The sequence below is a fragment of the Pristiophorus japonicus genome, chromosome 1 (assembly GCF_044704955.1).
Source record: "Pristiophorus japonicus isolate sPriJap1 chromosome 1, sPriJap1.hap1, whole genome shotgun sequence".
Classification (NCBI taxonomy): domain Eukaryota; kingdom Metazoa; phylum Chordata; class Chondrichthyes; family Pristiophoridae; genus Pristiophorus; species Pristiophorus japonicus.
Genome location: NC_091977.1, coordinates 214,514,040 through 214,586,128, shown reverse-complemented (window position 1 = coordinate 214,586,128; position 72,089 = coordinate 214,514,040).

Here is a 72,089-nt window from a genome sequence, read left to right as displayed (position 1 = left end):
AAGAGGCCCATCAGCAGCAGTTGGGGAGTGGGAGAGTGAGGAGGAGGAGCAGTGTCGAGTCAAGAGGCCTACAAGAGACCCATCAGCAGCAGTTGGGGAGTGGGAGAGCGAGGAGGAGAAGCAGTGTCGAGTCGGGAGGCCTACAAGAGACCCATCAGTCGGGGAGACGGAGTTCGGAGGAGGAGGAGCAGTGTCGAGTCGGGAGGCCTACAAGAGACCCATCAGCAGCAGTTGGGGAGTGGGAGAGCGAGGAGGAGGAGCAGCGTCGAGTCGGGAGGCCTACAAGAGGCCCATCAGCAGCAGTTGGGGAGTGGGAGAGTGAGGAGGAGGAGCAGTGTCGAGTCGGGAGGCCTACAAGAGACCCATCAGTCAGGGAGACGGAGTTCGGAGGAGGAGGAGCAGTGTCGAGTCGGGAGGCCTACAAGAGACCCATCAGTCGGGGAGACGGAGTTCGGAGGAGGAGGAGCAGTGTCGAGTCGGGAGGCCTACAAGAGGCCCATCAGTCGGGGAGAGGGAGTTCGGAGGAAGCGGAGCAGCGTCGAGTCGGGAGGCCTACAAGAGACCCATCAGCAGCAGTTGGGGAGCGGGAGAGTGAGGAGGAGGAGCAGTGTCGAGTCAAGAGGCCTACAAGAGGCCCATCAGCAGCAGTTGGGGAGTGGGAGAGTGAGGAGGAGGAGCAGTGTCGAGTCAAGAGGCCTACAAGAGACCCATCAGCAGCAGTTGGGGAGCGGGAGAGTGAGGAGGAGGAGCAGGGTCGAGTCAAGAGGCCTACAAGAGGCCCATCAGCAGCAGTTGGGGAGTGGGAGAGCGAGGAGGAGAAGCAGTGTCGAGTCGGGAGGCCTACAAGAGACCCATCAGTCGGGGAGACGGAGTTCGGAGGAGGAGGAGCAGTGTCGAGTCGGGAGGCCTACAAGAGACCCATCAGCAGCAGTTGGGGAGTGGGAGAGCGAGGAGGAGGAGCAGCGTCGAGTCGGGAGGCCTACAAGAGGCCCATCAGCAGCAGTTGGGGAGTGGGAGAGTGAGGAGGAGGAGCAGTGTCGAGTCGGGAGGCCTACAAGAGACCCATCAGTCGGGGAGACGGAGTTCGGAGGAGGAGGAGCAGTGTCGAGTCGGGAGGCCTACAAGAGACCCATCAGTCGGGGAGACGGAGTTCGGAGGAGGAGGAGCAGTGTCGAGTCGGGAGGCCTACAAGAGGCCCATCAGTCGGGGAGACGGAGTTCGGAGGAGGAGGAGCAGTGTCGAGTCGGGAGGCCTACAAGGGCAGCTGCAGGGAGAGAAAGCAAAAAAGAAGTAGAAAGTAATCGAAAGGTGACATCACAGCCAAGGGCGTAAGTGATTGGCTGGTGATCGGTGAGTAGTTTTTCTTTTTCTTTTCTTTATCGGTAAGTAACCTTTCAGGATTGTTTTTTCCAAACTAAGTTAATCTAGGAGTTAAGTCATGTCAGGAGAGCTTGGACACATGTTATGCTTCTCCTGTAATATGTGGGAAGTAAGGGATGCTTCCAGTGTCCCTGACGACTACATGTGCGGGAAATGCATCCAACTGCAACTCTTGACAGACTGCATTGTTGCACAGGAGCTGCGGGTGGATTTACTCTGGAGCATCCGCGATGCTGAGGATGACATGAATAGCATGTTGAGTGAGTTGGTCTTACCACAGGTAAAGGGTACACAGCCAAATAGGGAATAGGTGACCAACAGGAAGAGCAGTGGAAGGAAGGTAGTGTTGGGGTCCCCTGAGATCATTCCCCTGCAAAACAGATACATCACTTTGGGTACTGTTGAGGAGGATGACTCTTCAGAGGAGGGCAGCAGCAGCCAAGTCCATGACACCGTGGATGGCTCTGCTGCACAGGAGAGCAGGAAAAAGAGTGGGAGAGCTGTAGTGGTAGGGGATTCTATTGTAAGGAGAATAGCTAGACGTTTCTGCAGCTGCAACCGAGACTCCAGGATGGTATGCTGCCTCCCTGGTGCAAGGGTCAAGGATGTCTTGGAGCGGGTGCAGGATATTTTGAAGAGGGAGGGTGAACAGCCCGTTGTCGTGGTGCATATAGGTACCAACGATATACGTAAAAAACAGGATGAGGTCCTACAAGACGAATTTAGGGAGCTAGGAGCTAAATTAAAAAGTAGGACCTCAAAAGTAGTAATCTCAGGATTGCTACCAATGCTATGTGCTAGTCAGAGTAGGAATCGCAGGATAGCTCAGATGAATACATGCCTTGAGGAGTGGTGCAGCAGGGAGGGATTCAAATTCCTGGGACATTGGAACCGGTTCTGGGGGAGGTGGGACCAGTACAAACCGGACGGTCTGCACCTGGGCAGGATGGGAACCAATGTCCGAGGGGGAGTGTTTGCGAGTGCTGTTGGGGAGGGGTTAAACTAATATGTCAGGGGGATGGGAACCTATGCAGGGAGAGGGAAGCAGAATGGTGGCAGAAGCAAAAGATAGAAAAAAGAAAAGTAAAAGTGGAGGGCAGAGAAAATCACGGCAAAAAGCAAAAAGGCCTCATTAGAGCAAAATTCTAAAGGGGCAAAGGGTGTTAAAAAGACAAGCCTGAAGGCTTGGTGCCTCAATGCGAGGTGTATTCAGAATAAGGTGGACGAATTAACTGTGCAGATAGCTGTTAACGGATATGATATAATTGGCATCACGGGGACATGGCTCCAGGGAGACCAAGGCTGGGAACTCAACATCCAGGGGTATTCAACATTTAGGAAGGATAGACAGAAAGGAAAAGGAGATGGGATGGCTTTGCTGGTTAAAGAGGAAATTAATGCAATAGTAAGAAAGGACATTAGCTTGGATGATGTGGAATTTTTATGGGTGGAGCTACGGAATACCAAAGGGCAGAAAACGTTAGTGGGAGTTGTGAACAGACCACCAAACAGTAGTAATGCGGATGGGGACAGCATCAAACAAGAAATTAGGGATGCGTACAATAAAGGTACAGCAGTTATCATGGGCGACTTTAATCTACATATTGACTGGGATAACCAAACTGGTAGCAATGCGGTGGAGGAAGATTTCCTGGAGTGTATTAGGGATGGTTTTCTCGACCAATATGTCGAAAAACCAACTGGAGAGTTGGCTATCCTCGACTGGGTGATTGGTTATGAGAAAGGACTAATTAGCAATCTTGCTGTGTGAGGCCCCTTGGGGAAGAGTGACCATAAGATGGTAGAATTCTTTACTAAGATGGGGTGTGGCACAGTTAATTCAGAGACTAGGGTCCTGAACTTAAGGAAAGGTAACTTCGACGGTATGAGACATGAATTGGCTATAATAGACTGGCGAGTGATACTTAAATGTTTGCCATGGATAGGCCATGGCAAACATTTAAAGATCACATGGATGAACTTCAACAATTTTACATCCCTGTCTGGAGTAAAAATAAAACGGGAAAGGTGGCTCAACCGTGGCTAACAAGGGAAATTAAGGATAGTGTTAAATCCAAGGAAGAGACATATAAATTGGCCAGAAAAAGCAGCAAACATGAGAACTGGGAGAATGTTGTAATACAGCAGAGGAGGACAAACGGTTTAATTAGGTGGGGGGAAATAGAGTATGAGAGGAAGCTTGCTGGGAACATAAAAACTGACTGTAAAAGCTTCTATAGATATGTGAAGAGAAAAAGATTAGTGAAGACAAACGTAGGTCCCTTGCAGTCAGATTCAGGTGAATTTATAATGGGCAACAAAGAAATGGCAGACAGTTAAACAAATACTTTGGTTCTGTTTTCACGAAGGAAGACGCAAATAACCTTCCGAAAATACTAGGGGACAGTGGGTCTAGTGAGGAGGAGGAACTGAAGGATATCTTTATAAAGCGGGAAATTGTGTTAGGGAAATTGATGGGATTGAAGGCCGATAAATCCTCGGGGCCTGATAGTCTGCATCCAGAGTACTTAAGGAAGTGGCCATGGAAATAGTGGCTGCATTGCTGATCATTTTCCAACAGTCTATCGACTCTGGATCAGTTCCTATGGAATGGAGGGTAGCTAATGTAACAGCACTAAACAAGGGAGAGAGAAAACGGGCAATTATAGACCAGTTAGCCTGACATCAGTAGCGGGGAAAATGTTGGAATCAATTATTAACGATGAAATAGCAGCGAATTTGGAAAGCAGTGACAGGATCGGTCTAAGTCAGCATGAATTTATGAAAGGGAAATCATGCTTGAAAAATCTTCTGGAATTTTTTGAGGATGTAACTAGTAGAGTGGACAAAGGAGGACCAGTGGATATGGTGTATTTGGACTTTAAAAAGGCTTTTGACAAGGTCCCATACAAGAGATTAGTGTGCAAAATCAATACACATGGTACTGGCGGTGTAATGTACTGACGTGAACAGGATGCAAAGAGTAGGAATAAACGGGTCTTTTTCAGAATGGCAGGCAGTGACTAGTGGAGTGCCACAGGGCTCAGTGCTGGGACCCCAGCTCTTTGCAATATACATGAATGATTTAGATGAAGGAATTGAGTGTAATATCTCCAAGTTTGCAGATGACACTAAACTGGGTGGCGGTGTGAGCTTTGAGGAGGACGCTAACAGGCTGCAGGGTGATTTGGACAGGTCAGGTGAGTGGGCAAATGCATGGCAGATGCAGTATAATGTGGACAAATGTGAGGTTATCCACTTTGGTGGCAAAAACACAAAGGCAGAATATTATCTGAATGGTGGCAGATTAGGAAATGGGGAGGTGCAACGAGACCTGGGTGTCATGGTTCATCAGTCATTGAAAGTTGCCATGCAGGTACAGCAGGCAGTGAAGAAGGCAAATGGTATGTTGGCCTTCATAGCTAGGGGATTTGAGTATAGGAGCAGGGAGCTCTCACTGCAGTTGTACAGGGCCTTGGTGAGGCCTTACCTGGAATATTGTGTTCGGTTTTGGTCTCCTAATCTGAGGAAGGACATTCTTGCTATTGAGGAAGTGCAGCGAAGGTTCACCAGACTGATTCCCGGGACGGCGGGACTGACATATGAGGAGAGACTGGATCAACTGAGTCGCGGTGAAGGCTCGAAGGGCCGAATGGCCTACTCCTGCACCTATTTTATATATTTCTATGTTTATAAACTGGTATTTAGAAGAATGAGAAGGGATCTCATAGAAACATATAAGATTCTGATGGGACTGGACAGATTAGATGCGGGAAGAATATTCCCGATTTTGGGGAAGTCCGGAACCAGGAGACATAGTCTTAGAATAAGGGCTAGGCCATTTAGAACTGTGATGAGTAGAAACTTCTTCACTCAGAGAGTTGTTAACCTGTGGAATTCCCTACCGCAGAGAGTTGTTGATGCCAGATCACTGGATATATTCAAGATGGAGTTAGATATGTTCCTTACGGCTAAAGGGATCAAGGGGTATGGAGAGAAAGCAGGAAAGGGGTACTGAGGGAAAGATCAGCCATGATATTATTGAATGGTGGTGCAGGCTCGAAGGGCCGAATGGCCTACTCATGCACCTATTTTCTATGTTTCGATGTTTCTATCAAGAACGCGCTGAGACCACAGAACGTACCGGAGCTACAGTCGTTCCTGGAACTCCTCAATTATTTCGCTAATTTCCTACTCGGGTTAAACACCTTGCTAGAACCTCTACATGTGTTGCTACATAAGGGAGATGACTGGATATGGGTGAAATCAACAAGAGACTGCTTTTGAGAAAGCCAGAATTCTGTTATGTTCCAACAAACTGCTTGTTCTGTATGACCCATGTAAACGTTTAGTGCTAGCTTGTGATCCGGTCGCTTATGCGTTCAGGAGTTTATCCAAGGTCGAAAGGGCCTGCAGTATGATTGAAAAAGAAGCTCTGGCATGCATTTGCAGGGTGAAAAAAATGCACCAGTATCTGTTTGGGCTGAAGTTCGAGATAGAAACTTACCATAAGCCGCTCATATCGCTATTCTCTGAGAGCAAAGTTATTAATACCAATGCCCCTGCTCGCATCCAACGATGGGCGTTCACGCTGTCTGCATATAACTTTATAATTCGCCACAGGCCAGGCACAGAGCACTGTGCTGATGCTCTCAGTCGGCTACCATTGCCCACCACCAGGGTGGAAATGGCACAGCCTGCAGACTTGCTCTTGGTGATGGATGCATTTGAAAACGAAAGGTCACCCGTTACGGCACATCAGATCAGGACCTTGACCAGCCAGGATCTTTACTGACTCTTGTAAAAAACTGTGTCTTCCATGGGAGCTGGTCCAGCGTCCCAGCAGAGTTGCATGAAGAGATCAAGCCATTCCAGCAGCGCAAGGACGAAATGTCCATACAGGCGAACTGTCTTTTGTGGGGTAATCACCTGATTTTGCCTAAGAAAGGCAGGGAAACGTTCATACGCGACCTACACAGTACCCACTCAGGCATAGTAATGATGAAAGCTATAGCCAGATCCCATGTGTGGTGGCCTGGCATCGACTCAGATTTGGAGTCTTGCAACACTAGCTCGCAACTGAACAATATACCCAGGGAGGGACCGCTAAGTTTGTGGTCATGGCCCTCCAAACCGTGGTCTAGGATCCACGTTGACTTCGCTGGCCCGTTTCTAGGCAAAATGTTTTTGGTTGTTGTGGATGCTTATTCAAAATGGATTGAGTGTGTAATAATGTCTGTAAGCACGTCCACTTCTACCATCGAAAGCCTACGAGCCATGTTTGTCACGCACGACTTGTCTGATATCCTTGTCAGCGACAAGGGCCCTGCTTCACCAGCACTGAATTCAAGGAATTCATGACCTACAATGGGATCAAGCACGTCACATCTGTCTCGTTCAAGCCCGCATCTAACCGCCAGACAGTCCAAACCATCAAGCAAACCTTGAAACGTGTGTCGGAAGGCTCCCTGCAGACCCGCCTGTCCCGAGTCCTGCTCAGCTACCGCACAAGACCCCACTCGCTCACCGGGGTTCCCCCTGCCGAACTGCTCATGAAAATGGCACTCAAAAAAAGGCTCTCTCTAGTCCACCCTGATCTCCATGATCATGTCGAGGGCAGGCGACATCAACAAAGCATGGACCATGATCGCACAAAATTGTCACGCGATATTGAAGTCAATGACCCTGTATTTGTACTCAACTATGGACATGGTCCCACATGGCTTGCTGGCACTGTCATAGCCAAAGAAGGGAGTAGGGTGTTTGAGGTCAAACTTGCAAATGGACTAATTTGCAGAAAGCATTTGGACCAAACCAAACTGCGATTCACAGACAGCCACGAACAACTTGAAGAGGACGCCACCAACTTCGACCCTCTGATACACACACAAGTGGCAACCGACATCACGGTCAACCACAAAGCTGAACTCATCATCCCCAGCAGCCCAACAAGGCCAGCTGTGCAGCAGCCCAGTGAAGGCCCAACCAACTCACCTGCAACTGTGTTTGTACCGAGACGGTTGATGAGGGAGAGGAAAGCCCCAGATCATCTCACCCTGTAAATATGTGTACTATTGACTTTCAGGGGGAGTGATGTTATGTATGCAACACCTTGTAACCAGCATTCTCCTGCCACCAGAGAGCATATATGTTGGAGTCCCAAGGGATCCCAGCATCCCTTGGGAGCACTGCATGTAAGCAGGCCTCCAATGCTGTGCCAGCGCTCTGGAGTCAGAATAACGAGACTAAGGTCACATTTACTCAAGTCTACTGTACTCAGTCACATTGCTTTATTTGAGACATAACACAGCCGTCATGCATTTCAAGCTCTGCTTGATAGTTTGGATTGCCCGTACCACATGATCATTGGATGTGGGCTTAAACGGGGCAGACCTAACATGTTTGATGCCATTGCGGGTCATGAACTCGTTGAATTCCGAGCTGGTGAAATATAGTCCATTGTCACTAACAAGGACGTCGGGCAAACCATGGGTGGCAAACATAGCCCGGAGGCTTTCAATGGTGGCGATGGACGTACATGATGACATTAATATACATTCAATCCATTTCGAGTATGCGTCCACTGCTACTAGGAACATCTTTCCTAGAAAGGGGCCAGCGAACTATATGTGGACCCTGGAACATGGTTTGGAGGGCCATGACCACAGACTCAGTGTGGCCTCCTTTGGTGCATTGTTCAACTGTGAGCAAGTGTTACATTGGTGTACGCATGATTCCAATTCCGAGTCAATGCTGGGCCATCAAACGTGCAACCTGGCGTTAGCCTTCATTATGACAATGCCTGGGTGGGTACTTTGTAGGTCGCGTATAAATGTTTCCCTGCCCTTTGGGGGAAAATCACGTGATTACCCCATAAGAGACAATCCGAATGGATGGACATTTCATCTTTGCATCGTTGAAACGGCTTAATTTCATCTTGCATTTCCCCGGGACGGCTGACCAGATCCCATTGAGGACGCAACTTTTTACAAGTGATAGCATCGGATCCTGGCTGGTCCAGGTCCTGATCAGGCGAGCAGTGACAGGTGACCCCCTCGCTCTCAAAAGCATCCATAACCAGAAGCAAGTCTGCGGGTTGCGTCATTTCCACCCCGGTGGTGGGCAAAGGTAGCCCACTGAAGGCATTAGCACAGTTCTCAGTGCTTGGTCTGTGGCGGATTACAAAGTCAAATGCAGATAGCGTTAGTGCCCATCTTTGGATGCGGGACAAAGCATTGGTGTTAATACCTTTGCTTTCTGAAAACAGCGAAATGAGTGGTTTGTGGTTGGTTTCGAACTTGAACCGGAGTCCAAATAGGTATTGGTGCATTTTCTTAACCCCATATATGCATGCTAATGCTTCTTTCCAAACCATACTGTATGCTCTTTCAGCCTTAGATAAACTTCTGGACACATATGCAACCGGTTGCAGTTTGCCTGACACATTGGCTTGCTCTCACACACAACTGACCCCGTATGAAGATGCATCACAAGCTAGTACTAAGCGGGTCATACAATACAAGTAACTTGTTAGAACATAGCAGGTTTCTGGTCTTATCAAAGGCTGTCTCTTGAGATTTACTCCAAACCCAGTTATCACCCTTACGTAACAATACATTCAAAGATTCCAGCCAAGTGCTCAACCCGGGTATAAAGTTACCAAAATAGTTGAGGAGTCCCAGGAACGAACGCAGCTCCATCACATTCTGTGGTCTGGATGCATTCTTGATGGCCTCGGGTTTAGAGTCCATGGGTCTGATGCCGTCTGCTGCAATCTTTCTCCCCAAAAATTCGTTTTCTGGCGCCAGGAAAACACACTTGGAGCATTTCAGCCTGAATCCCACTCTGTCCAGTCGCTTTAGAACCTCTTCCAGGTTGTGCAAGTGTTCGGTGGTGTCATGACCAGTGATCAGGATGTCGTCTTGAAACACAATGGTGCATGGAACCGATTTCAGCAGACTCTCCATGTTCCTCTGGAAGATGGCAGCAGCCAAGCGAATCCCAAAAGGGCTAAATGAACAGTTCTTTGTGCGTGTTGATCCACGTCAATCTTTTCGAAGATTCAGCCAGCTCCTGTGTCATGTAAGCAGAGGTTAGATCCAGCTTGGTGAACGACTTCCCCCCCCTGCTAAAGTTGCGAACAGGTACTCCGTTTTGGGTATTGGGTACTGGTCCTGTAACTGATTGTTACCTTGTAGTCTCCAAAGATTCTGACTGTGCCATCGCTTTTCAACATCGGAACAATTGGACTGGCCCACTCATTGAACTCGACTGGCGATATAATTCCCTCCCGTTGAAGTCTGTCCAGTTCGATCTCAACTTTCTTCCACATCATATATGGAACCGCTCAGGCCTTGTGATGAATGGGCTGTGCATCAGAGACTAGATGGATCTGCAGTTTGGCACCTGTGAAGTTGCCAATGCCTGGCTCAAATAGCGACAGAAATTTGTTCAGCACGTGAGCGCACGAGGCGTCGTCCACCGAAGACAGTGCTTTGATGTCGTCCCAGTTCCATCGGATCTTTCCTAGCCAGCTTCTGCCGAACAGCATTGGGCCATCGCCTGGTACAATCCATAGTGATAAATCATGCACAGCTCCATTGTACGATACTTTCACTGCTGCATTGCCAATGACTGGTATGAGCTCTTTGGTGTTAGTGCGCAGCTTTGTATAAATCAAGCTTAGTTTTGGCCTTTGTGCCTTGTTGCCCCACAGTTTCTCAAAAGCCTTCTGGCTCATAATTGACTGACTTGCCCCCGTGACCAATTCCATGGAAACTGGAATGCCATTTAATTTGACTTTCAACACTATCGGAGGGCTTTTGATGGTGAAGGTGTGTACCCCATACACTTCTTCTTCAGCCTCGGGTTGAGTTGCCTCTCTTACTCGTTCAGCATGATCCGCGCCGGATCAGACATCTTCTGCCGACTCTGCCACGTGGTGAGTCGCAGCACGTTTGCACATTCGCTGGAGGTGCCCCATTGTTCCGCTGCCTTTGCACATGTTGTGCTTGAATCGACATTGATGGGCTCGATGATTACCCCTACAGCGCCAACATGATGTTAATGGATTTGCATTCACACCCCACGGCGGACTCTGAGTCATCCTAGGTCTGGCCTCTGCAGGCGTGTAGGCCCTGCCATGTACAATTCTGCCTGCTGAAGGCGTTATTTATTCTTGGCAGTACTTGCCAGTGAGCTTCAATGCTGAGAAGATATCTGCTTAGTGTTATCATTCGTGGACATGAAAGCCTGGGCTATCGTGATGGCCTTGATCAGATCCAGGGAATCGGCAGACAGCAGTTTGCGAAGAATGACCTCGTGGCTGATTCCAAGCACGAGAAAGTCCTGCAATATTTCCCCCAAAAATCCAGTAAATTCACATGGTCCCGCAAGGCATCTTAGATTGGCGACATAGCTCGCCACGTCTTGGCCCTCGGAGCGATGGTGTGTATAAAAGCGATACCTCGCCATTAAGATGCTCTCCTTCGGCTTGAGGTGTTCCCGAACCACCATGCACAACTCTGCAAATGTCTTTCCATTGGTTTCGTCGGTACTAGTAGATTTTTGATGAGGCCATATATCGTGGACCCACAAACGGTGAGGAGAATCGCCCTGCGATAGACCACGTTACTGTCCGTTTCCAGCTCGTTGGCCACGAAGTACTCATCAAGACGCTCAAGAAGGCTTCCCAATCATCACCCTCAACAAATTTCTCAAGAATACCAACGGCAGCCATAACCGCGCGAAACTCGTGATCTGTTACTCGTCGCCAATTGTTATGTTCAGAATAACTCCACAAGACTGTGTGCTGTAAGTTCAAACTGATGTGACCTTAGTCTCTTTAATCAAACTCCAGAGTGATAAAGCAGCATGGCAGACAACATTTTATACTTGCTTGCACGGGGTGTGCAGATGACCCTTGGTCTCCAACTGGTGCGCCCCCTGGTGGCAAGTCTTACACTATTATAAAGTTTACATACAGAACAGGGTCAAAATTTGGTATTGCCGTTTTTGAGGTGTTGTCACCACCTGAGTGCTGAATTTAGCGCCGAGCATTAGATACAGCCTCAAATTGCCAAATTCAGTTTTAACTCCCAAAAATGAGGGAGCAGTGCTAGAAGTGGCATTGCACACTCATCCTCAGGCGCCATTGGGGCGGGAGCTCAGGAGGCATACTGAATTTTGAGACGGGAGGCTGCTGGCATGCGAGCTGGAAAAACAGGGAGAAAAAAAAACTTCTCCGAGCCACACGCAAACTTCCCCACTGGTACAACGAATTAATAAAAGATGAAATAAATAAAGAACAAAACTCACCTTGATCTCTGGGTGATTCCGCCCAAGCACCGCAATGTTCCCTCCGCTTTTTCTTGCCTGTACGGATGCCTAGCCGTTAGGCCTCCATACATACAAAATATCACAGCAGTGGTGCCAAGGGGACATTGTACATTGGATGACGTCACCACGTGGGTGGCGTTAGAGGGTGCAGCATTACCTCTTGGCGCCTCCACCAATGAGCAACTCAATTTCCACAGAGGTGTGGACGCTGCTCATTGCCAAAAGTAGGCCTATGCCACCCATTAGCCGCCCATCGCCGGCATTAATGTGCGGCGTTATCAAGGAATTTCGCCCCTGAATTCTGCATTTAATGTTGGAATAGAATTAATGACTAGATGCCTATCCTCCCTTAATCTCTCTCTCTCCATATAAACTCTGCTACCCATATTTATGGTCACATGATCGATTTTTTCATCTCACATGGCCTCTCTACTCTCATCGTGTCAATCACAGATAAGGCCATCTCTGATTATTCCTTTGTATCATTCTCCACTCACATCCCCCTTCCCCCTCCCAACCCCACTTCCTCCTGTAGAAAATTCTCCTCCAAGTTATTTATAATGACATTTTCAAATTCCCAATTATCAAGCCTTTGGCCCTCCATTCATCACAAAAGCTGCATCTACCATTCTGCTCACTGACACACTCACCTCCACCTTTGATGGGACCTAGTCTCCCTTAAATCCATTACTCTCTCTCACCTTGGCTGTTCCCCCTGTTACAGCCCTCATCTCTACTCACTTAAGTCAAAGGGATGCAGACTTGTTCATTTATGGTGGACAACTGGTTTAGCCTTTCATCACCAGATCTGGCTGGACCACATAAAGCATTATCCAGATGCTGCTCTGCTCTAGCAAAACCGCTCACTATTCCAGGATCAACCTGGAATACAAAGATAACTCCCGGCTTCTACTATCCACTAAAACCGTCTTCTTAAATCCCTCTACCCTGTCTCCTCCAACAATGAGTGCAAGCAGCTCATGAACTTTTTGTCACCAAGTTTGAGACCATCCATTCTAAGGATAATGGAGTTGTCAACTAGGTTAAAGAAACAACTTGCATTTATATCGCACCTTTCACATTCTCAGGGTGTCGCAAAGCGCTTGACATTGTAGACAAATGCAGCAACACCTGTGTGCACAGGAAGAACCCTAAAACAACATGAGGTAATTTAGCAGTTAATCCTCTTTTTCTTTTAGTAGCGTTGATTAAGAGGTACATGTTGGAGAGGGCACTAGGAGAACACCCCTGTTTTTCTTCAAACAGGATCTTTTATGTCCACTTGTACAGGACTTTAATTTAACATCACATCAAAAAGATAGCACCTCCAACAGTGCAACACTCCCTCAATACTGCATTGAAATGTTAGCCTACATTATGTGCTCAACACTAACACTGAGGTTTAAAGCTATGATCTTCTGAGATGAGAATATCCCCATTAAAAGCCAAGTTGCCAGGGAAGGCAATTGAAGTAAACAGTATAAGCCTGATGAAATTTCAATTAAATATGTTTCCAGAGTGTCATGTTTGTAACCTTCACATAACTGTAACCAATATGTAACAACACTGTACACTACATACAACTGTGAAATACACACCTTGACCACAGGGGGTGAACTTGTGGGAGACATTCCTTACCTGGTCAGCCAGGTACTTAAAGGGAGGTTCCACGCAGCTCAGCACTCCTTGGTCCGGGGAATAAAGGTGCAGGTCATGAGTGACTTTGTCTGCAATATATGCCTCGTGTGAATATGTTCTAGAGTTGAGAACTCTACATCTGGCGACGAGAAACGGGAATCATTGAACCACAAGGATGGCCACCGGTAGCACGGAGGAACATTACTGTGTGGGTGAGTACTGGGACGATTTTGTGGAGAGACTCCAGCAGACCTTTGTCACAAAGGACTGGCTGGGAGTGGAAGCGGCTGACAAGCGGAGGGCGCATCTACTGACAAGCTGCGGGACAAAAACGTACGCGCTGATGAAAGACCTGCTTGCACCTCTCAAGCCGGCTGACAAGTCCTTCGAAGAGCTCAGCCAGCTGATCAGCGAACATCTGAAACTGGCGAGCAGCGTACACATGGCCCGGCACCGGTTCGACACACACCAGCGTCGGGAAGGGCAAAACATCTCGGACTTCGTTGCAGACCTGAGGCGCTTGGCCAGCTTCTGTAAGTTTACAGACGCCTGCAGGGGGGAGATATTAAGGGATTTTTTCATTGAGGGCATTAGTCATGCCGGTATTTTCAGGAAGTTTATTGAGGACAAGGACTTGACTTTGGAAAGGGCAGTTTTGATAGCTCAGACATTCTTGGCAGGGGAAGAGAAGACCAAGATAATTTACGCAAGCAGCCCTGGTTTTAACGTTGCGATGAACCAGGGAGTTAATGTTGTAAAAGTGATACAGAACCCCGCAGGCAGGCAAGGGCAATTCAACACCGCTCAGGTAGGTAGGCAAGGGCAATTCGACACCACCCAGGCAGCAACAGGCTCTAGGGTGGGACAGCAACAGAGACAATGGCAGGAGGATCGGCAGTTCATGCCATCAAGAGGAACAATGCGTCCTGTGATGGGACAATTGACACCCACCACCGGAGTGCTTAGAAACAACCAAGGGGACAATCAGAGAGGAATGCCTGGTAACAGCCCCTTTGTGAACAACAATTTCAGCCAATGCTGGAGAGGCGGGGCAGACATACTGCTAAAAGCTGCAAGTTCCAGCAGTTCACCTGCAGGAATTGTAATGCCAGAGAACATTTGGCTAGAATGTGCAAAAAGGCTGCGGCTAATCTATGACACAGAAGAATCAGACAAGGGGTCTGCAATGCAGGATGATGCCTGGGGCCAAGCCATAGATTCTGAGGTTCAGAGGGTTCATGTGGCTGACGTCCGCAGTTCATACACTAAAACGCCACCCATGATGATGAAAGTTTTATTGAATGGCATCCCGGTGCGCATGGAGTTGGATATGGGAGCCAGCCAGTCCCTTATGAGCGTCCAACAATTTGAGAGACTATGGCCACACAGAGCTAGCAGGCCCAAACTGGAACGCATTGACACACATCTACGCACGTACACCAAAGAAATCATCCCAGTGCTGGGCAGTGCAAACCTGGTAGTAACACACAATGGATCACAGAACCGTCTGCCACTCTGGATTGTTCCGGGAAATGGCCCTGTGCTTTTGGGAAGGAGCTGGCTAGCTCGCAGGTCCTACAAAAATTTGGATCACTGTTTCAACCTGGTGTCGGAACGCTCAAGGGCACCAAAGTAGTGATATACATCACCCCGGATGCCACACCAGTGCACCACAAAGCCAGAGCCGTGCCTTATATGATGCGTGAGAAAATTGAGAGTGAATTGGACAGGCTGCTCAGAGAGGGCATAATTTCGCTCTTTGAATTCAGTGACTGGGTAAATCCCATCGTTCCTGTCCTTAAAGCGGATGGCTCGGTCAGGATCTACAAAGCCACCATCAACTGAGTGTCGCTGCAGGACCAACACCCGCTCCCGAGAGCGGAGGACCTTTTTGCCACGTTGGCAGGTGGCAAGCTGTTCACAAAGTTGGACCTCACTTTGGCCTACATGACTCAGGAACTGGCTGAAGAATCCAAGCTTCTGACCACCATCACCATGCACAAGGGACTATTCATCTACAACAGGTGTCCGTTTGGCATTCGTTCAGCGGCCGCAATCTTCCAGAGGAACATGGACAGCTTGCTCAAATCCATTTCCGGCACAATCGTATTCCAAGACGACATCCTAATAACGGGGTCGAGACACCGAGGAACACCTCCACAACCTGGAGGAGGTGCTACGCCGACTGGACCGGGTAGGCCTGCGGCTGAAAAAGGCCAAGTGTGTGTTTTTGGCCAAAGAGGTTGAGTTTTTGGGCAGGTGGGTTGCCGCAGATGGGATCCGGTCTACCGAATCCAAAACGGAGGTGATCCGTCATGCACCCCGGCCCGACAGCACATCAGAGTTGCGTTCGATCCTGGGTCTTTTGAACTATTTCGGGAACTTCCTGCCTAACTTAAGCACATTGTTGGAGCCGTTACATGTGCTCCTGCATAAGGGTTGTGACTGTTTCTGGGGGGACTGTCAGGAACGGGCTTTCAACAGGGCTCAGAACTTGCTGTGTTCTAACAAACTGTTGACTTTGTATGACCCCTGTAAAAAAACTAGTTTTAATATGCGATGCATCATCATACGGGGTTGGGTGTGTGTTGCAGCAGAGAAATGACGATGGTCGACTACAACCGGTGGCTTATGCCTCCAGTCCGTTCTCCCAGGCAGAGCGTGGGTATGGCATGGTCGAAAAGGAAGCACTCGCTTGCGTTACGGTGTGAAAAAGATGCACCAGTATCTTTTCGGCAGACCGTTCGAGTTAGAAACGGATCACAAGCCGTTAACATCTCTGTTGTCTGACAGCAAGACTGTCAATGCCAGTGCGTCAGCTAGCATACAGTGATGGGCTCTCACACTGGCTGCGTATGACTACACCATACGACACCAGCCAGGCACTGAAAATTGCGCTGACGTGCTCAGCAGGCTTCCACTGGCCGCCACCGAGGGGGCAGCGGAGCAAAGCGCTGAGATGGTCATGGCCATTGAGGTTTTTGACACTGCAGGCTCCCCCAACACAGCCCGCCAGATCAAACTCTGGACCAACAGGGACCCCCTCCTATCCATGATAAAGAAATGTGTCCTGACTAGGGATTGGGCGCCCGCACACGGGGCGTGCTCCGAGGAAGTCAGGCCGTTTCAGAGACGGATGGATGAGCTCTCCATCCAAGCCGACTGCCTACTATGGGGCAGCCGGGTGGTCATGCCCCAGAAAGGAAGGAAAGCATTCATCAGGGAACTCCACAGCGAGCACCCTGGCATTGTGCTAATGAAGGCCATTGCACAGTCACATGTGTGGCGGCCGGGGATTGACTCAGACTTGGATCACTGGGTTCGACGTGTGCCAAGTTGGGCAATGCCCCCAGGGAGGCCCCGCTCAGCTCGTGGCCCTGGCCCACCAGGCCATGGTTATGCATCCACGTGGACTATGCGGGCCATTCATGGGGAAAAAGTTCTTGATTGTAGTCAATGCATACTTGAAATGGATCGAGTGCATCATATTAAACTCATGCACGACATCCATCACCGTGGAGAGTCTGCGCACGGTTTTCACGATCCACGGCTTGCTGGACATTCTGGTCAGCGACAATGGCCCGTGTTTCATCAGCCATGAATTCCAGGAGTTTATGTCGGGTAATGGCATTAAGCACATCCGGACGGCTTCCAATGGCCAGGCAGAACGTGCGGTCCAAATCATAAAACAAGGCATTCTCCATATCCAGGGACCCTCTCTTCAGTACTGCCTATCGCGCCTCCTGCTGACCTATAGGTCCCGCCTGTACTCACTCACGGGAGTCCCGCCAGCGGAACTCCTCATGAAACGCACGCTCAAAACGCAGCTGTCCCTCATTCACCCAAGCCTGGCAGACATTGTTGAGGGCAAGCGGCAGTACCAAACTGAGTGCCATGATCGAAACTCAAGGGGGAGGTGTATAGAAATGGATGACCCGGTATTTGTTCTTAACCATGCACTAGGACCCAAGTGGCTTGAGGGCACCGTAATTGGTAAAGAGGAAAATAGGGTCATAGTGGTCAGACTAAACAATGGGCAGATATGCTGCAAACATCTGGACCAGGTAAAGAAAAGGTTCAGCATGGACACTGAGGAACCTGAAATAGACCATGGGATGTCAACCACACCACTGCCAGTGAACGAGCAACAAGGACAGTCAACAGCATGCACAGTCCCTGCGGCTAGCCCGGATAGGCCAGAACCAACTCAGGCGACAGAGATGCATGCCATGGCTCAACCACCAGAGCCACAACTGCGGCGCTCCACGAGAGTGCGTCGACCGCCTGAAAGACTCAATCTTTGAGCCAAAGACATTGGGGGGGAGGTGATGTCATGTTTGTAACCTTCACATAACTGTAACCAATATGTAACAACACTGTACACTGTATACAACTGTGAAATACACATCTTGACCACAGGGGGTGAACTTGTGGGAGAACATCCTTACCTGGTCAGCCAGGTACTTAAAGGGAGGTTCCACGCAGGCTCAGCACTCCTTGGTCCGGGGAATAAAGGTGCAGGTCATGAGTGACCTTGTCTGCAGTATATGCCTCGCATGAATATGTTCCAGAGTTGAGAATTCTACACAGAGAGAGATGAGATTGAGGAATACTGTGAGGAGCGGGGTAATTGGAGTTGATCTACTACAAAGGGAAGGCCATGTGAGCCTGATGATCTTTTTCTTTTCCAGAATGTTCTTACATTCTCTAATTGTGAGTTGCATTGATTCTCTTTGTGTTGCTTCTTTTTCTCAATTCTTTATTTGTTTCTTTCTTTATTTCATATTTATTTCCTTCCATTCATTACTCCTTCCTTCTTTCCTTCCACTTTAAAGGGATAATTTTGAGCTTTAAAGATTTGCATATCGCAACAAGAAATGTCACAGGCTCAATAATTGGCTCCTCAAGCCATGGTGTCATTTCTGTGGCATACAGAAGCATGCAGGTATATTCTTGTCTTCATTGACTGAAAAAATGATAAAGACAGAGAAGATAGCATATAAGAGTAAACTAGTAAGATATATAAAAACAGACAGTAAGAACTTCTACAGGTATATAAAAAGGAAACGAGCAGCTAAAGTAAACGTTGGTGCCTTAGAGGATGGGACTGGAGAATTAATAATGGGAAACAGGGATATGGCAGAGACTTTGAACAAATATTTTGTATTGGACTTCATGGTAGAGGACACTAAAAATATCTCAATAATTGATAATCAAGGACCTATTGTTGGGGGGAGGGGGAACTTAAAACAATCACTATCACTAGAGATAAAGTATTAGGCAAACTAATGGGACTAAAGGTGGACAAGTCCCCTGGACCTGATGGACTGCATCCTAGGGTCTTAAAAGAAGTGGCTGCAGAGATAGTGGATGCATTGGTTGTAATCTACCAAAATTCCCTGGATTCTGGAGAGCTCCCAGTGGACTGGAAAACCGCAAATGTAACACCTTTATTTAAGAAAGGAGGGAGACAGAAAACAGGAAACTATAGACCAGTTAGCCTAATATCTGTCATTCGGAAAATGTTGGAGTCCAACATTAAGGAAATAGTAGTACATTTAAAAAATCATAATGCAGTCAAGCAGAGTCAGCATGGTTTTATGAAAGGGAAATCATGTTTGATAAATCTGCTGGAGTTCTTTGAGAATGTAACAAGCAGAGTGGATATAAGAAAACCACTTGATGTCATATATTTGGCTTTCCAGAAGGCATTCGATAAGGTGCCACACAAAAGGTTACTGCACTAGATAAAATTCACAGGGTTGGGGGTAATATATTAGCATGGATAGAGGATTGGCTAACTAACAGAAAACAAAAACTCAGGATAAATGGGTCATTTTCAGTTTCGCAAACTATAACTAATAGGGTGCCACAGGGATCAGTGCTGTGGCCTCATCTATTTACAATTTATATAAATTACTTATATGAGAGGACCGAGTGTAATGTAGCCAAATTTGCTGATGATACAAAGATAGGTGGGAAAGCAAGTTGTGAAGAGGTCGCAAAGAATCTAGAAAGGGATATAGATAAGCTCAGTGAGTGGGCAAAACATTGACAGATGGACTATAATGGGAAAATGTGAGGTTATCCACTTTGGTAGGAAAAATAAAAAAGCAAATTATTATTTAAATGGGGAGCGATTACAAAATGCTGCAGTACAGAGGGATCTGGGAGTTCTTGTGAATGGAATGCAAAGAGTTAGCATGCAAGTACAACAAATAATCAGGAAGACAAATGGAATGTTGGCCTTTATTGCAAAGGGGATGGAATAAAAAAAAAGTAGGGAAGTCCTGCTCCAACTGTACAGGGCATTGGTAAGACCACACCTGGAGTACTGCATGCAGTTTTGGTGTCCTTATTTAAGGAAGGATATACTTGATCGTTTGACTGTTCTGTTATCTTTTGCAGAACTTGAGGCCAACCCTGGCGATACAGAAGATTCAGACGAGGATGAGCCTGAAGAGGAGAACATCTTCTAATCCAACTCTCCAGACCAAGAACATGAGGGTGAGGGGGAGGGGATGGAGCTGGATGAAGCTTCTACTGTTGTACTGACTTTGGAGGAGGTGCCTCTCATGGAGGTGACTAGTGGTTTGAGTGTTGGTGGGACATTCCATGTTTTCACACCTTCTGAGGTTGCGGGTCCCAGTGGCGGGGTGCTGCGAGGCACACCCAGAACCCCACCATCCCAGGCTGCGGGTCCAAGTTTTGGGGTGCTAGCCCCACCCGTGGGGAGGAGGGGAAGGAGAGCTCGACCGCGCTCTCCTGAGATGCAAGATCTAACAGATGTGGTACAGATGATGCCATTGAGTGCGGGGAACATTGATCTTACCCGGATCACTCCTGGATGCCATCAGTGGGGTGAGTGATGAGGTAGCGGGACTGTCGGGAGAAATAACAGCAATGACACAAGAAATGGGAACGATGTCCGGGACCATCAGTGAGGGAATAGTGGCCATGAGGGAGGGAATGTCACAGGTAGTACAAATCACATCACTGACCATGGGTGAGGGAATGTTGCAGGTAATTCAGACAGTTTTTCTCAACGTGAGGGAGGGAATGTTGCAGGTCATTGAGACACTGTCAGGGCGCATGAGGAACGGCATGTTGGAGTTAGCTGCTGCAATAAGGGAACATGCCCAGACCCCGCGCCCATTGACAGAATCAACTGTCACTCCCACTCCAATCCCCACAGCAGCCTCTGAAGAGCCCCAAGCCGGGCCCTCCAACTTGACATCCAGCCCGCCCCCCAAGAAGTGCACAGTACCCGAGATGTTAAAAAGAATAAACTTGGTATCAAGCCCAGAAACACTGCGCCCCTGCCTGCAGGCAGGTGTGGGGGAGAGTCCAAGACCGAGCGCAGCGGGTGGTCTTACTTGGATGCAGCCTTTCTTTGCCGCTGCTATTGTTGTTGTTGTTACTGTTGTAACTGTTCTCAAATTAAAAGTTTTTTGTTGGTTATGTAAATTTACAAGTGTTTAAGTCATCATAAAGAGTGATCATAAAGCAAAGTTAGATACAAGAATAATTTTATTCAAGTTAAGTACATTGTAAACTTTTGAATAAAATATATTTTACATTAAAACTGAACCATGTTACGGAACAGCTCCAACCAGTAAACATGTCCATGTGGAATAGTGTCGCTGAGTCCTCAGGCATCAGTAAAGCGTTCACAGATGAGCTGCTGGCACAAGGTTCGAGCAATCGTTAAAGGAGCACGATGGCCCGCCCTCCTCCATCGTCGTCACCTCAGGCGCAAAAAAAGGCTGCAGCCATCTCTCATGACTTCCTCATTCTCATTCTCCTCCTGCTCATTACCTACATCTTCCACATCATTATCATCAGCCACTCTCACCGCAGGTGGGTCTTCCACTACCAGGTGCTGCTGACTCATGATGGCTAATTTATGCAGCATGCAGCACACAACAGTGAACTGACAGACAATCTCAAGGGAGTACCGTTTGTCTCCCAGTAGCCAGCTCTGCTATTCTGGCTGCTGCTAGAACATGGCAGATATAACGCTGTTGTGTAGGATGAACGTATCATGGATGCTCCCAGGGTATCTTGCATCGACTGACGTGATATGATGCATGTCGTCACACACGAGCTATATATTAATGGAGTGGAAGCCTTTTCTGTTCCTGTACATCTCGGAACCCTCCAAAGATGCTCGCAAGGCGATGTTGGTACAATCAATGCATCCCTGTACCTTTGGGAAGCCAGCAATCCTGGAGAAGTCCACAGCCCTGTCATGGATTGCTCGGGCGATCATGGGGAACTTTATGAAGTCATTCCTCCACGCATACAATGCAGCCATCACCTGGCGAATGCAGACATGTGTTGCATGTTGAGAGATGGCGCACACATCCCCAGTTGTAGCTTGAAATGAGCCAGAGACATAGAATGAAAGTGGAGCTGTAACCTTCACTTCAACTGATGTTTCTAGGTTGCAGGTCTGCTTTGACCAGCTCACAGATCAACTTCTTTGCAGAAACGCAGCCTTCTGACACAGTCTGCATCACTCAGCTGGAGGTACGAATGTCTGTCTCGATATACCCGAGGTGGGTAAGGCCTCCTGCCCAGCACCCTATGGGCTCTGATGTTCCTGATGTAATGAAGTTGAATTAATTGTCTCCTACTTAGCACCATGATGCAGAAGGTATGGCACTGTCAGTATTGTCCCCATGCTTAAATTTAACCTTTGAAAGAAGTTCAAAACAGGAAAGCAGGCAGGACAGGACAGATTCGCAGTTCTCTCTCTCTCTCCCCAAGGTCTGTATGGATGGACCACACCCAAAGGTCTTGTGACTTCTCCTCTCTCTCCACCCACCTTAACTAATTGGAGTCTTGTGACTTCTCCCCTTCTCTCTCTCCCTTCCTCCCCTCCCCACCCCCACTCATTGCAGTCTTCAGTGCAGAAGGCACCTCGCTCCCTGGGCTCCAAGCCTTCCGATCGGCACCTCGCTCTCTCTCTCTCTCTCTCCTCCACCCCCCACCCATGGCTTGTTTTGTAGCCAAGCCCCGAGCCCCTTTGTCCGGGTGCGGGGTTGATTCTGCCGGACAAAGCTACCACCTTCCATCCCTGCTTCAAGACGTTCGTTGGTGGCGTGTGAGTGATTAAAAAAATGAAAAAATTTCTGAAATCCAACAAATTTACACTTCGACTGTTATGTCTGTAATGTACTTATGAATGACTCCACAAGGCAACATGTTGTACTCAAACTGTAGTGACCTTGGTCCATTATTCCAAACTCCAGAGTGAGGCACAAGCATAGTGGGCAGCCTTTTATACTGGGCCCTGCACACCTATGCAGGTGACCCTCAGGTCTCCCACTGCAGTGCGCTCTGGTGGATAGCCTCTGCCACAGGGACAGGAAACCCAGGTCTCCACCAGTTGCACCCTCTAGTGGTGCCAGCATGGTATGTACACAGTGTAAACCTTATTGATAGTACATCAGGTAACAAGTCTCCATCTTATGCAACTATACAGTGACTACACAGAGAGTATATCTATAGTCTGCATATATAACATCACTCTCCCTCAAGTCCTTTGTGCCTATTACCTTTGCACTATGTGCTCTGGCTTAGCTCGCCCCAGACTTAAGTGCCAATAGCCCTTGCACCTTGGCTGTGCTTTGGCTTGGCTCTCTCCCTGTTAACCCCAAGTCCTTTTGCCACAAAGTTGTGTAGTGGTTACCAGTTTGGATGATTCGATGATGCAGTGGAGGTTCCAATGGGTTCTGGGTGTCATCCATGTGTGTGTCCATGGCTACATATATCCATTTCCCCCCGCCCCCCCGCCCGACAGCGAGATAACGCAACAGGCCCGTTACATTAACATACAGATTCAGACACAGTGCAAGTACAAAGAAAGGAAGAACATTTTGTATTGTGATACTGGTTCAGTGACATTTGTTACGTGTTACGGTCATGCACCTGGATTGGGTAGATTACATAATTAATTGAGTCAGGTCAGTACTGAGGTATGCGAGGACACAGGTTCAGAGCAACCTGACGGGGCCCTAGTCGTCTGATGGCAGTGCTGTGCCCCCTGCTAGTGGGGTGGGCTTGTTTCGCTCACCTTGCCAGGACTCAGGGCCTTTGCCATTGCTTAGTGGTCGGCAGAGCCACAGATGTGTGTGGCCTCCTTTGAGGGCTGCAGAGTCTTCTGCCTGCTCTCTAACGGTGTTAGGAACATGGCTGATCCAGGTCCCGTTTGGGGAACTCGTTGGTTCTGATCTTTCGCTCCCGGACATGGCTGAGGTAGTGACTGGGTCTGGGGGCTGTGCCGTCTACATCCGGGTGGTGGGCAACGGCGGCCGACTGCGCGTATTGGCACTGCTTTCGTTTCCAGGTCCGTGGCGAATAGTGCCATCGGGTGCCTGCAGCGTGGGATAGACCTGGGGCAGGGTATCAGCATCAGTGCCTTCACCCTCTGGGATTCGCTCGCTTGCCACTTTTGGGGACACTCTATTCCCAACATCTTGCAACAACATTTTGTTCTTTACATCAGGAATAGTACCAACATCTCGCAACAACATTTAGTTCACAATCTTAATTGGTTCGTTACATTGATTGCCATTCATACAATGTCTCTTTAAGTTCAGTTGGTTGCAGGTCTCCTTTAAGAGAACCCTGCTGGCTTTACCCCAATCAAATCCTTCGTTAGATACCACGTGTTGGTCCCTCAGCGTTGCACCTCATGGTCTTTTTATTCAGCCACGCTGCAGCTCGCTGCAGCAGGGATGCCATCTTGCCTCTGTCCTCGAGGTCGACTGCCTTGATCCTTCTCTCCCGCAATTCTGCCACAAAAGCTGGAAGAGTGCCTGTGAATTCGATTTCCTCCTTAGGAGTCCTGCCACTGGAGCAGTGAAGGTACTTTTCAGTCGCTCTGGTCGGATCATTGCCACGCAGTCGTGATGGATGGTTTGTACCTCAGGTGCTTCGCTGGTCTGTTCTCTGGTGCCTGGCCCAAGTGAAGGTGAGGTTTTGCTCTGCCTCTGAGCACGGGGGACATCGAATGCTCGAGTGAAGATATCTTCCCATTTCCACTGGAATTTCCTCATCCACCTTCTTTCGAGTAACATTGGACCATCACCTACAACAATCCACTGAGGTAACTGGTGCACCATGCCATTTTGGATTACACTTACATCCGCACTGCCAAAGACTGAGATCAGCTCCTTGATGTAGGTGCGCAACTTTTCCTGTACTGGAACCAGCTCGGGTCATTTTTTTGTTCCATAGCTTCTCAAAGGCATCCGGCTCATCACTACTTGCTCGCTCCCGTGTCCACTTCCATGAAGACTGGAACGTCGTTTATCTCGACTTCCATCTTCACTGGAGGACAATCGGTGGTGCAGGTGTACACTCCATACACTTCTTCTTGGGGCTGAGCTGTCTCTCTGGCCAAATCATCATACTCTCCGCTGGATTCAAAGTCATCTACCAACTCCTCTGCAGACGGTGAGTTGTATTTCTTTTACACATACGCTGGAGTTGGCCCTTCATGTTACAGGCTTTGCATAAGTACTCAGCAAACTGACACTGATGAGCCCTATGGTTTCCTCCGCAACGCCAGCATGGTGCTACTCGATAAGCACCTCTAGGCAGATTCTGAGTTCTGGAACCCTGAGGTCTGTGCTCTCTGCCCTGGGCAGAGCCACGTTCTACAGTCTTGCCTGTGAAAGGCACCATTCTGTGTACAGTACTTGCCGGGTTTGAGTCCACAGGCTGAATAACTTGCTTGGTGCTACAGGTCGAGGTCATGAATGCCTGACTGATGCTGATGGCCTTCTGCAGGTTGACTGTGGTGTCGGCAGATAATAGCTTGTGAAGGCGGCCCTTGTGGCCAATTCCCATAACGAAGATGTCAAAATCACACTGTGCCGCAAGTCTCCTGAGGTCAGCAGCATATTTTGCAATCTCCTGGCCCTCAGGTCTACGGTGAGTGTAGAATCTGTGCCTGGCTGTGAGGATGCTCTGTTTTAGTTTTAGTTGGTTGCGAATTAGTTCAGTCAGCTCATCGTATGTCTTATCCTTGGCCTTCGTAGGTGCCATCAAGTCTCTGACAAGGCGGTAGACATCGGGCCTACAACTGGTCAGCAGTATAGCCTTGCGTTTCTCTGCCAATATGTCCGTCTCCCCTGCCAGGTCATTTGCCACAAAATATTGCTCGAGCCTTTCCGCGAAGGCATCCCAATCATCACCTTCGGCAAAGTCTTTAAGTGTGCCAAAGGTAGCCATAATTGTGTGAAAGTCCGTATTCACGTCGCCAGTTGTTATGTCTGTAATGTACTTATGAATGACTCCACGAGGCAATGTGTTGTACTCAAACTGCAGTGACCTTGGTCATTTATTCCAAACTCCAGAGTGAGGCACAAGCATCATGGGCAGCCTTTTATACTGGGCCCTGCAAACTTATGCAAACATGGAGATATTACATTCAATTCTTTTGTCTACATCATTAATGTATATTGTAAATAGCTGGGGTCCCAGCACTGAACTTTGTGGTACCCCACTAGTCACTGCCTGCCATTCTGAAAAGGAACCGTTTATTCCTACTCTTTGCTTCCTGTCTGCCAACCAATTCTCTATCTAAGTCAATACATTACCCCCAATACCATGTGCTTTAATTTTACACACCAATCTCTTGTGTGGGACCTTGTCAAAAACCTTTTGAAAGTCCAAATACACCACATCCATTGGTTCTCCCTTGTCCACTCTACTGGTTACATCTCAGAAAATTCTAGAAGATTTGTCAAGCATGATTTCCCTTTCATAAATCCATGCTGACTTGGACCGATCCTGTCACTGCTTTTCAAAGGCGCTGTTATTACATCTTTAATAATTGATTCCAACATTTTCCCCACTACTGATGTCAGGCTAATCTGAAGAGGAGGAAGAAGAGGAGCAGGAGGTGGAGGAGGAAGTACAGGAGGAAGTACAGGCAGGACGTGGAGGAACAGGAAGAGGAAGGGATATAACAACATATAACAACATAGACAGCCCCTTTCTGCCCAGGCTCTACATGATGAAATAATTAATGAGCGATACCAGTATGCACCAACAGTCACACACTCCTTAGCTTTCCTCTATCACTGACCATCACAGTTTTCTCTTTCTGACAGCACAAAAATAACACCACTAGAAAATGCACATTTCAATCCAAGTTAAGAAATTTAATGACATGATGCATACAAAAATAAACTAATCACCCTTGTGCATTCCATTAGTGTGTCTTCCGTGTGCCTTTGTCTCCCCTGGTGCTCCTATGAGGTGCTTCCACAATGGCTACAGCATTGGCTAAGGGATAGAAAACAAAGAGTTGTGGTGAATGGCTGTTTTTTGAATGGAGGGAGGTATATATTGGAGTTCACCAAGGTTCAGTCCTAAGACCACTGCTGTTTTTGATAATTATTAATGATTGGACTTCAGGGTGCAGGGCACAATTTCAAAATTTGCAGATGGCACAAAACTTGAAAGTGTGATAAACAGTGAGAAAGATAGTAAAAGGGATGAGCAATAAATACTGGATTTGCCAGCGATGCCCACATCCTACAAATGGTGCGCTGATGGAGGTGACCACCAGTTTCATGTTGGAAAGGATGGGCTCCAAGCTCTCCACAAGGCTCTGTGCCAAGTTGTTGCCAGATACCTCCATGCTCCTCGACATTGAACTCAGGCTTTCTGGCAGGTTTCCCAGTGCACCAAGAATTTGGTTATGTACAATCATCAGCCTTTTTCTGTACAAAAGCAAAATACTACAGATGCTGGAAATCTGAAATAAAACAGAAAAAGTCCAAAATACTCAGCAGGTGAGGCAGCATCTGTGGAGAGAGAACTAAAGTTAGTTAATGCTTCAGGTCGATAACCTTTTCTCAGAACTGGAAAAAGTTAGAGATGTAACAGGTTTTAAGCAAGTGCACAGGCAGCAAAAGGGGCGGGGAGAGCAAAAGTGAAGGTCTGTGATAGGGTGGAAGAGAAGAGAGATTAAATGACAAAAGGGATGTTTGTACAAGGCAAAAGGAGATCGTAATGGGACAAGTAAAGAAACAAAATATGGGTCTAGAAGAGGTGTAAATGGGAATAGCAGAATCATCAACAAATTGGGGCAGAGGTTATAATCTGAAATTGTTGAACTCGATGTTGAGTCCAGATGGCTGTAAAGTGCCTAATCAAAAGATGAGGTGCTGTTCCTCATGCTTACGCTGAGCTTCGTTGGAACAGTGTAGGAGGCCATAGACGGAGAGGTCAGAGTGAGTGTTGAGCGGAGAATTAAAGTGACAGGAGTCCGGTAGCTGGCGGATTGAATGGCGCTCTTCTGATAAGAGGTCACCCAATCGTTACTTGGTCTCCCTAATGTAGAGGCGCTCAAATTGTAAGAAGTACAAGTAACTGTACTGGTCCAACCGATATTCTCTTCTGAGTACTGGTGGCGGGGATGGTGCCTCTGGGAGTGCAGCCAGAGCCAAGTCCACGGCACCATGGGTGGCTCAGCTGCACAAGGGAGGAAGAAGAATGGAAGCGCTATAATGGTAGGGTATTCACAGTCAGGGAAGCAGCCAAGCATTTCTGCGGCCGCAGACATGACTTCAGGATGGTATGTTGCATCCCTGGTGCCAGGGTCAAGGATGTCACCGAGCGGCTGCAGGGCATTCTGCGGGGAGAGGGTGAACAGCCAGAGGTCGTGGTCCATATTGGTACCAATGAAATCGATACAAAGAGGGATGAGGTCCTGCAGGCAGAGTTTAGAGAGCTAGGAGAGATTAAAAAGCAGAACCTCAAAGATAGTAATATCCGGATTACTCTTGGTGCTACAAGCTAGTGAGTACAGAAATAGGACAATAGAGCAGATGAATGCGTGGCTCGAGAGATGGTGCATGAGGGAGGGCTTTAGATTCCTGAGATATTGGGGACCGCTTCTAGAGGAGGTGGTACCTGTACCAGCCGGACAGGTTGCATCTTAACAGAGCCGAAATCAATATCCTCAAGGGGAGGTTTGCTAGTGCTGTTAGGGAGGGTTTAAACTCGCTTCGCAGGGGGATGGGAACCTGAGAATAGATTCAGTCGGGAGGGAAGTAAAGCTGGAATTGGAAAGCAAAAATGTAGAAAGTGAATTTGAAGGAGAGAGGAAACAAGGGCTAGAAAGTAGTCAACAAGGAGGTCTGGCTGTACTAAATAATATATACTTCAATGCAAGGAGTATAGCGAATAAGGCAGATGAGCTGAGAGCACAGGTCGACACCTGGGAGTATGATATTATAGCTATTACAGTGACATGGCTAAAAGAGGGGCAGAAATGGCAGCTCAACATTGTTCATTACAGGATCTTCAAATGGGATAGAGAGGGGGTAAAAAGGGAGGGGGGGTCGCGGTATTGATTAAAGAAACTATTACAGCTGTGAGGAGGGATCATCAAATGAGATCATATGGGTCAAACTGAAAAACAAAAAAGGGGCAATCACACTGCTAGGTGTGTACTATAGACCCCCAAACAGTGAGAGGGAGATAAAAGAACAAATATTAGGCAAATTTCGGAGAAGTGAAAAAACTATACGGCAGTAATAGTAGGAGATTTCAACTATCCTAATATTAACTGGGACAAAATTAGTGTGAAGGGTATAGAGGGTGCAGAATTCTTAAAATGCATTCAATAGAACTTTTATTAGCCAGTATGTAGCAAGCCCAACACGGGAGGGGGCGGTTCTGGATTTAGTTTTAGGGAATGAAGCTGGGAAGGTTGAAGGGGTATATCAGTGGGAGAGCATTTAAGTGCTAGCGACTATAATTCAATTAGATTTAAGGTAGTTATGGAAACGGAGAAGAATAGATCAGGCATAAAAGTTCTAAACTGGGGAAAAGGCAACTTTGCTAAGCTGAGGTGATTTAGCCATAGTAGACTTGAAGCTAAATCAGTGACAGAGCAGTGGGAGGCATTCAAGGAGGAGATCCAGAGTATTCAGGCCAAATACGTGTCCTTCAAGAAAAAGGGTGGGACTAACAAATTTAGAGCCCCCTGGATGTCTAGGGACATACAAGGTAGGATCAAGAAAAAAGGGAAGCTTATGACAGACAGCGAGGGCTAAATACTGCAGAATGTCTAGAGGAGTATAGAAATTCCAGGGGTGAAATTAAAAAGGATATTAGGAAAGCTGAGAGAGCATGAAAAATTCTTGGCAAGTAAAATCAAGGAAAACTCAAAGATGTTTTTAAATATATTAAGAGCAAGAGGATAACTATAGAAAGGGTAGGGCCTATTAGAGACCATGAGGGTAATCTGTGTGTGGAGGCGGAAGATGTGGGTATGGTTTTAATGAATACTTTGCATCTGTTTTCAAAAAGGAGAGAGGTGATGCAGACACTGCTATTGAGGAGGAGGAGTGTGAAATATTAGATGAAATAAACATAGTGAAAGAGGAGGCATTAAAGGGTTTAGCAGCTTTGAAAGTGGATAGCAGAGGCTTTGCCCATCATTTTCCAATCCTCTTTTGCTTCAGGTATGGTGTGAGAGGACTGGAGGACTGCTAATGTGGTACCCTTGTTTAAGAAGGGAGAAAGGGATTGACCGAGTAATTACAGGCCGGTCAGCCTAACCTCAGTGGTGGGAAAATTATTGGAAAAAATCCTGAAGGACAGGATAAATCTTCATTTAGTAAGACACGGATTAATCAAGGACAGTCAGCATGGATTTGTTAAGGGAAGGTCGTGGCTGACTAACTTGATTAAATTTTTCGAGGAGGTAACCAGGAAGGTCGATGAGGGCAGTGCATATGATGTGGTGTATATGGATTTTAGCAAAGCTTTTGATAAGATCCCACATGGCAGACTGGTCACGAAAGTAAAAGCCCATGGGATCCAGGGTAAAGTGTAAATTGGATCCAAAATTGGCTCAGAGGCAGGAAGCAAAGGGTAATGTGTTTATGTGATGTGTTTATGTGACTGGAAGGATGTTTCCAGTGGGGTTCCGCAGGGCTCAGTACTGGATCGCTTGCTTTTTATGGTCTACATCAATGATCTGGATTGAATATAGGGGGTATGATTAAGAAGTTTGCAGATGATACTAAAATCAGCTGTGTGGTTGATAATGAAGAAGGAAGCTGTGGACTGCAGGAAGATATCAATGAACTGGTCAGGTGGGCAGAACAGTGGTAAATGGAATTTAATCCAGAGAAGTGTGAGGTAATGCTTTTGGGGAGGGCTAGAATGGAAAAGGGAATACACATTAAATGACAGGACACTGAGAAGTGTAGAGGAACAAAGGGACCTTGGAGTGCACAGATCCCTGAAGGTAGCAGGCCAGGTAGATAAGGTGGTTAAGAAGGCATATGGAATGCTTGCCTTTGTTAGCCAAGGCATCGAATACAAGGGCAGGGGCATTATGCTTAAACTGTAAGAAACACTGGTTAGGCCACAGCTGGAGTACTGCGTGCAGTTCTGGTCACCGCATTACAGGAAGGATGTGATTGCACTGGAGAGGATACAAAGGAGATTTACAAGGATGTTGCCGGGAGTGGAGAATCTTAGCTATGAGGACAGATTGGATAGGCTGGATTTGTTTTCCTTCGAACAGAGGAGGCTGAGGGGAGACCTCATTGAGGTGTATAAAATTGAGAGGCCTAGATATAGTGGATAGAAAGGGCCTATTTCTCTTAGCAGAGGGGTCACCGAACAGGGTGTGTAAATTTAAAGTAATTGGTAGAAGGTTTGGAGGGGATTTGAGGGGAAATGTCTTCATGCAGAGGGTTGTGGTGGCCTGGAACTCACTGCCTGAAAGAGTGGTAGAGGCAGAAACCCTCATCACATTTAAAAAGTACTTGGATGTGCATTTGAAGTGCCTTAACCTGCAGGGTTACGGACCAAGAGCTGGAAAGTTGGATTAGGCTGGATAGCCTCTTGTTGGCCGGCATGGACACGATGGGCCGAAATGGCCTCATTCCATGCTGTAAATTTCTATCAGCCTGAACTTGGTCAAAGCTACGGCCCACCCAAGTGCTGCCCAAAGGACCACAGAGAGACCTGGCAGTACTTTGGCAGAGTGATTCCTTAAAAAGATCTGCAAAGACCGCCCGGCGGCAAAAAAACGAATTGCGCCCTGAATGTGGCTCGCAAGGGGGCGGGAGCTCCCAATCTCGACGGCAAATGTAATCCTCGCCAAAGTGCCACTGAGGATTGAGTTGGGCCCAGATGGGGGAACACATAAAAATAAAAATTTACACAAAAAAAACACTGGAAAACCTTCAGGAGACCCCATCCACCTGAATCGCTGTAAAGAAACATTTTTTTAAAGTTTACTAACCTTTTCTTGCAGGTCTTCATACTTACCATTGGGGTTAGACCTGCCTTGACGCAATGGTCCTTCCCCCTGCTGCCGCCAACTCCCGCCCGGAGGAATCTGGCAGCTCTGCGGACGAGAGGACACTTTCGCGCCTTGCGCGAGCGGACATCAGTGGGCAGTTCCCAGCGGTCCTCCTCTCCCACCGGCGGGATGCCTAGAGGAAACTGGAAGGAGTGCTTGGGACCCTGGACAGTGGGCAGGGAGGAGGTAAAAGGGCAGGTGTTGCATCTCCTGTGCTTGCACTGGAAGGAGCGTGGGGAGGAGAAGGGTTGTTGGGGGTGATTAAGGTGTGGACCATGTTGTCGCGGAGAGAATGTTCCCTTCGGAATGCTGAAAAAGGAGAACGAGGGAAGATGTGTTTAGTGGTGGAATCACACTGGTTGTGGCAGAATTGGCGGAGGATGATCCGTTGAATGAGAAGGCCAGTGAGGTGAAAGGTGAGGGCAAGGCGAGCACTATCGTGGTTCCAGGAGGGAGGGAGGGGAAGGGATGAGAGCAGAAATGTGGGAAATGTAGGCTCTGTGAATCATGGTAGAGGGGAATCATTGGTTGAGGAAAAAGAAAGACATATCGGAAGCACAAGTGTGAAAGGTGGCATAATCGGAACAGGTGCGAAGGAGACGGAGAAACTGGGAGAATGGAATAGAGTCTTTACAGCAAGCGGGGTGGGAGAAAGTGTAGTCAAGGTAGCTGTGGGAGTCAGTGGGCTTATAGTGGATGTTGGTCGATAGTCTATCCCCATAAATGGAGATAGAGAGGTCGAGGAAGGGAAGGGAAGTGTCAGAGGTGAACCATATGAAGGTGAGGGAAGCGTAGAAATTGAAAGCAAAGTTGATGACATTTTCCAGCTCAGAGAGCAGGAAACGGCACCGATACAGTCAGCAACGTACCAGAAAAAGAGTTGAGGGAGGGGACCCGAGGAGGAGTGGAATGAAGAATGTTCCACATATCCCATGAAAAGGTAGGCATAGCTATGACCCATGTGGGTTCCTATAGCAGCACCTTGAATTTGGAGGAAGTGAGTGGAGTCAAAGAAGAAATTGTTCAATATGAGAACAAGTTCAGCCAGGCGGAGGAGGGCGGTGGTTGATGGGGACTGTTGGGGCCTCTTTTCAATGAAGAAGCAGAGTGCCCACAGGCCATCCTGGTGGGGGATGGAGATGTAGAGGGATTGGACATCCATGGTGAAAAGGAGACGGTTAGGACCAGGAAACTGGGAACTGTTAAAGTGGTGGAAGGCATTGGAAGAATCGCAAATATAAATGGGAAGAGACTGGACAAGGGGATTGAAAAAATCAGTTCGGTTGGGCAATAGCTTTGTTCTGTAGCCTCGCCCACTGAAGTCCTTATCTGAGTCCTCTGCAGCAGAACTAGTGTGTGACCTCACCCTCTGGCGAGCTGGCACTTGCGCACTTTGCTCATGTCTCACCATGTACAGATCCTGCCTCTGTCCTATCCTCTAAATTACGCAGAGTCTCAATATCTGAGCAGCTGACTGTGTCAGTGATTAGGTATGCAGATACTCTTGTCATTGATCACATCAGTCCACCAGTGGCCATGGTCTCAGTGATGCTGCGTCCCATGATGGCCAGCACTATCCCCTCTGCTATGCTCATAATAAAGGATGAAACTGAGTCCTGTGTACAATGAGCAAGTGTGATCTTAGCTCCTTTAATAAGCTCCTGAGTGCAGGTATTTCATGGGAGGCCTGTTCATATACCATGCTCCCAAGGGATGCTGGGATCCCTTGGGACTCCAACAGGTAGGCCCTCTGGTGCTAGTGTAATACAGGTTACAAGGGGTTAAATACATAACATCACTCCCACGTGAGGTCAACAGTACACTTATTTACAGGGTGAGACGATCTTGGGCTTTTCGCTCCCTTGTCGATCGTCTCGGTACAAATGCGGGTGTGGGTGAGTTGGTTAGTTCTTCACTGGGCTGTTGGGCAGCTGTCCTTGCCGGGCTGCTGGGGATGGTGAGTTCGGCTTCGTGGTCAACCATGATGTCAATTGCCACCTGTGTGTGTGTTGGAGGGTCAAAGTTGGTGGTGTCATCTTCGGGTTGTTCGTAGCTGTTGGTGAACCGCAATTAGATTTAGTCCAAATGTTTTCTGTGCGTTTGTCCATTGGCCAATTTGACCTGGAACACCCTACTCCCCTCTTTGGCTGTGACCGTGCCAGCGAGCCATTTCGGACCATGTCCATAATTGAACACAAACACAGGATCATTGATCTCAATATCGCGTGACAAATTTGCGCCATCATGGTACACACTTTGTTGATGCCGCTTGCCCTCAACGTGATCATGGCAATCAGGGAGGAGAAGAGAGAGCCTTGTTTTTAGCGCCTTTTTCATGAGCAGCTCAGCTGGGGGAACCCCGGTGAGTGAGTGGGGTCTGGTGCGGTAGCTGAGCAGGTCTCGGGATAGCCAGGTTTGCAGGGAGCCTTCCGACACACGTTTCAAGCTTTGCTTGATGGTCTGAACTGCCCGTTGTGCCTGGTCTTGGATGCGGGCTTGAACGGGGCAGATGTGACGTGTTTGATCCCATTGCGGGTCATGAATTCCTTGAATTCAGTACTGGTGAAGCACGGCCCGTTGTCGCGAAGTAGGACATCAGGCAAGCCGTGCAAGGCAAACATGGCTCGTAGGCTTTCAATAGTGGCCGTGGACGTGCTTACAGATATTATCGCACATTCAATCCATTTTGAGTAAGCGTCCACGACAACCAAAAACATTTTGATTAGAAATGGGCCCGCATAGACTACGTGGATCCTCGACCATGGTTTGCAGCGCCACAACCACATACTTAACGGTCCCTCTCTGGATGCATTGCTCAGCTGAGAGCAACTATTGCACTGGCGCACGCATAACTCTCAATCTGAGTCAATGCCTGGCCATCACACATGGGATCTGGCTATGGCTTTCATCATTGCAATGCCTGGGTGGGTGCTGTGAAGTTCATATATGAACATGTCTCTGCCTTCCTTGGGCAAGAAACATAGAAACATAGAAACAAAGAAAATAGGTGCAGGAGTAGGCTATTCTGCCCTTCAGCCTGCAATACCATTCAATAAGATAATGGCTGATCATTCACCTCAGCATCCCTTTTCTGCTTTTTCTCCACACCCCTTGATCCCTTTAAACGTAAGGGCCATATCTAACTCCCTCTTGAATATATCTAACGAACTGGTATCAACAACTCTCTGTGGTAGGGAAATCCACAGGTTCACAATTCTCTGAGTGAAAAAGTTTCTCCTCATCTCAGTCTTAAATGGCTTACCCCTTATCCTTAGACTGTGACCCCTGGTTCTGGACTTTCCCAACATCGGAAAAATTCTTCCTGCATCTAACCTGTACAGTACTGTCAGAATTTTAAATGTTTCTATGAGATCCCCTCTCATTCTTCTAAACTCCAGTGAATACAGGCCCAGTCGATCCAATCACTCCTCACATGTCAATCCTGCCATCCTGGGAATCAGTCTGGTAAACCTTCGCTGCACTCCCTCAATAGCAAGAACGTTCTTCCTCAGATTAGGAGACCAAACGATTGGGCTAACCAAACTGGTAGCAATGCGGTGGAGGAGGATTTCCTGGAGTGTATTAGGGATAGTTTTCTCGACCAATATGTCGAGGAACCAACTAGAGGGCTGGCCATCCTAGACTGGATGATGTGTAATGAGAAAGGGCTAATTAGCAATCTTGTTGTGCGAGGCTCCTTGGGGAAGAGTGACCCATAAAATGGTAGAATTCTTTATTAAGATGGAGATAGACACAGTTAATTCAGAGACTAGGGTCCTGAACTTAAGGAAAGGTAACTTCGATGGTATGAGACGTGAATTGGCTAGAATAGACTGGCGAGTGATACTTAAAGGGTTGACGGTGGATAGGCAATGGCAAACATTGAAAGATCACAGGGACGAACTTCAACAATTGTACATCTCTGTCTGGAGTAAAAATAAAATGGGGAAGGTGCCTCAACCGTGGCTAACAAGGGAAATTAAGGATAGGGTTAAATCCAAGGAAGAGGCATATAAATTGGCCAGAAAAAGCAGCAAACCTGAGGACTGGGAGAATTTTATAATACAGCAGAGGAGGGCAAAGGATTTAATTAGGAGTGGGAAAATAGAGTATGAGAGGAAGCTTGCTGGGAACATAAAACCTGACTGCAAAAGCTTCTATAGATATGTGAAGAGAAAAAGATTAGTGAAAACAAACGTAGGTCTCTTGCAGTCAGTTTCAGGTGAATTTATAATGGAGAACAAAGAAATGGCGGACAGTTAAACAAATACTTTGGTTCTGTCTTCACGAAGGAAGACACAAATAACTTTCCGGAAAAACTAGGGAACCGAGGGTCTAGTGAGAAGGAGGAACTGAAAGAATTCCTTAATAGGCAAGAAATTGTGATAGGGAAATTGATGGGATTGAAGGCCGATAAATCCCCGGGGCCTGATGGTCTGCATTCCAGAGTATGTAAGGAAGTAGCCCTAGAAATAGTGGATGCATTGGTGATCAGTTTCCAACAGTCTGTCGACTCTGGATCAGTTCCTATGGACTGGAGAGTAGCTAATGTAACACCACTTTTTAAGAAAGGAGGGAGAGAGAAAACAGGCAATTATAGACCAGTTAGCCTGACATGAGTAGTGGGGAAAATGTTGGAATCAATTATTAAAGATGAAAAACACAATATTCCAGTTGAGGCCTCACCAAGGTCCTGTACAACTGCATTAAGATCTCCCTGCTCCTATATTCAAATTCTACTCACTATGAAGGCCAACATACCATTTGCCTTCTTCACCGCCTGCTGTACCTGCATGCCAAATTTCAATGACTGATTTACCATGACACCCACCTCTCGTTGCACCTCCCCTTTTCCTAATCTGCCGCCATTCAGATAATATTCTGGTTTCATGTTTTTGCCACCAAAGTGGATAACCTCACATTTATCCACATTATACTGCATCTGCCATGCATTTGCCCACTCACCTAACCTGTCCAAGTCACCCTGCAGCCTCTTAGCATCCTCCTCACAGCTCACACCGCCACCCAGCTTAGTGTCATCTGCAAACTTGGAGATATTACACTCAATTCCTTCATCTAAATCATTGATGTATGTTGTTAAAAGCTGGGGTCCCAGCACTAAGCCCTGAGGCACCCCACTAGGTACTGCCTGCCACTCTGAAAAGGACCCGTTTATCCCGACTCTCTGCTTCCTGTCTACCAACCAGTTCTCTATTCATGTCAATACATTACCCCCAATACCATGTGCTTTAATTTTGCACAACAATCTCTTGTGTGGGACCTTGTCAAAAGCCTTTTGAATGTCCAAAATACACCACATCCAATGGTTCTCCCTTGTCCACTCTACTAGTTACATTCTCAAAAAATTCTAGAAGATTTGTCAAGCATGATTTCCCTTTCATAAATCCATGCTGACTTGAACCGATCCTTACTGCTTTCCAAATGCGCTGCTATTTCATCTTTAATAATTGATTCCAACATTTTCCCCACTACCGATGTCAGGCTAACTGTCTATAACTCCCCGTTTTCTTTCTCACTCCTTTTTTAAAAAGTGGTGTTACATTATCGACCCTCCAGTCTATAGGAACTGATCCAGAGTCGATAGACTGTTGGAAAATGATCACCAATGCATCCACTATTTCTAGGGCCACTTCCTTAAATACTCTGCGATGCAGACTATCAGGCTCTGGGGATTTATCAGCCTTCAATCCCATCAATTTACCTAACATAATTTCCTGACTAATAAGGATTGCCCTACAACAGAGAGGCCGCCTGCAGGGACAGCTCATCTTTGCGCCTGTGGAACGGCTTAATCGCTTCCTGCATCTCCACTGGGGCACTGGACCAGCTCCCATGGAGGACACAGTTTTTTTACCAAGGACAGTAAAGGATCCTGGCTGGTACAGGTCCTGATCTGGCGGGTTGTAACGGGGGACTTTTCATTCTCGAATGACTCCATGACCATGAGCAAGTTCGCTGGCTGTGCCATTTCCACCCCGGTGGTGGGCAATAGCAGCCGACTTAGAGCATCTGCGCAGTACCCTGTGCCCGGTCTGTGGCGGATTACATAGTTGTATGCCGACAGCATGAACGCCCATCTTTGGATGCAAGCAGAGGCATTGGTGTTAATCCCTTTGCTCTCAGAGAACAGCGATATGACTGGCTTGTGGTCAGTTTCAAGCTCAAACTTGAGGCCAAATTAGTACTGGAGTATTTTTTTTACCCCATAAATGCACGGCAGAGCCTCTTTTTCAATCATGTTGTAGACCCTTTCGGCTTTGGACAAACTCCTGGCGTATAGGCAACCGGTTGCAAGATCCCCGATTCGTTAGTCTGTTGTAACACACCCGACCCCGTAGGACGACGCATCACAAGCTAGTACTAATCTTTCGCAAGGGCTCTGCAGGAGTAGCTGTTTGTTTGAACACAACTGATTTCTGGTTTTCTTAAAGACAGCCTCTCGTGAATTGCCCCATACCCAGTCGTCTCCCTTGCGCAGTAGCACATGTAGGGGCTCCAGCAGAGTGCTTAACCCAGGTAGGAAATTATCAAAATAATTAAGGAGTCCGAGGAACGACCACAGCTCCATCATATTCTGTGGTCTCGGCACGTTCTTGATGGCCTCAGTCTTGGCATCGGTGGGCCTGATGCCGTCTGCCGTGATTCTTCTTCCCAAGAACTTGACCTCCTGCGCCAGGAAAACACACTTTGAGCGTTTCAACCTGAGCCCCACGTGATCCAACCAACTAAGAACCTCTTCCCGATTCTTCAAGTGCTCAATGGTGTCCCGACCTGTAACCAGTATGTCATCCTGGAAAACCACGGTGCAAGGAACCAACTTTAGCAGGCTCTCCAAGTTCCGTTGGAAGATTGCCGCGGCCGAACGAATCCTGAATGGGCACCGGTTATAAATGAACAGACCTTTGTGCGTGTTGATGCAGGTGAGGCCCTTCAAAAACTCCTCCAGCTCCTGCGTCAAGTTGGTGAAGGTCAGGTCCAGCTTGGTGAATGTCTTCCCTCCAGCCAGGGTCGCGAATAGGTCGTCTGCCTTGGGTAGCGGGTACTGGTCCATTAGTGAAAAACGGTTAATCGTTACTTTATCGTCCCCACAAATTCTAACCGTGCCGTCCTCTTTAAGTACCAGGACAATCGTACTAGCCCACTCTTTGAATTCCACCGGCACGATGATGCCTTCCCGCTGCAGCCTGACCAACTCAATTTCCACTTTCTCACGCATCATGTACGGTACCGCCCGTGCCTTGTGGTGGATGGGTCGCGTACTGGGAACCAAATGGATCTGCACTTTCGCCCTGAAAGCTTCCAATGCCTAGGACGAAAGTGCTCCGATGTCGTCCTAGTTCCAGCGGATTTTCCCCAGCCAGCTTCTGCCAAACAACATGGGGCCATCCCCTGGCACAATCCACAGCGGGAAGTTGTGTACTGCTCTGTCATAAGAGACTTTGACTTCTGCACTGCCAATTACAGGGATTAGTTCCTTGGTGTAAGTCCTTAGTTTGGTGTGAATGGGGCTGAGCTTGGGTACAGCAGTCGGGGAATTGCCTCAGCTGGCGCTATGGGTAGTTTGCCCAAATGAAGCGAATGCAGCCCGTGGCCTTTCAGGGAAGTGCCAGCCTCACAGTAGAGCACACACTCTGGGCATACCATCATCTACATGTCCGAAAATGGGTCGTAGCTTATTTATACCCCTTTGTCCAGCTTCCAGCAGTCAGTAGCACCTGGATAGTCATATCATTGAATCGTACAGCACAGAAGGAGACCATTCGGCCCATTGTGTATGTGCCGGCTCTTTGAAAGAGCTCTTGAATTAGTCCCACTTCCCTGCTCTTTCCCCAAAACCCTGCAAATCTTTCCTTTTCAAGTGTTTATTCAATTGGTGTAACTATTTGTACAGCACTTTTTTTTGACTGACAGGCGACAAGCTCTGCCCATGTCAAGCTTCACCCCCCCACCCCCCACCCACCCCCGCCCCGGCTCAAATCATTCCATGTACGTGATGCCGAGAAGCAGGACCTGAGGCTTAGACTCTCTTCCCCCCCAGCTGGCGTGGGCCCAAGAGTGGCCGGCCGGCGGGGGGCTGATAGCAGCCGGCGTGGGCCCGATAGTGAGGGAAAGGCTGGGGGGAGAGAGGATGGGGAGGGGAGTGGGGAGAGAGGCTGGGGTGGGAGAGAGGCTGGGGGGGGCGGGGAGAGGCTGGGGTGAGAGAGAAAGGAGGGGGGAGAGAGAGGCTGGGGGTTGGGAGAGAGGCTGGTGTGGGAGAGAAAGGCTGCGGGGGGAGAGAGAGGCTGGAAGGGAGAGAGGCTGGGGAGGAGAGAGTCTGGGGGGAGGAGAGAGTCTGGGGGGAGGAGAGAGGCTGGGGGTGAGAGAATCTGCGGGGGGAGAGAGACTGGGGAGGGGGAGAGAGAGGCTGGGCGGGGGAAGAGAGAGGCTGGGATGGGAGAGAGGCTGGGTTGGAAGTGAGAGAGGCTCAGCGGGAGAGAGGCTAAGGCGGGGCAAGAGAGGCTGGGGGAAGAGAGTTTGGCAGGGAGGAAGAGAGGCTGGGGTCGGAGAGAGGCTGGGGGGGAGAGAGGCTGGGGGGTCGCGGAGAGAGGCTGGGGGGAGAGCGAGAGAGAGAGGTGGGAGGAGAGAGAGAGGCTGGGGTGGGAGAGGGAGAGGTGGGGGGGGAGAGCGAGAGGGTGGGGTGGGAGAGAGAGGCTGGGGAGAGAGAGAGGCTGGGGTGGGAGAGAAAGGCTGGAGGGGAGAGAGAGGCCAGGGGGGGAGAGAGAGGCTGGGGAGGAGAGAGGCTGATGAGAAGACAGGGGTGGAGAGAGAGGCTGAGGGGGAAGAGATGCTGGGAGGTGAGAGAGAGGCTGGGGGGGAATAAGAGAGACACGGGTGGCGGGGGGGAGGGAGAGACGTGGGTGGGGGGGGAAGACAGATCACATTCTTCCAACCCCCACAATGGACATTGTTGGAGTGGATGATATCCAGAAGTCATCACACTGTCACTATTCACTTCCTACCAATAAACAAGTTACCAATCTGTACACAATGCCTGCCCCATCTATGATGGGTGGGTGGGAGATGGGGGACAGGGGGAGGATGCACTTGCCCTGGGATAAGGCATGGTCTGCAGCAGACCGTGACCTAGGTCGGCGCTCGTCCTCGATAGCTGGACCATCTCATGATGAGCGGCGAGCCGTCCTGCATCCTCTACTGCTTGTTGGGTGCTTTGTGGGTTGACGCGCCCTGGTTGGTTCAATGTCGCGGTCTCTACACTTAGCGGCGCTTCCACGTGTTGCATCCGATTCAAAGCACAAGATTTCGGAGCCCGATGCCGAGGTTCTCTGGACAGGTGGCACACATGGCAGGCGGCTGGTCTCATCCTCTTCCAGCTCCTCTACCTCAAGGGCTCAAACACGGGCCCGTCTCCCTCCTATTCTTTGTGACTCTGGGCGGCGGAGTTGGGTGCAGTGGAAATGGTTGGTCTTTGTGCGGGGGGAGGGATTGGAGGAAGGAGCCGCTGTCTTGGGCTGGGGACAACGTCGGAGTGGAAGACGTTGAAGTCACACTCCTCCTTTGAGTGCCAGAGATGGATGGCGTGCATTGCTCGGTGCTGTCCGACTCACCATCTGCAAATAGAGGCCAACATTTCAGTCTATAGGGGGGCGGGGAGGTTGGGGGTGGGTGCGGTTTGGTCAAGCTGGCATGTGAGCTGTCTCATCTCACATTGTGCCATCAAAGAGTTCCATTCTACATTGGCACATCAATAATGGCCAATAAACTGTGCATTAAACCGCATTTGCCTTGACATTGCATGACCTTTCATGCCATGAGCGTTACTCACACCGGAGATTATTATAACCTTACCATGCATCACCCTTTGTGGTTGCACGGCAGCAGTCACCCACCAATGCCAAGGCATGCTCCTCCAGGCTGCTCAACTCTATCACCTCTGTTAGGCCCCCTCCCGTGGCACTGAGGCTTGCTCTCTTGGAAGTATTTTTCTGCTGCAGAAAGAAATGTTGCAGCCTTTACCCGCTTTGCTCATGCCCCACACACACACTTCCACACACACACACACACATCTGGGGCATAACCTTTTGCAGTTGTACGGGAGGGGGTCCCATAAATGTTTACTCACTCTTGCTGATGCCACCACATCGTTCCAATGTTTCCTACATCGGTCTCCATCCTGCTCAATGTTGCCCATTGAGGACATGGCCTCACCAATCTCCCTCCAAATGCGTCTGTATTGGAGTGGTGGAGGTTTGCCATGACCATCCCGGGTGAGGTCTGCGCTCCACCTCTGATACACCTTCTCCAGTTCCTCATCAGCTCTGGGCCTGGTCTTAACAGTCTTCTTTTTTACACTGATGTTAAATCACTTAAGTAATGGCTTATGAAAAGTTTGCAGCTCTGTATGTCCAACACTCTCTCCTCTACAACCGGCTGGTGCAAGAGAGTGATCACTATTTAAGCACATGCGCAGATGTCCCAGCAGCCTCAAACGCGGCAAAACTGACGTCAGGTGTGTCATGTTTGTAACCTTCACATAACTGTAACCTTTATGTAACAACACTGTACACTGTATACACCTGAGTAATGCATACCTTGACCACAGGGGGTGAACTTGTGGGAGACACTCCTCACCTGGTCATCGAGGTATATAAAGGGAGGTCCCATGCACGGTCAGCACTTCTTGGTCCTGGAAATAAAGGTTCAGGTCACATAGTGACATTGTCTGCAGTACATGCCTCGTGTGATTCTATAGTAAGGTGTAAGGGCACTACAAGGTGGATAATAAAACTAAAAAAAAATCTTGCGCATGCGCGTTGCAGGGCCTCCGAATTTTTCCGATTCGAGAGGCCCACACCTCCCGCCCACTGATCCCGCCACCCGCTGACGCCTGCCCACCGACTCCCGCTGCCTGCTGCTGTCACTATCGCCCACAATACCGAGGCGAAACTGGCTCCCGAATGGACCTAGTAGCAGCGGACGTCAAAAAGGTAGGTGCCACCCGGGGACTGCCGGAAAATGGGCGGGCCTTACAGGTCATCAATATTGGGGCCTATTTTTTGTTTTTCACTAATTTTAAGAAGGCTGAAATTATAATCACATTTTCAACTGAAGCACTGAGTTATAAAAATACTTCAAGTATAGTAGGAGCATCTTTCATGCATATTTATTTATAGTTACAGTTGTAAATTAAAATGTAAAGCTATTATCACCATGTATAATCCGAAAGTTTTTGTGGCAATGATATTTGGTCAGGGCAAACATCTTTCAGAAGATCAGAAACATTCAGAAACATTCAAGATCTTCAATAACTCACAACCTTCCAACTCAAAAGCAAGAGTTCTACTAACTGAGCTACTGATGACAAATGTAGATGTAAAAGATCCCATGGCACTATTTGAAGAAGAGCAAGGGAATTCTCCCTGTGTCCTGGCCAACATTTATCTCTCAACCAACATCACTAAAAACAAATTATCTATTCATTAACTCATTGCTGTTTGTGGGACCTTATTGTGTGCAAATTGGTTGCCGTATTTTACCGCATTACAACAACGACTATACTTCAAAAATACATCATTAGGTTTGTAACATTTTGGGACGTCCAGTAGTTGTGAAAGGCGCTATATGAGAGGTAATCTTATTGAAACATATAAGATTCTAAGGGGGCTTGATAGGTTAGATGCAGGGAGGATGGTTCCCCTCGTTGGGGAATCTAGAACTAGGGGGCATAGTTTCAGAATAAGGGGTCGCCCATTTAAAATGGAGATGAGGAGGAATCTTCTCTCACAGGTTTGTAAATCTTTGGAATTCTCTAGCCCAGAGAGCTGTGGAGGCTGGGTCATTGAATATTTTATAACAATGCTTATTCATTTATTCATTAAAGAAAGGATGGGTTTATCATTGGGCAGCAATAACTGGGATCTTGAATTCCCTTCATTGCAATGCCCATTCCACATGAGGTGGCTGGGAATCCTCATCCGCTGATACAAAATATTTGTTCAAAGTCTCCGCCATTTCCCTGTTTCCCATTATTAATTCCCCAGTCTCATCCTCTAAGGGACCAACATTTACTTTAGCTACCCTCTTTCTTTTTATATACCTGCAGATTATTGTAAATCTTGTTACAATTGTACAGGGCGTTGGTGAGACCACACCTGGAGTACTGCGTACAGTTTTGGTCTCCTTATTTAAGGAGGGATATACTTGCATTAGAGGCAGTTCAGAGAAGGTTCACTAGCTGGATACCTGAGATGAAGGGGTTGTCTTGTGAAGAAAGGTTGAGCAGGTTAGGCCTATACTCATTGGAGTTTAGAAGAATGAGAGGTAATCTTATTGAACCATATAAGGGGGCTTGACAGGGTAGATGCAGGGAGGATGGTTCCCCTCATTGGGGAATCTAGAACTAGGGGGCATAGTTTCAGAATAAGTGGTCGCACATTTAAAATGGGATGAGGAGGAATCTTCTCTCAGAGGGTCATAAATCTTTGGAATTCTCTAGCCCGGAGAGCTGTGGAGGCTGGGTCATTGAATATATTTTAAGGTAGAGCAAGACAGATTTTTGAAAGATAGGGGAGTCAAGAGTTATGGGGAGTGGGCAGGGTAGTGGAGTTGAAGCCAAGATCGGATCAGCCATGATCTTACTGAATGGCGGAACAGGCTCGAGGGGGCAAATGGCCTTACTCCTGCTCCTATTTCGAATCTTAACTTATCTAACAGAGTGGGTGCATTGTGCAAAACGAAATATTGACTGCATAAATCTGTGGAGACTGGCAATAAGTGGGACAAAATTGCCATGTGCCCCGATTGGGGGCGGTAACCATCTGGACCCGGGACTTTCTGCAACCAGGGCAGATGTCCCGCCCCGCTGTGGAATTGTCCATACCTCAAAGGAAGCGCCCCACATTTACCGGGGTGCCACTGGGGCGGTGAGTAAAGCACTACACAGAGATGTGCTTCAATGTCCCTTTCCTTTGATTAAAGGGGAGGGCCACTGTGCATTCTGCTATTCCTCTGATGGCCTCCACTAGGCTATCCTAGGGCTGCCATCTATGAGTCTACCCAGCAGATGGCAGGCAAAAAAAGAAGGCGGCTGGGAATTTCCATGGGGGGTCGCCGCTTTTGGTGGTGACGTCATCGCCGGTTGCGCGGTGGCCTGGTGCACTAACTGCGGGGGAAATTTCCTGGTAGGCGATAGCACCCCACCCACCTCCAGGCAAAAAGTTTCTGCCGCCCGTCTCCAGGAACATCTCCAGTATTCAGTGATTTCTGGAACATTTGTGCCAGAGATACTACAATTTATTTCCTTAGTTCCTGAAGAATCCTCAAATGCATCTTATCTGGTCCCTCAAATTTATTAATCTTAAGTTTGTACAGCTGGTAGTAATGTGAATTGTGTCACAACTTAACTTTGCAACACCCTCTGGGTCATTGAATATATTTAAGGTGGAAGTAAACAGATTTTTGAATGATAAAGGAGGTGAGGTTTATGGGGAGCAGGGGGGAAGTGGAGTTGCGGCCAGGATCAGATCAGCCATGATCTTATTGGATGGCGGAGCAGGCTTAAGGGGCCAAATAGCCTTCTTCTGCTCCTATTTCTTATGTTCTTATGTTCCCTTTTCAGATCAAATTTAGCTCCTTGGTAAAATCTGAAACAAAAAATAATTTTGCAGCCTGTGTAGCATCAGTTGTCATGCCGTCATCTGCTCCCACTTTCAGTGGCCTCCACTCCATCCTTCATTTTACTTTTTCTCTTAACATAATTAAAAATCTTGTGATAATTATCCTTCACGTCTCTTTTCAATATTCAATTCAAAATTGTTCTTTGCCATTCAGATGCTTTTTTGCACTCTATCATTCCTTTTGGTATTGAATCTGTCCTAATTCTGTGTCATAAAACATAGAAACATAGAAAATAGGTGCAGGAGTAGGCCATTCGGCTCTTCGAGCCTGCACCACCAATCAATAAGATCATGGCTGATCATTCATCTCAGTACCCCTTTCCTGCTTTCTCTCCATACCCCTTGATCCCTTTAGCCGTAAGAGCCATATCTAACTCCCTCTTGAATATATCTAACAAACTGGCATCAACAACTCTCTGTGGCAGGGAATTCCACAGGTTAACCACTCTCTGAGTGAAGAAATTTCTCTTCATCTCAGTCTAAATGGCTTACCCCTTATCCTGGTTCTGGACTTCCCCAACATCGGGAACATTCTTCCTGCCTCTAATCTGCCCAGTCCCGTCAGAATTTTATGTTTCTGTGAAATCCCCTCTCATCCTTCTAAACTCCAGTGAATAAAGGCCCAGTTGATCCAGTCTCTCCTCATATGTCAGTCCCGCCATCCCGGGAATCAGTCTGGTGAACCTTCGCTGCACTCCCTCAATAGCAAGAACGTCCTTCCTCAGAGTAGGAGACCAAAACTGAAAACAATATTCCAAATGAGGCCTCACCAAGGCCCTGTACAACTGCAGTAAGACCTCCCTGCCCCTATACTCAAATTCCCTAGCTATGAAGGCCAACATACCACTTACCTTCTTCACCGCCTGCTGTACCTGCATGCCACCTTTCAATGACTGATGTACCATGACACCCAGGTCTCGTTGCACCTCCCCTTTTCCTAATTTGCCGCCATTCAGATAATATTCTGCCTTTGTGTTTTTGCCACCAAAGTGAATAAACTCACATTTATCCACATTATACTGCATCCGTGCATTTGCCCACTCACCTAACCTGTCCAATTCACCCTGCAGCCACTTAGCATCCTCCTCACAGCTCACACCACCACCCTGCTTAGTGTCATCTGCAAACTTGGAGATATTACACTCAATTCCTTCATCTAAATCATTAATGTATATTGTAAATAGTTGGGGTCCCAGCACTGAGCCCTGCGGCACCCCACTAGTCACTGCCTGCCATTCTGAAAAGTCCCTGTTTATCCCAACTCTCTGCTTCCTGTCTGCCAACCAATTCTCTATCCATGTCAATACATTACCCCCAATACCATGTGCTTTAATTTTGCACAACAATCTCTTGTGTGAGACCTTGTCAAAAAGCCTTTTGAAAGTCCAAATACAGCACATCCAGTGGTTCTCCCTTGTCCACTCTCCCAGTTACATCCTCAAAAATTTCTAGAAGATTTGTCAAGCATGATTTCCCTTTCATAAATCCATGCTGACTTGAACCGATCCTTACTGCTTTCCAAATGCGCTGCTATTTCATCTTTAATAATTGATTCCAACATTTTCCCCACTACTGATGTCAGGCTAGCCGGTCTATAATTACCCATTTTCTCTCTCCCTTCTATCTTAAAAAGTGGTGTTACATTATCTACCCTCCAGTCCATAGGAACTGATCTAGATTCGACAGAATGTTGGAAAATGATCACCAATACATCCACTATTTCGAGGGCCACTTCCTTAAGTACTCTGGGATATAGACTATCAAGCCCCGGGAATCTATCGGTCTTCACGCCCATCAATTTCCCTAACACAATTGCCCCCCAATAAGGATTTCCTTCAGTTCCTCCTTGTCACTAGACCCTCCAGAAGGTTATTTGTGTGGTTATAAGCTTGCGCAGATTGGTCCATAACATTCAGAATCACCACGTTGAAGGAACTCCACAGCTCCTCCACTCCTCTAGCAATATTCAATCCGTCCAGGCCCACATTGGCAACACTCTTCAACTGCTTAAAGTTGGTACTATTAAAATTTGGGAATTTGGTTTAGGTTTTAGTAACTATTCCAATTCTTGTTACGTCAAATGTGATCACATTATGATCACTGGTACTTAAAGCTGCGCCCACTTTTGTGTTGGAGATTAGATCGTTCTTATTACTCATAATCAAATCCAGATGTTTTCTCCTTTTGTTGTCTCTTTTACAAACTAAGTCATAAAAGATTATTCCATTAACTCTAGAAAAGCCTTTCCTGACTTACCAGTAGAGACATTATTGTTTCAGTCGAAATCTCCAACTGGACATGTATTAATTGCTTTCCTTATCTTATTCCACAGTTGCAGATTAAGGGCTGAATGTTGGGCTTTTCTGTTTATGGGGCAAAAATGGAGGTGGGGCGGGTACGTTACCAGCTGGGAATAGACTGCACTTTGGTAAGCAATTTTCACCATCTGAGCCCTGCGTCAGGGGGCGCATCGTGAAGGGAGGTGTTGTACACTTTTCAAGGTGCAAATATGGTAACCTCACGAATTAAAGTGTCGGGCCATCTGCGCTCCGAGGACTGTGGGGGAGGAACCTTAAAAAAAATACACAATAACATTCCCAAAATATTGCCCACGCCACCACAACACAAATTGCTCAAAGAATTAAAAGAACAAACACTCGTTCTTACTTGTACAGCACTTCATCACTGCCGCTGGCATGGTTGGACTGCACTGATTTCCCAGGTGGTCATTGCAAGGCGCGATTCTAGGGGTATAGGCTGGGCAGGACTCAAAACTCGGACGGTATCGCAATGAGACAGCTCTTCCCAGTGGTGCTGCTGGGCGCCACTACAAAAACAGACCGGAGGATCGCGAAAGGTCGCAGGAGACCTGAACGCCGCCTTTCACGCCGCTCTGGGGTGAAACCTGGAGCACAAAGGACTCTACCCAATGTGAATCTGTGTTTGCCCTATCCCTTTTTTATAACCTCTCTCACATGCCTCAATACTGCCAAACCATCGCCTTTTCTGCTGATACGGTCTCTTCTAAACAACTTATATCCTTTCAGATATGCATCGCATTGATTGCAATCCTTCCACCATGCCTCTGTCGTACTCATGGTGTCCAATCTATCACCCCCACAAGACCTTCCAGATGATGCATTTTATTTTTCAGACTTCTTGCTTTCATGCAAGCACAGCTCCAATATTTTTTTCCCTTTCTCATTGACTTTGTTTTTCTCCCACCATTGGAATTAGACTTATTAAACTTTGATTAGTGTTTTCACTGCTGCATTTGAAGGTTTGCTCCAATCGATATGTGTATTCTCATACAATTACTGCAACCAGACTACCTGCATCCCCCTCCCCAAGCCCCCAACACACCATTCGATCTATTCAGCTTGCCAACATCTCTTTGTTTAGGTCTGTAAAGTTTCCCCTATTCCAAAAGGTATCCCACTATTTCTGGAACTGAAACCCTAATTCCCTGCACCAAAGCCATAGCCATGTATTAGTCTGCCTAATTATCGTCTGTCTCTCTTCACTAGCATGTGGAAATATTTCAGAAAATGCTACACTTGAGGTCCTTCCTTTAAGCTTCCTTCCTAATGCATTAAATATAGCATGAAGGATCTTTGCTCTACCTCTTCCTATGTTATTCATTGTCACATTTGGTTCCTCCGCTGATCCCTCTAGCAACCCAAGTCATCAGATCCTTGACCTGTGCACCCAGGGAGCAACATACCATTTGCTTATCTGGAACAAGTTTGTCCAAAATGTTATCTGTAAACCAAATAATCAAAACCCCCAAGACCACTCTTTCTCTTTTCCCTCCTTCTCTGACAGGCTGCTGGATTGTCTGAGTGCATGGCCTGTCACAGCCACTTCTTGAGTCTCCACATCATCTCTGTCCAGAGATGAGAAACTATTGGGGATCACCAAGGATGGCAGCCTCTGCCCCATTACCCGATCATGACTTCTGACGCCCTTTCAAACAGAGAACCAACCTCCCCCTCTAGGTATGGGGGACTCCTCTCCTACTCCAATCCCCAGTGTCGTCTTCTCCCAAACCTCATCTATCCAAATTTCTCATTTCCTGATATTTTGATGTGCAGCCAGTTACTGGCTAAGGCTGATTACTTCAGCTTTGAATACATTGACCACTTTAGCCTTGAATACATTGACCAGCTTGTAGTTGTTATAGATAAAAGCCTCAACCATGCGAGCCTGGAAGGCACACATTTCACAGCTGCTACAACGCACTAAGTATTCCAGTTTCATTATTTCTCGGTAGATATGACAGAGTCTGTTAGATATGGTTGATGACATCATGGTGAGTGTAGCCAACCTGGTTCTGATGTCTGCTAATCTCTGTGGCATGCTGCCTTTCATCTAATGCTGCTGAAAGCTACAATTGTAATACTGTGATTGAGATTATTTCGTAGTAATTTGCGGTTAATGGGAGATTTAATAGTTTTTCAGAATCACGAAAAGTAAACTATTTCCGCTGGCAGAAGAGTCAGTCGCCAGGGGACACTGACTTAAGATAATTGGCAAAATAATCAGAAGTGACAGGAAGAAATAAAAATTTACGCAATGAGTTATTATGATCTTTAATGCACTGCCTGAAAGGGTGATGGAAGCAGATTCAATAATAAATTTCAAAAGGGGATCATTATATGTGCAGTATACTTATGAATGAATCCACGAGACAATGTGTTGTACTCAAACTGTAGTGACCTTGGTCCTTTAATCCAGAGTGAGGCAGCCGCATGGGGGCTCCCCTTTTATACAGCCCCATCACCAGGGCAGGAAACCCCGGACTCCAACAGTTGCACCCTCTAGTGGTGCCAGCATGTATATACATAGTTTAAACCTTATTGATAGTACATCAGCTAAACAAATCTCCATCTTATGCAACTATACAGTGACTACACAGAGAGTATATCTATAGTCTGCATATATAACATCACTCGCCCCGAAGTCCTTTGTGCCTATTACCTTTGCACTATATGCTCTGGCTTAGCTCTCCCCAGACTTAAGTGCCAATAACCCTTGCACCTTGGCTGTGCTTTGGCTTGGCTCTCTCCCTGTTAACCCCCAAGTCCTTTTGCCACAGCATTGGGTAATGGTTACCAGTTTGGATGCTTTGATGATGCAGTGGAGGTTCCAGTGGGTTCTGGGTGTGATCCATGTGTGTGTCCATGGCTACATACATCCATTTCCAGCCCCCCCCCCCCCCCGCCCTGTCCCCCCCCCGCCACAACGAGATCATGCAGCAGGCCCATTACATTAACATACAGGATCAGGCACAGTGCAAGTACAAAGAAAGTAAGAAAAAAACATTTTTTTTTACAGTTTTTATGATGACACCTTGGTTCAGTGACTTACATTCGTTACGTTTTATGGTCGTGCGCCAGGATTGGATAGATTGCATTCATGGTTCATTCATGGTCAGTGCTGAGGTAGCAGTACAGGTATGCAAGGATGCTAGTTCCAAAGCAACTGGACGGGGTCCTAGTTGTTTGATGGCAGTGCTGCCCCCCCGCTAGTGGGGTGGGCTTGGTTCGCTCACCTTGCCAGGACTCAGGGCCTTTGCGTTACCTAGTGTTGGGCAGAGCCACAGCTGTGTGTAGCCTCCTTGTCCTCCTTTGAAGGCTGCAGAATCTTCTGCCTGCTCTCTAATGGTGTTGGGAACCTGACTGTTCCAGATCCCGTTTGGGGAACTCATTGGTTCTGACCTTTCGCTCTCGGTCATGGCCGAGGTAGCAACTGGGTCTGGGGACTGCACCGTCTCCACCGGGGTGGTAGGCAACAATGGCCGACTGCGCGTATTGGCCCCATTTTCGTTTCCAGGTCCGTGGCAAATAGTGCCATCAGGTGCCTGCAGCGTGGGATAGACCCGGGGCAGGGAATCTGGATCAGTGATTTTATCCTCCCGAATTCGCTCACTTGGTACTTTTGGGGACACTCTATTAACGGCATCTCGCAACAACATTTTGCTCTTTACATTCTTAATCGGTTCGTTACATTGTTTGCCATGCATACAATATCTCTTTAAGTTCAGTTGGTTGCAGGTCTCCTTTAAGAGAACCCTGTTGGCTTTACCCCAAATAAATCCTTTGTTAGACACAACATGTTGGTCCCTCACGTTGCACCTCATGGTCTGGCCATGGCCATCTTTTTTTTCCACCACGCTGCACCTTGCTGCAGCAGGAACAACATCTTGCCTCTGTCCTTAAGGTCAACTGCCTTGATCTTTCTCTCCCGCGATTCTGCCACAAAAGCTGGAATAGTGCCTGTGAATTCGATCTTCCTCCCCAGGAGTCCTGCCACTGGAGCTGAGAAAGTACTTTTAGGTTGTTTCGGTCGGATCATTGCCATGCAGTTGTGATAGACGGTCTGAGCCTCAAATGCTGTGCTCATCTGTTCTCTGGTGCCTGGTACAAGCGAAGATGATGTTTTGCTCTTCCTCTGAGCACAGGGGATATCGATTGCTGGAGTGAAGAGGTCTTCCCATTTCCACTGGATCTTCCCCTACCACCTTCTTCTGAGTAGTGTTGGACCATCACCCTCAACAATCCACAGAGGTAACTTGTGCACCACGCCATTATGGATTAAACTTACTTCCGCACTACCAAGGACTGGGATCAGCTCCTTGGTGTAGGTGCACAACTTTTCCTGTACTGGAACCAGCTCGGGTCGTTTTTCATTCCATAGCCTCTCAAAGGTATCCTGGCTCATCACTGACTGGCTCGCTCCCGTGTCCACTTCCATGAAGACTGGAACGCCGTTTATCTCGACTTCCATCTTCACTGGAGGACAATCGGTGGTGCAGGTATACACTCCAAACACTTCTTCTTGGAGCTGAGCTGCCTCTCTGGCCAAATCATCATACTCCCCGCTGGATTCAAATTCATCTACCGCCTCCTCTGCTAGACAGTGAGTCGTATTTCTTTTACACATACACTGGAGATGGCCCTTCGTGTTACAGGCTTTGCATAAGTACTCAGCAAACTGACACTGGTGAGCCCTATGGTTTCCTCCGCAATGCCAGCATGGTGCTACTCGATTAGCACCCCTCGGCGGACTCTGAGTTGGAACCCTGAGGTCTGTGCTCTCTGCCCTGGGCAGAGCCACGTTCTACACTCTTGCCTGTGAAAGGCACCATTCTGTGTACAGTACTTGCTGGGTTTGAGTCCACAAGATGAATAATTTGCTTGGTGCTGCAGGTCGAGGTCATGAACGCCTGATTGATGCTCATGGCTTTCTGCAGGTTGACTGTGGTGTCGGCAGATAATAACTTGTGAAGGAGGCCTTCATTGCCAATTCCTAAAACAAAGATGTCTCGCATTGCTTCGTTGAGGTGCATGCCAAAATCACATGGTGCCGCAAGTCTTCTGAAGTCGGCAGCATATTTTGCAATCTCCTGGCCCTCAGGTCTGCGGTGAGTGTAGCATCAGTGCCTGGCCATGAGGATGCTCTCTTTTGGTTTTAGTTGGTCGCGAATTAGTTCAGTCAGCTCATCGTATGTCTTATCCTTGGCCTTCGTGGGTGCCAGCAAGTCCCAAGACCTCGGGCCCACAACTGGTCAGCAGTATAGCCTTGCGCTTCTCCGCCGATGCGTCCGTCTCCCCTGCCAGGTCATTTGCCACGAAATATAGCTCGAGCCTTTCCGTGAAAGCATCCCAATCATCACCCTCTGCGAAGTCTTTTAGTGTGCCAAACGTAGCCATAATCGCGTGAAAGTCTGTATTCTCATCGCCAGTTGTAATGTCTGTAGTGTACTTATGAATGGCTCCACGAGGCAATATGTTGTACTCAAACTGTAGTGACCTTGGTCCTTTATTCCTAACTCCAGATTGAGGCAGCCACATGGTGGCTCCCCTTTTACACAGCCCCTGCCACCAGGGCAGGAAACCCAGGTCTCCACCAGTTGCACCCTCTAGTGTGCCAGCATGAATATACACAGTGTAAACCTTATTGATAGTACATCAGGTAAACAAGTCTCCATCTTATGCAACTATACAGTGACTACACAGAGAGTATATCTATAGTCCGCATATATAACAGGGATTGCATAAATATTTGAAGTGGAAACATTTGCAGGGTTATAGGGATGAGCAGTGGGATGGAACTAGTGGATTACTCTTTCAAAGAGCCGGCGGGTTGAATGGCCTCTAACTCACTGTTTTCCACCATCAGTGTTCTCGATCGGGCCAATATCCCCAGCATCAAAGCACTGACCACACTCGACCAGCTCCATTGGGTGGACCACATTGTCCGCATGCCCGACACAAGACTCTCAAAACAAGCGCTCTACTTGGCAAGCGAGCCCCAGGTGGGCAGAGGAAATGTTTCAAGGGCACCCTCAAAGCCTCCTTGATAACGAGCAACATCCCCACCAACACCTGGGAGTCCCTGGCCAAAGACTGCCCTAAGTAGAGGAAGAGCATCCGGGAGGGCACTGAGCACCTCGAGTTTCATCACCGAGAGCATGCAGAAAACAAGCGCAGGCAGCAGAAGGAGCATGCAGCAAACCAGACTCCCCACCCATCCTTTCCTTCAACCACTGTCTGTTCCACTTGTGACAGAGACTGTAATTCCTGTATTGGACTGTTCAGTCAGCAGAGACTCACTTTTAGAGTGGAAGCAAGTCTTCCTTGATTTCGAGGGACTGCCTGTGATGATGATGGCCTCTAACTGCGCTATATCATTCTATGATTCTATAATTAAATCAATACAGAGCAGTTTCATTCCCCGCTCACCTGATTCCCACTGATGCTGCAGATATTGGTGGAAGGTGGAAAATTGCTGATGTGCACTTTGTCATTCCCATGCTGTTGAATCTGCCTTGCAACATACATGAGTCAGACTCTATTGCACCCACAGCCTCAGGGCCGTCAATGTGAAGAGGGCAAGAATGAAATGCCTTTGTGCTATTTGATAGTTTACCAAGTTCAGTAATGGCAATTCTCCCAACCTTTTTGAAGCTCATAGGAATTTTTATTGAAATAGCCTTGTGGAATCTGCTTTAGGATTTATCCTCTTGTACAGATAGAGGAGGATACTGTGCACTATGCTGAGCAGGTCAGCAATTCTTCTCTGAGAGGTTCGGCTCATAAATAGTTTAAGAAGTGGGGCTCTGAACTGAAAATATATCTGAAAGGTTAACTTGGGCAATAAGAACATTTTACTGCATCATACAGTTCTTAATTCATAGAGGATGTTTTCTATTATGTTTCAAACATAGAAACATAGAAAATAGGTTCAGGAGTAGGCCATTTGACCTTTCGAGCCTGCACAACCATTCAATAAGATCATGGCTGATCATTCACCTCAGTACCCCTTTCCTGCTTTCTCTCCATACCCCTTGATCCCTTTAGCCATAAGGGCCATATCTAACTCCCTCTTGAATATATCCAATGAACTGGCATCAACAACCCTCGGCGGTAGGGAATTCCACAGGTTAACAATTCTCTGAGTGAAGAAGTTTCTCCTCATCGCAGTCCTAAATGGCCTACCCCTTATCCGAAGAATGTGTCCCCTGGTTCTGGACTTCCCCAACATCGAGAACATTCTTCCTGCATCTAACCTGCCCAGTCCCGTCAGAATCTTATAAGTTTCTATGAGATCCCCTCTCATCCTTCTAAACTCCAGTGTATAAAGGCCCAGTTGATCCAGTCTCTCCTCATATGTCAGTACCGCCATCCCGGGAATCAGTCTGGTGAACCTTCGCTGCACTCCCTCAATAGCAAGAACGTCTTTCCTTAGGAGACCAAAACTGAACACAATATTTCAGGTGAGGCCTCACTAAGGCCCTGTACAACTGCAGTAAGACCTCCCTGCTCCTATACTCAAATCCTCTAGCTATGAAGGCCAACATACCATTTACATTTTTTATCGCCTGCTGTACCTGTATGCCAACTTTTAATGACTGATGAACCATGACACCCAGGTCTCGTTGCACCTCCCCTTTTCCTAATCTGCCGCCATTCAGATAATATTCTGCCTTCGTGTTTTTGCCCCCAAAGTGGATAACCTCACATTTATCCACATTATACTGTATCTGCTATGCATTTGCCCACTCACCTAACCTGTCCAAGTCACACTGCAGCCTTTTAGCTTCCTCCTCACAACTCATGACGCCACCCAGTTTAGTGTCATCTGCAAACTTGGAGATATTGCACTCAATTCCTTCATCTAAATCATCAATATATATTGTAAAGAGCTGGGGTCCCAGCACTGAACCCTGCGGCACCCAACTAGTCAGTGCCCGCCATTCTGAAAAGGACCCGTTTATCCCGACTCTCTGCTTCCTGTCTGCCAACCAGTTCTCTATCCACGTCAGTACATTACCCCCAATACCATGTGCTTTGATTTTGCACACCAATCTCTGTTGTTGGACCTTGTCAAAAGCCTTTTGAAAGTCCAAATACACCACATCCACTGGTTCTCCCTTGTCCACTCTACGAGTAACATCCTCAAAAAATTCCAGAAGATTTGTCAAGCATGATTTCCCTTTCATATATCCATGCTGATTTGGACCGATCCTGTCACTGTTTTCCAAATGCACTGCTATTTCATCTTTAATAATTGATTCCATCATTTTCCCCACTACTCATGTCAGGCTAACCGATCTATAATTACCCATTTTCTCTCTCCCTCCTTTTTTAAACAGCGGTGTTACATTAGCTACCCTCCATTCCATAGAAACTGATCCAGAGTCAATAGACTGCTGGAAAATGATCACCAATGCATACACTATATCTATGGCCACTTTCTTAAGTACTCTGGGATGCAGACTATCAGGCCCCGGGGATTTATCGGGCTTCAATCCGATCAATTTCCCTAACACAATTTCCCGCTTTATTAGGATTTCCTTCAGTTCCTCCTTCACACTCGACCCTCGGTCCCCTAGTATTTCCGGAAGGTTATTTGTGTCTTCCTTCATGAAAACAGAGCCAAAGTATTTGTTTAACTGATCTGCCATTTCTTTGTTCCCCATTATAAATTCACCTGAATCTGACTGCAAGGGACCTACGTTTGTTTTCACTAATCTTTTTCTCTTCATATATCTATCGAAGCTTTTGCAGTCAGTTTTTATGGTCCCAGCAAGCTTCCTCTCATACTCTATTTCACCCCTCGTAATTAAAACCTTTGTCCTCCTCTGCTGTATTACAAAATTCTCCCAATCCTACATAAGAACATAAGAACATAAGAATTAGGCACAGGAATAGGCCATCTAGCCCCTCGAGCCTGCTCCGCCATTCAATAAGATCATGGCTGATCTGGCCGTGGACTCAGCTCCAATTACCCGCCCGCTCCCCGTAACCCTTAATTCCCTTATTGGTTAAAAATCTATCTATCTGTGACTTGAATACATTCAATGAGCTAGCCTCAACTGCTTCCTTGGGCAGAGAATTCCACAGATTCACAACCCTCTGGGAAAATAAATTCCTTCTCAACTCGGTTTTAAATTGTCTGCCCCGTATTTTGAGGCTGTGCCCCCTAGTTCTAGTCTCCCCGACCAGTGGAAACAACCTCTCCGCCTCTATCTTGTCTATCCCTTTCATTATTTTAAATGTTTCTATAAGATCACCCCTCATCCTTCTGAACTCCAACGAGTAAAGACCCAGTCTACTCAATCTATCATCATAAGGTAACCCCCTCATCTCCGGAATCAGCCTAGTGAATCGTCTCTGTACCCCCTCCAAAGCCAGTATATCCTTCCTTAAGTAAGGTGACCAAAACTGCACGCAGTACTCCAGGTGCGGCCTTACCAATATCCTATACAGTTGCAGCAGGACCTCCCTGCTTTTGTACTCCATCCCTCTCGCAATGAAGGTCAACATTCCATTCGCCTTCCTGATTACCTGTTGCACCTGCAAACTAACTTTTTGGGATTCATGCACAAGGACCCCCAGGTCCCTCTGCACCTCAGCATGTTGTAATTTCTCCCCATTCAAATAATATTCCCTTTTACTGTTTTTTTTCCCAAGGTGGATGACCTCACACTTTCCGACATTGTATTCCATCTGCCAAACCTTAGCCCATTCGCTTAACCTATCCAAATCTCTCGGGTTTGCTCCTTTTTCTGGCCAATTTATATGCCTCTTCCTTGGATTTAACACTATTCTTAATTTTTCTTGTTAGCCACGGTTGAGCCACCTTCCCCATTTTATTTTTACTCCAGACAGGGATGTACAATTGTTGAAGTTCATCCATTTGATCTTTAAATGTTTGCCATTGCCTATCCACCGTCAACAATTTAAGTATCACTCGCCAGTCTATTCTAGCCAATTCACGTCTCATACCATCGAAGTTACCTTTCCCCAAGTTCAGGACCCTAGTCTCTGACTTAACTGTGTCACTCTCCATCTTAATAAAGAATTCTAACGTATTATGGTCACTCTTCCCTAAGGGGCCTCGCACAACAAGATTGTTAAATAGTCCTTTCTCATTACACATCTCCCAGTCTAGGATGGCCAGCCCTCCAGTTGGTTCCTCGACATATTGGTCTAGAAAACCATCCCTAATACACTCTAAGAAATCCTCCTCCAGTTTGGTTAGCCCAGTCAATATGTACATTGAAGTTGACCATGATAACTGCTGTACCTTTATTGCACACATCCCTAATTTTTTGTTTGATGCTGTCCCCATCCTCATTACTACTGTTTGATGGTCTGTACACAACTCCCACTAGCGTTTTCTGTCCTTTGGTATTCTGTAGCTCCACCCATACAGATTCCACATCATCCAAGCTAATGTCCTTCCTTACTATTGCACTTATTTCCTCTTTAACCAGCAACGCCACCCCACCTTCTTTTCCTTTCTGTCTATCCTTCCTAAATGTTGAACACCCCTGGATGTTGAGTTCCCAGCCTTGGTCACCCTGGAGCCATGTCTCCGTGATGCAAATTATATCATATCCGTTAACTGCTATCTGCGCAGTTAATTCATCCACCTTATTTCGAATACTTCTCACATTGAGGCACAGAACCTTCAGGCTTGTCTTTTTAACACCCTTTGCCCCTTTAGGATTTGCTGTAATGTGGCCCTTTTTCTTTTTGCCTTGGGTTTCTCTGCCCTCCACTTTTACTTTTCTTCTTTCTATCTTTTGCTTCTGATCCCATTCTACTTCCCTCTGTCTCCCTGCATAGGTTCCCATCCCCCTGTCATATTAGTTTAACCACTCCCCAACAACACTTGCAAACCCTCCCCCTAGGACATTGGTTCCAGTCCTGCCCAGGTGCTGACCGTCCGGTTTGTACTGGTCCCACCTCCCCCAGAACCGGTTCCAATGTCCCAGGAATTTGAATCCCTCCCTTCTGCACCACTCCTCAAGCCACATATTCATCTGAGCTATCCTGCAATTCCTACTCTGACTAGCACGTGGCACTGGTAGCAATCCTGAGATTATTACTTTTGAGGTCCTACTTTTTAATTTAGCTCCTATATATAGCTGGACTTATTTTATTGTTGTTGATTTTAATTTTAAAAGTTTGTGAAATGGGAAAAGGTACCCACTCATTCCAACAACAACTTAATGCTCACATGCAGGAAAGTGTCCTAGAACATTTTACAATCAGGAAGCAAGGGTCAACAAATGTGGGTCGGGGAAAGGAGAAGCTAGATGGCTACTGAAGGCATGATCCAAGAGGAAAGTTTTGAGAATGTTGATAGGAATTATGGAAGACACAAGGCAGAGCATTCAAGAGCATATCAGCTGGTGGAGCAGAGGGAGTGAGGGTGAGGTTGAGGTGTGAAGTTCGAAGAGCGGAGGATTTGTGCAGGAAAATAAGGCAAGAGGAGATAACTAGATACGGTGGGCCTATACTATCTGGAGTTTTGAAACATATAAGATTCTGAAGGGGATTGACAGGGTAGAAGCTGAGAGGTTGTTTCCCCTGGCTGGAGAGTCTCAGGATAAGGGGTCAGCCATTTAAGACTGAGATGAGGAGGAATTTCTTCACTCAGAAGGTTGTGAATCTTTGGAATTCTCTACCCCAAAGGGCTATGGATGCTGAATCATTGAGTATATTCAAGGCTGAGAAAGATAGATTATTGTACTCTAAGGGAATCAAAGGAGATGAGAATCGGGCGGGAAAGTGGAGTTAAGGTTGAAGATCTGCCATGATCTTAGTGAATAGTGAAGCAGGCTCGTATGGCCTACTCCTGCTCCTAATTCTTATGTTCTTATGAGAATTGAGTGATTTGAAAACAAGGACAAAGCCATGCGCAAAGATCCTTTATAGAAATAGAGAAACATAGAAAATAGGTGCAGGAGTAGACCATTCAGCCCTTCGAGCCTGCACCACCATTCAATAAGATCATAGCTGATCATTCCCTCAGTCCCCATTTCTTGCTTTCTCTCCATACCCCTTGATTCCTTTAGCCGTAAGGGCCATATCTAACTGCCTCTTGAATATATCCAATGAACTGGCATCAACAACTCTCTGCGGCAGGGAATTCCACAGGTTAACAACTCTCTGAGTGAAGAAGTTTCTCCTCATCGCAGTCCTAAATGGCCTACCCCTTATCCTTAGACTGTGTTTCCTGGTTCTGGACTTCCCCATCATTGGGAACATTCTTCCTGCATCTAACCTGTCCAGTCCCATCAGAATCTTATATGTTTCTATGAGATCCCCTCTCATCCTTCTAAACTCTAGTGTATAAAGGCCCAGTCGATCCAGTCTCTACTTATATGTCAGTCCAGCCATCCCGGGAATCAGTCTGGTGAACCTTCGCTGCACTCCCTCAATCGCAAGAACGTCCTTCCTCAGGATCCTTATCGAGGATTCTCATTTCCTATGTGGAATTGCTGCCTGATCAAAGGAGATGAGAATCGGGCGGGAAAGTGGAGTTAAGGTTGAAGATCTGCCATGATCTTAGTGAATAGTGAAGCAGCGTGATGTCCAGATTTTGGAACATTACAAGATTTGGAACTCCGGATTTCGGACACACAACCTGTACTATTTCAAGTGAAACCATTTCTTTAATGTTAATTGCGAGCATTGCAGTAGCTTATTCCCTGACCTTGCACAAATTAGATAGTTGAGCAAAACTCCAGAATATCTAGTAGAATTACAGAGATTTAAGAGCTAAAGCACTTGATAAAAAAATATTCCCAGCATTTTGGTGCAAAACATCCACTTGTGTTTGCTGATAGACGGTGCTATCATTCTTACAAGATTCCCTAGGCCCAACTTGCAGCAGTAATCGGTTTAAAAAAATGTCCGGATTTTGGAACATTTTCTAGATTCCGGACAACCCCTCCACCGATCAGCGTGATGTCCAGATTTTGGAACATTACAAGATTTGGAACTCCGGATTTCGGACACTCAACCTGTACTATTTCAAGTGAAACCATTTCTTTAATGTTAATTGCGAGCATTGCAGTAGCTTTTCTGCATCAAAATAATATCTGTTAAAAGAGTTGTTGAACAGAAAATGTATACTTTATCTTTAATAGATGAGGACAATTTGATTGGGTTTGAGAATTGTGAGGTTCTGGTACAATACAGGGGTTCCATTGAATGTCTCTCACATCTGAGGAAGCCTGCAGAACCAGAGATAGACTTCTCAACTCACCCTACTCTATGAATCAGTATGTAAAAGTACCAGCAAGTCTTTTACTGATCCATGTATGAAGGTATCAAAAACAGAAAATGCTGAAAGTACACCGTAAGTCAGTCAGCACCTGTAAAAAGGATCGACGGCTGGAGTACTGCGTACAGTTTTTGTCTCCGTATTTGAGGAAGGATATAGTTGCATTGGAGGCTGTTCAGAGAAGGTTCACTAGATTGATTCCGGAGATGAGGGGGTTAACATGAAGATAGGTTGAGTAAGTTGGGCCTATACTCATTGGAGTTCAGAAGAATGAGAGGTGATCTTATCGAAACATATAAGATAATATACAGCGCAGCTTCGATCGCCTGAGGAAGAGAGTGTTTGAAGACCAGGAGCTAGAATCTCCACTTTCGTGCTTATCACCCAAAAATGGGTGTTATTTCCGATGTGGGCATTATAAAAGGGTTTTCAACTTGCTGGCTTCTCGTCCATTCTTAAAACACCTAGTTTCCATTTTTGAAAATGGACATTACCGCGAACGATATGAAATGGGCGGTAGCGTTAAATATTTTTGACCTTCCACCGTAAAGTGTGGCCGTCCTTAACAACAGCATGGCAACGCCCGTTTCCCGCGATTCAGGAGGTCAAGGGTCATCATGACATGTGCGGAAGAGGAGACAGAGAGGGAACTCAGAGGGACTGAAAGCATGTGTGGCTGTGGTGTGTGCTTGTCTGGCTGTTGTGGGAGAAACGACGGAGATTCACCAGTAGCAAATAGCCGACTAAGCACCAAGAACATAGTTGGCACCGAGTTTTTGTCCAACAAATAAGATATAACATGGAAGGGATGGAGGAGGCCCTGGAGCTGGTAGCTAGGAACACTGGTGGCCGAGGGCTCCCAGTGGTCCCGGAGCACTGCACTGCACCCCAAGGTGCTGCACCCCCATTGCCAACCACACATGAGAGCCAACAGCAACATCTTGCTTCTGGCTCAGATCACGTTCCCACCTCGGGACCGTCCTCTCCTGTATCCGTCCAAGCAGCGCTTCAGCCATCACCCCCCCCCCAATGAAGCATCACCTAAGGACCTCCTCGGCCAGGCGGCTTGGAGTCAGGAGGGGAAGGGGTACAGGTGGGGAGGAGAAGCAGCGGTGGTCGGGGCGGGAGGAGGGTTGATTTGGACACAAATACTGATGATTTCAGACAAATGTTCGGTTTAAATGTTTTGCATTTAACAAAACCTTGTAGCACATTGGCTTAGATAGCTGCACCATTACACACTGGTGATTCCTTAACATCAAAAGGTATAATCACACTTAACTTCAATCAACTTAAACTTTAACTGTCACCAAGGTGATGCCCACCATTGATGTATGACCTGCACACCCAGCAGTATGTCAACTTTGTAAATAACACCAATGTTCTTTCAGGCAAAGCGATCATTGATGAGCTCCTGACGTAAGGTTCTTGCAGCTATCGTGCAACCATGAGTCCTTTCATGCGGTCTACAGGGGGGCGGGGGCATGGCTTCAGCGTCAGCCTGATTGTCTGGGCCAATGTCAGCATCCGCCTCCTCGTCCTCCTCTTCCTCTCTCTGGTGAGGTGGACTGTCAGGCTCATCAGGCAATTCTTGTCCCCTCCTGATAGCCAAGTTGTGTAGCATGGAGCAGACCACCACGAATTGAGCTAGCTGCTCAGGGTGGTATTGGAGCTCGTCTCCTGAGTGGTCCAGGCATCTGAAACGCTGCTTCAGCACTCCAATGGTTTTCTCCACAATATTGTGAGTTGCTCTGTGGCTCTCGTTGTATCGCCTCTCGGCTTCAGCATGGGTGCCATGCAGGGGCGTCATCAGCCAGGTGGCGAGGCCATATCCTTTGTCACCAAACATCCAGCATTGACCTTGTGGCTCATTGTTAAGCAAGTCAGATACAGTGCTCTCACACAAGATGTGAGCATCATGGATACTGCCCGGAAATTGAGCATTCACTGCCAGTATAATTTGCAGTCTCTGAAGGCAGGTGGTGTTGGGCAAGTCGAGGTAAGAACGCTTCTCTTTGTACTTGCAGGGGGTGTAATGTCTGGTCTTCCTCATCTGTCTGTCACGTCTTACATTGGGCACATAATGCAGTGGAACATTCCTTCGGCGATGTCAAGACTGCTGCATGTAATTGGCCACCAAGAGAGGGTGAGAAAGGACAGGCCTCATTGCAGTAGCTCTCTGTTTTCCACCGATTGGTCACAAACAAGGAATGTCCCGACGAAGACACCTCTTCAATTACAATCGGTCACAGTGTGGTCAAGATGTTTTTAGAGATGTTCACATCAACTCTAATGACCTGCAGAGTACATCCAAACTCGCCGAGGTTGAAGCACAACAAGACGCGACATGTGATCTAGAACATGGCGTCCATAACGCTGTGATTCATTCCGGTTAGTTCCACTTATTCTGGGCGTTTTTTTAGGCGAGCGATATTGTGGGCGATATGTGTGTGAGGTGGTGAAATTGAAACAGGGCGATCTCATGGCTGCGAGTTTCAGTAATTATGCTCTTTACAACAAAAAAAAGTGGGCCGGCGTTAATATTGAATCTCGGCGTCAAATCCGTGCGGTAATAGTATGGCCGTTGAATTCGCCCATTCTGCTGATTCCGCCCAAAGAAAGTGGGCGGGTGGTAATATTTTTTCCCGGTGTTAAGCACATGGGGAAAGTAACGCTCAGTGATAAGTTTTTGAAAAATGCCCGCCAGTTTCAATTTTGTGCCAAAATGGATGATATATGGGCATTATATGTCAATTCAGCGGTAAAATGGGCATTAAGTGGGCATTAAGCATGCAAAAAAAGTGAAGGTTCTAGTCCTAGGACCTCAAATCTGGCACCAAGCTTCTGGCCTACAGGACAGTAGTGATATCAGCCCTCCTATATGGCTCAGAGACATGGACCATATACAGTAGACTAGTCAAAGCGCTGGAGACATACCAACAGTGCTGCCTCCACAAGATCCTGCACATCTACTGGGAGGATAGACACACCAACATCAGTATTCTCAATCAGACCAATATCCCCAGCATCGAAGCACTGACCACACTCGACCAGTTCCGTTAGGCGGGCCACATCGTCCACATGCCCGATACGAGACTCCCAAAGCAAGCGCTTTACTCGGAACTCCTACATAGCAAACGAGCCCCAGGTGGGCAGAGGAAACATTTCAAGGACACCCTCAAAGCCTCCTTGATAAAGTTCAAAATCCCTACTGACACCTGGGAATATCTGGCTCAAGACCGCCCAAGTGGAGGAAGAGCATCCGGGAGGGCGCTGAGCACCTCGAGTCTCGTCGCCAAGACCATGCAGAAACCATGCGGACAACGGAAGGAGCATGCGGCAAACCAGACTCCCCACCCACTCTTTACTTCAACGACTGTCTGTCCCACCTGTGACAAAGTCTGTAATTCCCATATTGGACTGTACAGTCACTTGGGAACTCACTTTTAAGTGGAAGCAAGTCTTCCTTAATTTTGAGGGACTGCCTATGATAATGATAAGATAATGAGTGGGCTTGACAAGGTGGATGCAGAGGATATTTCCACTTTTAGGGGAAACTAAAACTAAGGGCATAGTCTCAGAATAAGGGCCGCCCATTTAAAACTGAGATGAGGAGGAATTTCTTCTCTCAGAGGGTTGTAAATCTGTGGAATTCTCTGCCCCAGAGAGCTGTGGAGGCTGGGTCATTGAATATATTTAAGGCGGAGATAAACAGATTTTTGTGTGATTAGGGTGTAAAGGGTTATGGGGAGCGGGCAGGGAAGTGGAGCTGAGTCCATGATCAGATCAGCCATGATCTTATTGAATGGTGGAGCAGGCTCGAGGGGCTAAATGGCCTACTCCTGCTCTTTTTTCTTATGTTATATTCTTAATATTTCAGGTGCAAGCCTTCATTAAGACTATAAACTGAAAGATTAGAATCAGAAAAAAATGCAGAGTAGCAAAAATTGATGACTCTCAGCTACAGAGAGGAAGTTAATGGCTTAAATGATTTTCACTGTTTCCAAGAAAAGCAGAATATATTTTAAATTATATAAAAGATTATCTGAGTGAGGCAATGGAAAGACATTAAAAAAACAGCAGAAGATGCATTGCTTGCTGTGGTGATGAGAGAACAAATCAAGGACAAAGATGAGGAACTAGGGGACACTGGAAATCAAATTAGGGAAATCCTGCAGCTGCAGGTCTAAAATAACAGGTGGAATACTCGGAGCACACAATGGGTATGTCAGAACTGCACATAGCAAATACAGGCCAACACCAATGGTGCAATTTCTTCACATTACCAAAACTGTGTGCTGATAATGGGTCTGCACTGAACATCAACCCTCGGCACTGACAGGCTCACCGCACCCCCCCGCCCACACTCCCATCACAGCACTACTTGCTGTAAAGAAGTGATACAGCCGATGCCTGGCATTATTAAAATCAAAGTTCAGACTTGAGGGCTGCAAAATACTCAGGAGAAAGATGAGATTGCTTGCGGAAGACAGGATCAAACAAAATCAAATCATTTTGGAGGGCTCCTGGTGATAATCCAACATGTGTGGGAATGTAGAAAATGACCGCTGCAGTCTTTGAGTGCCTGCAGCAAAGGAGCAGGCTCAGCTGCCTGAGGAGTTATAGGCCTAGAAACGCTAGCGTGAAACAATGGGCGCAGGCACCGTGATGCCAGATATACCGCCGCCCATTTAAAGAGTGCAGACAGCATGTCAATTTTGTGCTGCCTGCTAATTATAATGATTGCAGTACACAACATAGTGTTGAACACATGGCTGACAGGCTGTGTGCTCAGTGGGGGCCTGAAGTTCGCATTGTTCCAGTGAGGCTAGCTTTACCTAAAGCTAGCCTGCTCCTCATAAAGGAGCAGTCTGCACCTGTTAAAGGTGAGCTGCCTTCTGCTGATGAAAAATGGTAGAAGTGCTTCAGCACTAACCCAAATGGCACAATGGGCCAGCAAAAGGGCATCCAGGGTTTTGGGCACAGTACTTGAGCTTTGTGCAGGGGGCCAACACTGGAAGAGAGGTTTTCTACCACATGGGGCCAGGAAGCCCTCCAGAGAGAAGGATGTGGGACCAGATCACCGAAGCTGTCACTGCCAGCAGATTCGCATCCAGGATCTGGCTCCAGTGCCCAAAGAAGTCTCATGACCTCAGACAAGTGGCCAAGGTCAGTGAATACATTTTCAAAAGCCATCTCCTATCAACTGCACCACCAGCCTCACACACCGCTCAATACACGAAACCCCATCCATCATTCACCTACCAACAACTCTACCAAACACGAGGCACACCTCACATTCCTAACTTCACCTCACCCCTTGGAGGAGACGGTGCTGGCCATTCTTGGCAGGGGCATGGCTGAGCCTTCTGCAACGTGATGTGTCGCAGCACGTTTGCACATTCGCTGGAGGTGCCCTATTGTTGCACAGCCTTTGCACACATAGGGTCCAAGTTTCCACACAATAAAAAACGGGCGCCCCTCCGAGCTGGGCGCCCGTTTTTCGCGCCTAAAACGGCGCCTAAAAAAAACCACGCTATTCTCGAGCGCCCTGCAGCTCCTTGTCTGCCTGGCGCGGTGCCCAGGGGGGCGGAGCCTACACTCGCGCCAATTTTGTAAGTGGGAGGGGGCGGGTACCATTTAAATTAGTTTTTTTTCCTGCCGGCAACGCTGCGCGTACGCATTGGAGCGTTCGCGCACGCTCAGTGTGAAGGAAACATTGGCACTCGGCCATTTTTGTAGTTCTTTGTAGCTGTTTAATTTTTGAACATTTTTTAATAAAAGCACATTGCCCTTCCATGATCAGCACTGAGGCTTCTTGCAGCAGTGAGAAGGCTGCAGGAAGCCTCAGAAAGTTGAGGCAGCCGTTTTCCTCCCCGCCCCCGCCCGCCGTCGGGAACGAACGGAACGGCTCCCCCCCCGCGGGAACGAATGGAACGGCTCCCCCCCCCCCCCCGCGGGAACGAATGGAACGGCTCCCCCCCCGCGGGAATGAACGGAACGGTTCCCCCCCCCGCGGGAACGAACGGAACGGCTACCCCCCTCCCCCCCCACGGGAACGAATGGAACGGCTCCCCCCCCGCGGGAATGAACGGAACGGTTCCCCCCCCCCGCGGGAACGAACGGAACGGCTACCCCCCTCCCCCCCCACGGGAACGAATGGAACGGCTCCCCCCCCCCGCGGGAACGAACGGAACGGCTCCCCCCCCCCCTCCGCGGGAACGAATGGAACGGCTCCCCCCCCCTCCCCCCCCGCGGGAACGAACGGAACGGCTCCCCCCCCCCCTCCGCGGGAACGAATGGAACGGCTCCCCCCTCCCCCCCCGCGGGAACGAATGGAACGGCTCCCCCCCTCCCCCCCCGCGGGAACGAACGGAACGGCTCCCCCCCCCCCTCCGCGGGAACGAACGGAACGGCTCCCCCCCCCCCTCCGTGGGAACGAATGGAACGGCTCCCCCCTCCCCCCCCGCGGGAACGAATGGAACGGCTCCCCCCTCCCCCCCCGCGGGAACGAATGGAACGGCTCCCCCCTCCCCCCCCGCGGGAACGAATGGAACGGCTCCCCCCTCCCCCCCCGCGGGAACGAATGGAACGGCTCCCCCCCTCCCCCCCCGCGGGAACGAATGGAACGGCTCCCCCCTCCCCCCCCGCGGGAACGAATGGAACGGCTCCCCCCTCCCCCCCCGCGGGAACGAATGGAACGGCTCCCCCCCTCCCCCCCCCGCGGGAACGAACGGAACGGTTCCCCCCCCGCGGGAACGAACGGAACGGCTACCCCCCTCCACCCCCCATGGGAACGAACGGAACGGCTCCCCCCGCTAAGTGTCTCTTTCCAGCTTGTTGGCCACAAAGTACTGGTCGAGATGCTCGACGAAGGCTTCCCAATCATCACCCTCGACAAATCTCTCTAATATTCCAAAGGCAGCCATGGTTGCGTGAAGGTTCGTATTCTGTTACTCGTCGCCAAGTGTTGTGTATTGAAGAACTCCACGAGGCTGAGTACTGTAAGGTAAACTTAGTGTGACCTTAGTCTTCTTTATTACAAGTCCAGAGTGCCTAAACAACATGGCAGCCAACATTTTATAATGGCCCTGCACGTGTGTGCCGGTGACCATTAGGACTCCAACAGTCGCGCTCTCTGGTGGCAAGTATTACATAGTTACGTACATAACACTATTCATCGCCAGATCTGGCTGGACTACATAAAGCACTATCGGGTACAGCTCTCGTCTGCAAAAATCGGTCACTATTCTAGAGTCATTCTGGAATGTAATGATAAATTCTGGCTTCTATTCTCCATGGCTAACTGTCTTTTTAAACATCTCGCCCCAGTGTAGGGGGTTTTTGCTCTGCCCAATTACGGGGGTCTTTGATGGCTGTTGGTGTATTGGGCAGAGGACGGTCATGGGGACGGTCCAGCAGCTTATGGCTCGCTGACCACTAAACTGGCGGTTTCGAAGCGCCCTCGCACCCATATCTGGTTCTAACCTCAGAATTTTGGTGGATTATGAGCTCCCACAAGGGAAAACATAACACTCAGAGACAAGTGGTCCTTGGAACGAAAAGAAAACAGGTAAGTCCAATTTATTAACCACGGTAAGTTTCCAACAAGGTCAAACTTCATCAAAACACATATCTGACACACATTTATAAACTATGAAAATCTATGGGAAGAAACGGACACAACGAAGACCTTACACAATTTTATCTTTACAAGACATTTCCAACACCATCCCCACCCGCCTTTTTACCTGACTGACCTAGGCTGACAGTTGGGAAAAGAAACCCCAGGATAATACTTACAATCCCTTTTGACAGTTATTTTTTTTTTAGCCTTAGGATGGTTGGTTTACAGAGTAGCTGAAGTGAATGTTGCCTCTCCCAGTTACTTCGGTCTCCGGTTCTTCAGCTGGTTGGCCTCGGAGCGTTGTTCAGTGTGCGGCTCGGCTTCTTGAGACGACGTTGGGTCTCTCGGTAGTTGGGTTGTATATTCTGCACACAAGTCGAGTCCAGGGCCCATTCGATGGTAGGTTTCCCAGCCGGTAACAGTCCGTCTCTGTTCTCTCTCGGTTTCTGTCTGTCTGTGACTGCTACTGCTCCTCAACTCCTTTTCCTACTGCTCCAGCTGCTTTTTCCCTGTGATTCTGTAGGTCCTATATTTGTATCCAATTTAGTTCTGGCCTTTTCGTGCCCAAACTCAGTTGGTGGTCCATTATGTAAGTTTGGGCGGGGAGATAGCTTTGAATATTTAATCAGAAGATGTCACAGGTACAGACAGGTGTGAGGACAGGGATATTGCTTCAGTGCACATTGGTGCCTCAAAGTCTGTTGGTCCATTGTAACAGTCCTGGGAGTCAATCGGTTTGGGCCTCCCCTTTGATGGGCCATCACCGCAGTGATCTGAGGACTATTGTCCACTGTCCATATGAATTAGGTAGATGATGGTCCACATTCATAATTTGATTAGGGCTGGGTCATATTTTTGAAGTGGGCCGGGTAGTCCCCATTGGTTGAGGATTTCCCCACTTCAGGACCAACTCGACCCCTGATTGGCCTGCCAGAATGCACTTTTCCCCCATTGGCCAGTGCCTCTGTCTCGCTTGTGAGCCAGACTCCACAATGTCTGTATCTGCCCACACGTTTCCCAGCCTGCCTGGTCTGAGGATTTTATTTGGCCAAAAATGTTCATTTAAAATGTATAGGACGATCTCATATTAGTTTTCTTGTCCTTAGGGTGTTCCAAAAGGAAATGCAGCCGTGAATTTTCGAAACTTACACCAGTCTCCACCCTCACCTCCGACAATAAGTGTGAGGAGCTCATGGACTTCTTTGCCTCTAAGATTGAGACCATCCGTTCGATTGCTTCTGCTTCTTCCCTTCCTTACCCTAGCCCACCAGGCCAAACTTCCTCTGAAGAAGCTCCCTGCCCTAGCCCTGACCTCATATCTTTCTCCAGTTTCTCTCCGACCTGCCCTCATGACCTTTCTGAGCTCAACCTGTCCATGAGACCCACTTCCTGCTCCCTTGACCCTATTCCCACCGAATTGCTGACTGCCCAACTTCCTTTTCTGGCTCCCATGTTAGCTGACATTATTAACGGTTCAGTCTCCTCAGGTACTGTCCCCCTTTCCCTCAAATCTGCCGTCATCTGCCCTCAAAAAAACAGACCTCGATTCCTCCGTCCTTGCAAACTACCGCCCCATCTCCAACCTCCCTTTCATCTCCAAAGTCTTTGAATTTTGTCGCCTCCCAAATCCGTGCCCATCGTTCTCGCAATTTCACGTTTGAATCCCTCTAATCCGGTGTCCGCGCCTGCCACAGTACTGAAACGGCTCTCATCAAAGTCACAAATGACATCCTTTGTAACTGTGACAAAGACAAACTATCACTCCTCGTCCTTCTTGACTTGTCTGCAACCTTTGACATGGTTGACCACTCTATCCTTCTCCAACACCTCTCCACTGTCGTCCAGCTGGGTGGGACTGCACTCACGTGGCTCCATTCTTATCTATTTAATCATAGCCAGAGAATCACCTGCAATGGCTTCTCTTCCAGCCCCCGCATCATTACCTCTGGTGTCCCCCAAGGTTCTATCCTTGGCCCCTTCCTATTTCTCATCTACATGTTGCCCCTTGGTGATATCATCCGGAAACACAGCGTCAGTTTCCACATGTGTGCTGATGACACCCAGCTCTACCTCAATACCACTTTTCTCGACCCTTCCGCGGTCTCTATCTAGTTCTGGATGAGCAGAAATCTTCTCCAATTTAATATTGGGAAGACCGAAGCCATTGTTTTCGGTCCCCACCAGAAACTCCGTTTATAGACACTGACTCCATCCCTCTCCCCAACTCAGGCTGAACCAGACTGTTCGCAACTTTGGTGTCATATTTGTCCCTGAAATGAGTTTTCGACCAGATATCTGCAGCATAACTAAGACCGCCTATTTCCGCCGACATAACATCGCCCGTGTCTGGCCATGCCTCAGCTCATCCACTGCTGAAGCCCTCATCCATGCGTTTTTTTCCTCTAGGCTTGACCATTTCAATGCACTCCTGGCTGGCCTCCCACATTCTATCCTACTCGAGGTAATGCAAAACTCGGCTGCCCGTGTCCTAACTCACAACAAGTCCCATTCACCCATCAACCCTGTGCTCGCTGACCTACATTGACTTCTGGTTAAGCAACACCTCGATTTCAAAGTTCTCATCCTTCTTTTTAAATAGCTCCATGGCCTCACCCCTCCCTATCTCTGTAATCTTCTCCAGCCCCACAACTCCTGAGATGTCTGTGTCATTCTGCCCCCCTGACCATCCATAATCGTAATCGCTCAACCATCGGTGGCTGTGCCTTCTGTTGCCTGGGCCCCAAGCTCTGAAACTCCCTGCCTAAACCTCTCCACCTCTCTACCCCTCTTTCCTCTTTCAAGACGCTCCTTAAAACATACCGCTCACCTGTACTAATTTCTACTTATGCGGCTCGGTGTCAAATTTTTATCGCATAATTCTCCTGTGAAGCACCTTGGGATGTTTCACTAAGTTAAAGGCTCTATATAAATATGCGTTGTTGTTGGTTTAATTGGAAGTGACGCCTTCCTTCATCTTCCTCTGGTGGTGTCTCCCCTCAAGCTGGGACATGATCCTTTGATGTTTCTTCCTTCAGAAGATTCATAACTTGGCTGTTTCCAGTTAGATGGATAGTTCTATTTATGCCTCACTTGTTTGTTGCAAATTTCTGCCAACCTAGACAGTCTTATCTGCTTTTCCTTGGAGCAAATATATAGTTTCTAATTGTCACAATTTTGACAATGCAATGCAGCTCAACTCAGACTTTCACAAGTGATCTATCCCTCTGTTTTTGTTACTGTTTACTAATTTTTCTTTCAAGGTTGTTTCTAAAAACACTTAATTTCGTTAAGGTTAACAATTGGCTTTGTGGCAAACAAAAATTGCCTCAGTCAAATGCTTTTGTCCCTGCTTCCTAACACATTGGTCTTGTGAACCTAGCAACAATAAATTTGCTGGAAAATCAAATCCGCAGTCTTCACAAATCCACCAAATTGATATTGGGGTTGCCACCAGAAGTAAAAG